We start from the raw sequence: 70,556 nt of genomic DNA, 5'->3' as shown, positions 1-70,556 counted from the left end.
GGTTGGAAATACATGATTAATGCAGGTGGAGGGGAAGACTGTAAAGGCACAAATATGGGATACTGCTGGGCAAGAGAGGTACCGAGCTATCACTAGTGCTTACTACAGAGGAGCCGTTGGTGCCTTATTGGTCTATGACATAACCAAGAGGCAAACATTTGATAATGTGCAGAGGTGGCTTCGTGAACTAAGGGATCACGCAGATTCTAACATTGTTATTATGATGGCTGGAAACAAATCTGACCTGAATCATCTGAGAGCAGTCTCTACTGAAGATGCTCAAAGTTTAGCTGAGAAGGAAGGTCTTTCATTTCTAGAGACTTCAGCTTTGGAGGCATATAATGTTGAGAAGGCATTCCAAACCATTTTGTTTGATATATATCACATTATAAGTAAAAAGGCTCTTGCAGCACAGGAGGCTACTTCCTCTACTGGCCTTCCTCAAGGAACTACCATTAATGTCTCAAATATGTCAGGTAATACGGGCAATAGAACTTGTTGCTCAAACTAACAGGGTAACTGTGTAGAAAAAAGAAGAGGAAAAAACAAGAAGCTTTTTCAGGAAATGTTTTTTTTATTTTAAAACACAATGAGGTATAGTTGCTAGTTGCTACCTTTTGCCAGTTTTATTTATTTGTATTTCTTCTGTAAGACGGGAGTGGCAGATCTCTAGTCTTCAGCAATCACAATTGAAAATGAATATTAACAATTTATGTCCTTCGCTTTGGCATTAACTGCTTCTGTAATGCATGCATTCGAAGTTAGGATCTTAGTAGTCCAGTTGGAGAGTTTAGTCATAAATATTGTAACTCTAGTTTATCGATTAATTTGCTCCTGTTCTTTCTAGCGTATGTCTCATTCATAATAAAATTTCGCGTTTGTTTCATATAATACGATTTTGTTATTATTGACAAAGAGATGCTTGAAATTGTTTATTCCGATTTATTAGTTGGACAAACGCATGTAAATCTTGCCACTTAATGAGTTCAAAAACTCATCCTAGCAACAAAACGGCCTATAGCAAGAGACGACATCCAGGACCAAGGACCTAACTGCTATATTTTCAGCTGAACCATTTGAAATGTTGGAATATATAAATTGGACATATTGTTCTCCAAATTTATGACTGTTTGCTTAAGTTTGAATGTCTCAAATTACTGTTGTTGAGTATGCTTAACTATTGAGAGAAAAGTACAGACAAAAATATTTCTCATATTACATAGAAAAGATATTCTATTCAAATACTTAACCTTAGCAAGAAATAACAAGTTCAGAAATTGCTTTTGAAAGGCTGTGTAGTAACTTTTCTTTTTGACGATAATTTGATCTTATTGACTTGTCTTTGACTGAAAGCTCAAGTTGCACCAATTGACCAGCCCACATTAATCATAGAACTCATTTGAAACTCCAAAATAATATATAGTCCCTTCATTTGTAAACTGTTTCACCTTCTAAAACTGTGGACACACAGTGACACCACTGTGCTCGGCCAAAGTTGGGTACTGTTTCAAGTCCTTCATCATTCATCGCTGCCTCCTCTTTATCAGATTCCCTTGCAAAAGTCTCTCTCTCTCTCTCTCTCTCTGTGTGTGAAAAAGCTAAGCAAAACTTCATTCATGGAGGAAATTTTTGAGTCCTGTCATGTCCCGCAACAGAGCAGAAGGAACAAGCTCCGAGTAATGGTCCAAACCCACCAACCACAGCCATTCTCTTCATCATTTCAGCCCACCTCAGCTCCACCCTTTGAATCAAATCCAGTTTCTTCACCATTGAACCCCAACGCCCTCTCTAGCAACTTCAATTCACACACAACACACTACCACAACACTACTCTACCATCCCTTCCTTCTCACCCAACTCCCCCGTTCTTAAACTTACTACCAAAAAGTTCATGTTCTGCTTCACATCTCGAATATCCTACAAGTTTTCAGAGTCTTCAAAACCATATGGTGATTCATGAGTCCCAAGGACCATGCAGTGATTTGAGAAACTGGGTTCCGATAGGTCCCTTTACCGGCTATGCTTCCATTTTAAAACGGTCAAGATTTTTGAAGCCTGCTCAACAGCTTCTTGAAGACTTGTGTGGTAGTGTTTGGGATCCTCCTCCAATGGATAGCTTAAGCGAAAATGACAATGATGAAGACCCCATCACTGGCATTAGTGGGGATGCAATCCAGCATCAGTGGAGGGACTCAAAACTCGCATGCATGCTAGAGGAGGTATGCCCTTGACTTGAGTTCCCTTTTTTTTGTTCCTACCAACTCTTACATGTTGATTGTAAAAAAGATATTTTTAGTTTATGTTTTCGTACAATCTATAGTCTTGTTGGTGGTTTAGCCCATACTAACAATTCCATCGAATTAGCTTTTATAACACTGACAATAAGATAACCAAAACTCAATTTGATTGTTGGTTGAAAGTATACCTCGGATAATATGTTTTCCAAAGGGACTTGATATTACTTGAATTAAGGATCTTACTATTGAAGCATGAAAAAATTCGACCAGAAACGGAGATGTAAGCATAGTAGCTTACCCTGACCAAATCATTGATTGCACTTGCACCTTATTTAGTAATAAACATAGAATTTGATATCCTTCTGCAAAATTCTCATTTTCTTTTCCGCTTGTATGTCTGTTGGATAATGACACACTCATTTGTTATATTTTCCATTTCTAACAAAAATTCAGTTCTTTTAATAAATTTGTTCAGGTATACAAGAAGTATGCCCTGTACAGCCAGCATATGCAATCAGTGGTGGAATCATTTCAAAAAGTTGCTGGGCTTGGAAATGCCACTCCTTATATATCATTTGGTATGAAAACCATTTCTAAGCATTTTGGATGTTTGAAGCATGCTATTTATGATCAACTTCAGTTTACAAGCAAAACTACTCCTGCAGCTAACAATTCTGGTGAAAAGGAAATTTTTAAGTATTCCACATTTCTAAGTATTCCACACCCTGTCCAACCTATTTTGAGATCCCAAAGAGGGCTTCCAGATCATGCTGTAGCTTTGCTGAAGAGATGGCTCTTTGAACACTTCTTACACCCGTTAGTGATGCTATTTTCAAGTTTGATCCATAGCATATTTTTGTGTCAATGTTTCATTATATAACTTCTATTTTAACTTGTTCATCCCAGTTATCCTACGGATTCTGAAAAGGATATATTGGCTCAACAAACTGGTCTTTCAAGATGTCAGGTGAACTTAATTCCTCTCTGTATTTTCCTTATTCTCTCTGCTAAGTGCTAACTCCCTAATAAGCATGACCCTCAAAGCAATTGAGGTTAGTCTTTTCCCCCCATCAAATTAATTTATAAGGGTATGGCAACTTAAGGACTAACAATATGGTAAGTGGTGTTTTGTCAGGTTTCAAATTGGTTCATCAATGCAAGAGTTAGAATCTGGAAGCCCATGGTGGAAGAGATGCACATGCTTGGGGAACAGCAGGCTCAACCATTAGAAGTGAACCATAATGTAAGCATGCATGTTGCTGGCCCATTTGCTCCATTACACAAGCCCATATGAAAATCCTGCCCCAACCAATAAGATGAAAATATCATAAACAAAGGCTCAAGATATGAAGAAACTCATTACTCACAAAAAAAAAACAAAAAAACAAAACCTCAAGGTGGGGTTCCGGGGTTGCATCATATTAGTTCTTGTTCAACCAATTCCCACTAGACATGGGAGTTAGGGGAATTAGAGCACGTGGAAGTAATTGATTATCTTTAGCACTAAATCACCGCCACGGTTTGGGAACTGTCTTTTGTTATTTAGCGTTAGTTTCACCAAATCATCATGAATTGTCCACGGATGGTGTAAATTCAAAATTCTCGGCGTGTTTCACATTGTCCATTACTGACGGACCCTTCCATAGATGTTTGATGAGGTCAAGAATCACAAAAGCGATTCTTTAAACTGTTACTTATAGATAGAACCTGACATAAAATCAATAAAAAAAATGCCGATTACACAACGCACATATTTTCACATTTCTTATATATTGTTAAAGGATAATATAACATAAAATAATACATATTTTTACCCAACAATATGAAATTTTGGGTTAAATTAATTATTTATTTTACTATCTTAGGATCTAGAGCTTGATGTTTCCATGTTTCAAATCTTTTAAATTTGGGCTTGTAAACTATACAAGTTTTAATTCTACAATCTCTTGACATGTGGAAATATATTAAGAAATAATATAAAATAATTAATGTGTTTTCACCCAACGATTTGAATTTTTACATTTAATTAATTCTTTATTTTCCATAGAGATAGGGCTAATGACTCGTAACAAAAGAAACTAAATGACAAACTACACAAGACTAAGACTGTGTTTGGATGGCCTTCTAAAAAAAAGTTAATTTTATGCCCGGCTTATTTTAAAAGTATTTTTTACAAAAATTAAAATTATTTAGATTTTTGAAAAAATATTTATTTTTTAAAAAATAAATTGGCTTTTGACTTTTGCTTTTTTAAGAAACTAAAATTTTTAGCTTCTAAAATAAGTAAATTTTTAACTTTTTTTATGACTTATTTTTTTAAAAAAGCAGACATCTAAATGCACTTTATAATATAAGTGTTTTTTTTAAAAATAAATAACTTTTGACTGAAAAAAGTTCATCCAAACAAACTCTAACTAGAGTAAACAAAAGCATGTTCCCCGCCCATAGCAACAAAATCAACCATATATAACAGATGTTATCCAATAGAGCTATTAGATATAAAAAATATCACGATTAAAAGTGTAATTTACACCGATAAAAATAATCTAACTCTCATTTTTTTTTGAATTAATTGTAAAACATATTTAATTCAATATTTTAAAAGGAAAAAAAAAAAGCAAAAGACATAAACAACCCAAATTCAAAATTTAAAAGGACTAAAAAAACAAATATTGATCGGCAAAAACATATCCAATACTTCAAAACTCTGTGCCATAACTAACAACTTACCGCTCTCGCTCTCACCCATGGTCATTACATATATGTTTGGGTGGTAAATTTAGAGTTTATGTGTGTGTAAATGAGGTAAGTTTAATAGTAATAAGATGACAAAAATCATACAGATGGGGAGTGACCTCATGGAAGAATCTAACGGGGCATTTTATTTTTATTTTTTTGAATTCATATATGTAATGTGCAGTAAAATTGATGTTTATTTCAGTTTTATAACTAATAATTAATTATTTTTACCATTTCAACTTATTTTTTGGCCATCAAATGATTCAAATATGTTATTTTAACTTTTACGTACTTTTATTTCAATGCATCATACATATTTAAACCGTTATGAAAGTTTGTTCGTTTCTAACTCTTCATAAATATTTTCAAGATCCGTTATCGAGTGACGTATATGGGTTGCATTACTGAATCAATCATTGTTATTCCTTTCGTTTTCTCTCGTTGTCAAATTTGTCTATAGCTCTTTGGGAATTAATCAATTATGTGCATAAATTTCAACGCCAACTAGTATTTTCCTCTTTATACAGATAGTAATGTCAGCTGGATGATTTTTGTGTAATTATTACATTTCTAAATTGATATAAGATCATCAAATTTAGTATAAATTTGTGTGCTATTTTTTTTTTTTTTTTTTATAACAATTTGTGTGCTATTTAGTTTTAACCAATATTGTCAAAATCGAGTTTCTACGTAGAAACGAGAAGGATCTAGAAATGTAAATCATAGAAACGACACAAAATGTAAAATTTTTATTATTTAAGGTCCAGATACAAAATTATATATATGCATATAAAAAATATCATATAAGTCATTACTCAAAATTTAATGAACAAATAAGTATTAAAATATTTAAGTCATATAACTATATAAGACATAAGTTCAAAAGCACAAAAAGAATTTAACAACTCCTACAAGCAAGTTCCAAAATTTCAAAAAAATAAAGTTTTTTTTTAACTTATAAATAAAAAGTTTTGTTGTCCAAAAAAAAGTAAAGTTTAATAACTCCTAAATTATATCAATTGATTCAAATCAAACACATCATCTTGCATGAGTTGTATGTCCTTATTGTCCTGTAACAAGTTCATTTACAATAAAATGTAATAGATTGGTTCAAAATCTATCTCAGTTTGATACTCAAACTTTTCATCTTTGACTTCATTCTCTTCTTTTTCTGTAATAGCCACTTCCCGAGAGTTTTTGCTTTTCTTTTTTTATTGTGCATTTTGATTTAGGGGAATGGCAATAGGTTTTTTTTTTAAAAAAAAGAAAAAAAGAAAAAATTGAGTCATAGGTTAAAAGTTGATATGATTCAATTTTTTATTTTTATTTTTATTTTTGGTATAAGACCGATTTAGTTTTTTGTTTAAGTAAAAGTGAAGAAATTTATGTTTTTATCATTTTTACATGATCTTTTTTATCGGTTTTTACTTACGAAAGTTTTTATTTGTATTTTAACACGTAAGTAAAAATATAAATTTTTACACTAATTTTTTATAACAATAATTTTAACTCATAGCATTTATATTACTATTTTTATTTTTTTTGGGATACACACTTCTCCGGCAGTATAAGAAGACATTTTTCCTGCTGAGCCATTGATATGTGTGACTCTCCTAATAGTTCCACAAAGAGTGTATGTTGGAAGTGAGACAATTCTCGTGTAAAAGAAGAAGTATATATCCCTTCTTCTTTTTTAACTTCCTTTCAATTTGAAATTAACCGGAAATCGTCCTTCAGGGTAAAGCAGTCAGCAAAAGTAGCGTGGCAGTAAACCAAACAACAATGGTTGCAAAGACAACGAAAGAATATGACAAAGGATAAATCATGTCATCACGAGCCCACAAAGTCAAGGGGGTATAAATTAAGAATATGACAAAGGATATTTCATCATGGAATATTTAATCATAACTTACAATTAAATGTGCCGATAAAGTTTACCAAAAAAAAAGAAGTGCCGATAAAGAGAGATGTTATCAATGTTCCGGACCCGGGTCTTGCGCAAATATTGATCCGGAAATTGGGTCCTACCTCGTTGAAAACGGGTAATCGGTAAGGATGCGTGGAATGGAGTAAATAATTTCAAATTAAACACTATTTTTTTTAATATTATCTATTGTTCATAAAATATTCGATTAATTCGATTTAAATTAGGTAAAATTATATAGGTGACAAAATTCTTCCTGTCAAATTTTAACACAACTATCTTTTAAAAATTCAAATTCCAATTAAACTGAAATAACCTCTTACCATACACGTGTTTGGTGGTCTAACACTCTAATTTTCTTTATAAATATATTTTCTCTAAAAATATATACGATCACACGTTATGTACATACATTTGAAATCTTATTTGTATTACATTTAATGCCTATACGCTTCACCCTCTAGCTACTTGTCCTTTTATTATATACGATTGAGTTATTGTTGGATTTCACCTTATTTAGATCATGTAATTAACAACACAAGCAGAGTAGAGTATGAACTATGAAGAGAATTTAGATTTGATTTCTATCAAATATATCTTTAAGAAGGGATAATGAGCTTTAATTACATCCTAACTCGAGATTAGTTTCATAGTCAAATTAAACTGTTAAAACTTATGGAAATATCTAGGGTCTAACTAAGAGCCTGTTTGGTATGACGTATAAGGCATGATAATATAAGCTTATACTATACGTCATGATATTTTCAGTTGTTTGGTGTGACCATCGTATAATATAAGCTTATACAGCAGAACCCCTTAATACATCAAAACGATGTGTAACTTAATCCGGACAAAGGGAAAGGGATTAAGCCTGATAAGGGGTTAGTGTATTAATATCATTGACCAGTGTAATTCTCAAAAATTAATATATTGTTTTAATATTAATATATTAAAATAAAAATTAATTTTTTAATATATTAAATTTTAAAATATTGGATATTTTTATTTTTATAAAAATTAATATCATATGACATTTTTTGAAGAATTATATATATTCTTTATTAAAAGATATTCTTATTAAGAATATTTTTGTATCCTATATAGTATTATCATATACTAGATAATATTATCTTATACAATATCATGTCAAACGTTAGATATTATTAAAATTCGATTAGATCTTATATTATCAGGTTTTATCATATACTATGCACAAAATCTATTCTAATACTGGATAAAATAATAAAATAAAATCTTATCTTATATATATTAAACACGGAATAAGATATATCAATACTCTTATCCTTTGTTACTCTTGTCAACAAAATACCGATCGTATCCCATAGCTTAAACTTTTCTATCCTTTTGATTGAAAAAACATATTCTTTGTGATATATTTTTGTCTTTCTTTTTTAGAATTTTATTTTCAGCTTCAACATATAAACTTTTAACACTTTTTTGGTTTTTCATTCTATCAGATTTCAAGTGCAAAATTCGAAGGAAAGCATGGGCAAGGAAGCAAAGTAGGTCGGTGGTCCTTTTTTTTTTTTCAAAAAAGAAAAAAAGACTAAGGAATGTTTTACTATAATAAATCCCGTGGCACGTTTCTCCATTTGATAGGAAACTTGGTTTAACCGACGACGTTGCCCTAAACTTGATATCTACGCACAACTCAATTTGCAAGCAACGCATATTCCCCACATGAGAACCTCATATTCGCCCGAGGAACCCATCCCCTGCACCCGATTCCACAGTAACTCTCTCTTTCTAATCTAATCTCATCGTACTTCTTAAATCTCATCGAAGAGGAACACGGAAATACACTGCAACCCACCGCACCACATAAAAGCCGCGCTGTTTTAACTTTCCTCGTGAACCAACCCTGCCTAATACGTCAACGTTTTGTTCCATCCGAATGAAAACGACGTCGCGGACCATAGAGCTCTTGTGTACCTGAGAAAAGTGAAAAAGCGATTCCTTGTTTGAAAGAGAAAAAAAACATGGGGGATTCCTTCTTGTGCTGTTAGTAAAAGGATTCAATTTGCTTAGAGAAAGTGGTGAAAGGGGTAAAAAAAAATCTGAAATTGGAGATGCAAACGGAGGCTAGGGTTGGTGGTGTACGGAAGTTGGTGCAGCAGCCACCACAGCAGATTGGGACTGTTTCACATCTTCTCGCCGGAGGCGTTGCCGGCGCTTTTAGCAAGACCTGTACGGCGCCGCTTGCAAGACTCACCATCCTCTTTCAGGTTCCAATTTTATTTTTTTATTTTTTTATTTTTTTCTAAAGAAAATGTCTTGTGAAAATTATTATAAATTAAACCTTAGTTTTGTGAAATTATGAAATTGTTTTCAGGTTCAGGGGATGCATTCCAATGTTGCAACTTTGAGAAAAGCTAGCATATGGAATGAGGCTTCACGAATTATCCATGAAGAGGGATTTAGAGCTTTCTGGAAAGGGAATCTGGTTACCATTGCTCACCGTCTACCCTATTCTTCTGTTAACTTTTATTCATATGAGCACTACAAGAAGGTCGTTGCTTCTTTCATACACATACTTGCTATCTTGCAGAGAACTCTTAGATTGATTTATATTTAATATTATTTTATATGTGCAGTTACTAAGGATGGTTCCAGGAGTTCAAAGTGGTTGGGATAATGTCTGCATAAATTTTGTTGGTGGTGGCCTGGCAGGGATGACTGCTGCAACATCTACATATCCCTTGGATCTTGTAAGGACACGACTTGCTGCTCAGGTAACATCATATGCAAAGATGTTTGCTTTAATTTTGAATAACTGTTCATGCACAGATGGTGGTTAAATATCCTTGTATTTGTATTCTACTTGTTAACAATTAGCGATGTTAAAATTTTGCAGACAAATTTTACCTATTATAGAGGTATCGGGCATGCTTTGCAAACAATTTGCAAGGAAGAGGGAATATTTGGCCTTTATAAGGGACTTGGAACTACACTCTTGGTACGCTGTTATCATCAATTTTACATCACTTGAAGTGTATGATTCCTTTCTTGTGTAATTAGCTGCATCTCTGGTGCTAATGCAGACTGTTGGGCCAAATATAGCTATCAGTTTCTCTGTGTATGAAACCTTGAGATCGTTTTGGCAGTCAAATAGGTAATCAGTTCACTAATTAATTTAGCAGTCTAATGTAAAATATAATTTCCCCTTATTTCATGTATATCATAGCTAGCATTATATGTATATTGATTATCTATACCCATCAGATCCGATGATTCAGCTGTTGTTGTTAGTCTGGCCTGCGGCAGTCTTTCTGGCATTGCATCATCATCTGGTGAGTGATCAAAAGGAGAGTTTATAACTTGCACTTTTTATGTTCCTTCTCACATAAATTTTCTTGATAACTTGAACTTCTGATTTTCCTTGTCAGATAAGAATTCTTGATAATTTGCTTTTTGATGTTTCTTGCAATTAGGTTATGCACATTCTTTTGGTATTTTACCTTTTTCCTAATCTCTATGTGTGGCAGCAGAGCACTCAATTTAGTGTGTATCAAATGTTTATTAGATGTTCAGTTACAGTTAAGAATCCTCTAGTCAAAGTATTGAATTTGCTCAAACCCAAGAATATTAAAGAAGTTAATGTCTGTAGTGCTTTACTATGCTTTTGATGCAGAGAATGAGGGTTTGGTGCAGTTCCTGCACCGAGTATATAACCAGACTGACCCCTAGAACCAGAGACCAGGTTGGAGTTGTTATTTTATCTGGCATATGAGAAGTTTAGTAAGGAACACAACAAAAATACCCTTTTCCTGTCTCTCTTTAACTTCATTATTGTCTAAAGATCTTGTGCAAGTAATCATCTTCCCAAGTTTTATTCTATGACATGTCTCCCCAAGCTATGCAGTGGATTCCATCATGGGGTGGCATTACTTGGATGAAACTATATCATTCCCTCAGTTACCAAATGTGAGAGGTGTCCTCTTTGAGGTATGCTTCTCACAGGCTTCCTTCACCTGATGCTTACCAGAATCCTTCAAGCCCTGTTGATGTTTTTCCGAGGAATCTGTTCTTATTGCTTTAATAATACTGCTTTCAACATAATCCTAAACGATGGAAATTGTGGTAACAAATTATAATATAGTTGCTGATGATTAATGTAAATGGATAAATGAAATTGTCAACAAAGGATAGAATTACAATTCTTTTCAAGGGAGAAAACCAAATCTTGATAGATTGGGGCATGGATATTTGTTGGGTCAAGACTGTACTATGTAGACACTAAATACATGTATCCAAAGTACTTATGCATACAAAACTCTAGTAGTGTCCGCTCATCAATTGTGACATAAAGGTTTTCTGCCACTCTGCTACAGGAACTGTATGTTCGGGTAAGGCTGTGTTTTACTTATACTCTTTCCTTTTTATTGCAATTTCACAAGCTTTACTATTTCGTGTTCTGGATTTCTTAAATTCTGCCATGACAAGATAGACTTGCTCATCCATGAATTTCTCGTTGCCAACTGACCACAAGTTCAGGAGTGTTCCATGGTTTCATTAATGTGTTTACTGTAGTTATTCTTTGGTATAGCCTACAATGTTGCAGTGCAGGCTTGCAACTTGGTCAGAGACACAGGATCATTACAATAAGAAACTCTAGTTTTGTCTGCATGGCTTATTTATTTCAAATATAGTTAATTTAGATGGCAATTACGGTTTTAGAATTGGTTTCATTTCAGTCGATTTATCACTTTTTACCAGATTTGATGATACATGTCACATAAAAAAGACTAACGATCTGATGTATTATAATAGAATCCCATGTAAAAGTGAGATCTTTTTTACTCAAAAGGCTATGGTTCAATTCATCCGTTATCCTATATGCAGCAACATTTCCATTGGATCTTGTGAGACGGCGGAGGCAACTTGAGGGGGCTGGAGGGAGAGCCCGGGTGTATACAACAGGCATCTTTGGTATGTTTAGGCACATAATCCAGACTGAAGGTGTGCGTGGCCTCTACAGAGGAATTTTGCCTGAATATTACAAGGTGGTGCCGGGTGTAGGTATTTGCTTTATGACTTATGAGACACTGAAGATGCTTTTAGCGGATATTGCTGCTGCATAATTACACTTTGGAGTAAATGGATGAAGCTATTTACCCATGCAAAAGGGTTACAATTACATTTACATGAAGTTCATTTTATTTAATGGGTTCTCTTGGTGGGCAATTTTGTAATGATGCTGTGGGGATAGAATTTTTCCTTGTATAAATTACACAACATATAAAATTAGGCTGTTATCAATCTATTATTCTCATGTGGTCTGCTTTATATTTTTCCCTCCCTCCCTCCCTCTCTCAGAAATAAACTATAAATCTGCAGCTGAATGCCTTAAGGAGACAGCTCTTCACAAGTGCATCTTCCTTATGGCATGTGTGATTATCAGCAAGTGAAGTTCAAGGTATCATGTTATAGTGTTGTGCAGCACTTTTGTGTTTCTCAGGAGGGGTTAATCTTTTGAGAATCGATCTATTCTTCTATAAAGTATCATGTTGTAGTGTTATGCGGCACTTGCGTTTCTCAGGAGGAGTTATTCTTCCTATAGTGATGATAGTTAGATAAAATACCTTGGATCCCTTTATTTATTTTTTATTTTTTTCACTTTTGAGTCCATTGTTTTACATTGTACAATTAACAAACTATGAATTCATTATTAATGACCCGGGACTTGTTATAGGGTCATAATTCTGAGTGTTATTAAAAATATTGTCATTTTTCAGGGAATACTTTTCTTTAAATAGTTATGTTGACATGACAATGCACTTTTCTATTGCAATTGTTGATGAAATTCATTCACTATGAAATTGAAAACTCTACAGGTGACAGAGCGATGCTTTTCTTTATAATATTTATAAAAGTAATGTTGCTCAGAATTGTCAACTTCATTGATGAAATGAATCGCTAAATGCATAAGGAAATAACACTTGTTCAATACGAGCTAGGCATGCATATTTTTAGTCAAGTTGGACCTGGACATCCTTACAGGACCCAAATAGCAGGAGAAGCTGTCCGAGAGCTTCTGTCTTGAGTTTGAATCGATATCCACTTGGAGAAACAAAAAATAAAAAAAACCTAGCATTGCAATCCGTACTTAAAGAACTCTTATCACTCGGGGAAAAAACCAGTCAAACGAATGTGGTCAAGGGTACGACGCAAACCATATTTGTTAACAGCTTCATTAGCAGCTCTAAAGCCACCGCCATAAGCTGGAGAAGAATCATGGGCAATCTGATTCTTGAAAAATTCACCCAATTTATTTTCAGCTTGAGACCTTACACCTTTCTTGGAGGAGGAGGTGGAGGAAGAAGAAGCTGTAGATGTTGATGCCATGCTCTGAAAGCTTGGCATTACCTCTGACTCAAGCCACATATATGAAAGAACCTGGCAAATGCCTTCCTCTACTTCAGGATTAAGGTTGCGGTAACCTGCTTAGTCCAAGATGAATGAGATGAAAATCATGTATACCGTTAAGTTTAATACCAAGATATGGATCAAAATGTGCTACCTTTAAGGCGTAACCAGGCATGCATCAATTCATGGGCAAGTATAGCACCTGTGAGTAACCTGCATCCCGCAAAAATATGACAACTATAATGAAGTCTGAACATAATCAATAGGAAGAAAGTAACATAGTTGGTTCTGATTCTTATGAGCTTTGGAAAATCATCTGAACCCGTAATTGTATTCAAAAGGGAATCAGCTGTAGTTGGAGGGGGACAAAAAGCAAAGTTTCCACTGCCCATTAATTACCTCGGAAGACCATACAGAACAAGAATTGCTGTAACTTCACATTTTCTAGTCAGCTTTTGAGGTTGAGTTCTCATCCCTATTAGTCGATGGCCTCCAATTCTTGAACTTTTTTGTATCTGAAACAACATAAAATCAGAATGTAGTGGAATTATCGGACAAACAATTTGTAACTAGGTTCATGATGACTTTCACATTCTAATCAAAGAAAACAAAAAGAAAATATTTTTTAATATCATACACTGGTGACTGTCTGCTCTTCTGAAAGGCATAATCCTCTTGTTTCTGGTAAGTGATGAATACCCTGGAAGAAACCTTAGTGTGTAAGAGGAATTGGACTAATTATTTGACTAAAACAAAGAATGGAATTTTCTTTACATTCTTCTCCCCGACAATAGCTTCATTAAGTGCTTCTCTCTCAACCAGAAGCATTGGAACTTGTTGATCTATTCTCATTTGCATTCCTTCATAGTAATCTCTGATAGAATGGTAAAGAGGCTGACAATCACCAGTATCCATTATAGCAGATTCCATGCATTCTAAGCACAAACTCCGTCCATCTTCCAGTCTATAGTATTTTATATTCCGAGGCTTCAAGGAGAATGAATATAACAGTGACAAAAAACAAGATTTAGAAGGGGAAAAAAGAAGGTATTTTTTTTTACCTGTTTTGAGTTATTAAACAATCTGGAGTAACAATTAAAATTAGTACCTCCAATCTTTCACAACTACAACAGCGAGCTGTATTATCATATTCATGAGATGGACAGTACTTTTGGGACCAAAAGGGGTGGCACCTATACTCAATCAAACCAGCAGCATTTACAGGAATCTGAAAGTAAAATAAAAATTGGTAGCAATTAATATAGCTTCTCATCAACCGTGAGGATCATAGGCCAATTTATAGACAGGAGATGATCTGATAAATAAATTTATAAGTGGGAGGGAAGCTCTTATAATTTATTTCAAATGTACTGTTTTATTAGAAGACTAGAATAATGTTTGGTTCCTCTAACTAGTAGATAACACACTGAAATTTGATAACCTTAATCAGAGAAAAATAATAATAAAGCAGAACAAGTTGAATAGGCAAATGCACACTAATCTTACGAATTGGTAGCAAACTTCACATTTTGGGTGGGTTAACTCTTTAAAACAGGACTTGTGATATGGATGCGTCCCTGACAAAGAAAACTTGGATCAACAGAAAAAAAAGGCAGTGAGTTATGGATAAAAGATAAGTGTCAAAATCAATAATGCAATAACACTATATGCATATCTTTAAGAGTGTAAAGGAAAATGTTTTAAGTGTAAAGGTGCGTAGACAGGAAAGTGATATCTCAACATCCCCTAAACATCAAAAGAGGATCAAACTACCTCACGCTCAGAAATGGGGTAACGACAAGAGTGACAGCGAAAGCACTCTGGATGAAAATAAGTATTCATGCAGCTCAAACAATTTCCGTAGATTATCTCCTGGTTGCAGCTGCCACATATTTTTCTGTTCAATGGAAAAATACACATTATCATTTATAATTAGTACCAAAATGCTTGAGCAAGAGGGAAAAGAGAGAGAAAAATAAAAGTGATTTCCATTAGCACTAGCTAATATAACAAATGTCAACAACCTTGTTTTTGACCAGATTGGAAACACTTGATGTTTGGCATCTGTATATCAGATATAAGATTTATGAGAGCAAAGAATTTACCTATATTCGTTGGGATAATATGGCACAGGAGCATATGGTGCATAATCTTCATCAATGTCTGCCCCCCAACCATACCCTTGATGGTCTAATGGAAGTAAAAGTCCAATCTTTGATTAGAAAGTTCACGACAGCTAGAGAACAAGAACCTTTTGAAAATTGAGTACCTACCATTTGGTCTCTTTAAATCTTCGGCTGAAGAAAGTGCCATTGCATGGCCAAGATCCTCTTTCTCCTTCTGAGCTCTAGCACGATCATCCTAATTACATCAGGAGCATTATTCAAGGGAATGCAACATATGAAGTTAAGTTACCATTGTGGAACCAAATCTTTAGAAGGGAAAACTATATATTTAAAATTCAAAAAGTGCTTTGAGATGTAGTTCAAATACTGAGCCTCCCTTCACCTTGATGAGATCAAGTGGCCATTTAATCAGCCAAAGAAGACAGAAGTAGTAAACTTTCTAATGCTTATGACTAAGTTATGGTTGATGACACAAAGGATCAACATGGATTCGACCAAGAAGAATTATTCTGCATTGACTAACTACTTGCATTTTTTACTTTAAGCAAAGGAATAATGATATTCATAACAAGGCCAACAACAATGGATATCATTGAAGAAAACTAAAAGCCAGTGCTGCTTTTTACCAACGCTCTAGATGGAGCGCGCCGAACCATGTTTTCCTCAGCTGGTTCATGCATATGACGACCACCCCTTGTTCTATTGGACCCACCTTTGAAAAGCCTACTAAGCCATTTCATGAAACCAGACTTTCTCTCTGAGTGTGAAGAAATAAAATCCCCTGTTTGCCATCAAAATTTTCATGATTCAAGAAGTGAAATTAGAAACACTGGATCATAATAATTCAAGCCGAAGTTCAATTGTCAAACAAGAAAATAGCATGGTCTAGATAATTTTTTGGAACCATATGCAAAGTAAATTGCGAAACTTAGAGAATACTAATTTAGTGAAATCAATAGAAAAAACTGTTAAGTTCGATTAATAGCTTCATGGGGTCGTTCTTAATTTTGCAAAATGAGTCTTTTCTTGTACGGATTGAAGTAAAAACCTGTAAAGTGAATTGCTTTGAATAGCTAAGCACATGAAGCTCTAATTTTGACAACCAATACAGAAGGAGAAAGAGAAAGAGAAAGAGAAAGATAGAGAAAATACCATATATACATGGATGAGAAAGATGATTGACATCTGAAGAAGGAGCCATAACAATGAAGAGCTAATGTTATGAGAGGGGAGAGAGACTCTGAGGGAAGGAAAGGGGAGGAACAGGAAGAATGAAAATGACAGAGAGAGATGGAAAACAAGGGCCATTGGAGATGGTTAATAGTGGTTGAAAAAGAGGGAGATCAGATGAGGAGAGGAATCTAAGAGATTCTTGGCTTTGAAAGCAATGAAGAGAAAGTAGGGAATGGCAGAAAGATGGGTTGTGGGGTGGGCGAGGAGGGAATCTGCTGAAGAGGAGAATATTAAGTAATCAAAGAGCATTTAGAGAGAGAAAATGAAAAGAAAAGAAAAGAAAAAAATAAGTGCTGCGTTTTGCACGTATGGAGTTGAAGCTCAAGTTTGAGTATATGCAATAGGACACACATTTTCAAAGTTTCCATCCTTCTAGTCTAACGGTCAACTTCAACTATATCTTCTTGGTTATGTTAGTTTTGCTAGACTTTTATTGAGATGTCTGGTACGAGAGAAATTGTTTATTATTGGAGAAAAAAAATTCTCCAAATATGATGAGAATTTTTTTTGTCTATATAAATTAAAAAAAGTTGTTTGGTAGGTAAAAAATATGTTAGAAAAATTGAATTATTTTTACTAATATTATATTTGGTTGATAATAAAATATCGATAAAAATATGTAATGAAATTACAAAATTAACCGTTATGTTAAAATATTGAATCACATTCACCAAATGTACCCATAAGTTTTAGCACCCATTCTAGTTTTGAAAATTTGTTTTAGAAAATTTTGCTGAATCTCTCTTCCTCTCTCCAGGCCATTTTTATCCACAAATCATAAAAGGTGTTTCTCCGTTCGTTGGATTAAAAAAATATAACAATTCAAATGGCATTTTTTTTTTACATTGCCTAGTTCAAAACGAAATGCATGGAAAAATAATATACCGATATTTTGTAACTTCAAGACATATCAAGCATGGTTAACATATTTTATCTACCCTACTTTTCCAACATTCTTATCAAATTTTTCATACCAAACACCCCCTTAAGGAAAATTATAGTGGCATAAGATTTATCTTGTTACATTTACATAAAAAATGTGTTTTTTTTAAGGGTTTGTTTTTTCTAAAGTTATTTTAGATAATTTTATCTAATATTCATCAAAACGACGTCGTTTTGGGACCGAAATCATGGTGTTTTTGTAATTTTAATTTATTTCAGGATTATAATAGTCTTTATCATTCTAATTTTTTAATCTCAAAACGATGTCGTTCCGATGAACATTGGATAAAGTTGTTAACATCTGAAACTTTTTTTCCTTTTTTTAACTGATGAACTTTATTTTATTTATCTCAGAACATATGATAATTTTTCTCTGGGATATAAGTAAAGCACAACTTTTGAATGTGTAAACCAGTTTAATGGACAAAATTTTAGACCTATAATAGACTCAAATATAGAATATTAAAACGTGTGTATGAGTGTGTGCGCTAGTAGTTCTTGCCAGCTCCCTTAAATTGCAACTTCACCCTCTTAAATCTCTTTTCCAAATTCCATTTATACGCTGCGAATATAAATCGTTATCCTTTTATTCCTTCTTCCAAAGCAAACCCTTTTGTTCTGTTTGTCTTCCAATTTACATGTCATTCAATTAAAAAAAAAAAGAGTTTCCTTATCATGCGCAGTTCACACACAGAGAGAATCATCCTTTTCAGTTACTTGCTAGGTATAAATCTCGTGAATTGTATTAACAAGATAGCCTGGCCTTCCGTTAAGAAATTCAATAAAAGGGGGAAATTTGTACAGAACGTGACAAAGTGCAAATTGAGGTTGGTGTATATTGTAATATTTTTATGTATGTATGTATGTATGTATCAGCTGAAGAAGCATGAGCATAATTGTTCTAGGACTAACTTGAGCATTGCTGGGAAATTAATAGAGCAACACAAAAGGTAAATGCCCATGTAGGCCAACCTAAAAAATCATATGATTCCAAAGTTTGGACGATCAAGAATGCACAAATGAGTGAGGGTATTCTTCTTGTTGTAGCTGACTTTTGAGTTTTCAACTTTAAGTACATTACATCCAAGCACATAATGCAAAGAGAGGGGAGTGAGAAAAAATAAAAAAATGATACTCTGATGTAGTTTTATTCCAAATTTCCATTTCTTGAGAAAAGAATCTTTGCATGCTATCTATTAACATTTTCCTGAAAAGCAAACCGATCTGCTATTGAAACTGCACCACATAAAAAGAAGACAAAAGAAAAGAAAAGGCCTTCTCCGTCTCCCCCATTAGAACTTAGAAGTGTGTAATCATCATTCTAAATTTGTAAAAGGGGTGCTGAAAAATTGGAACTTCAAAAGCCAAGAGTAAAGAAAAAGCATTTTACAACCATGACACCTTCCTTTTCTGGTTGTCATAAGCGCTGTTGGATTCATTAACCTAATAATTGGACACTGGTGACCTATAGTCCTATGACATTTCTCTTAGCAAGCGATATTAGCCATAAAGTTGGAACCAATTATATTGTGCCAATACAATACAAGTAATTGCTTTCCAGCAAAGGATTAATTGATGGAAGTTTTTCGCACCTGCCCTTATTCTATTTCTTAAACTCACATGATTCTTAGGAGCAGCTCTTTTCCAAAGTGCTGTTTTTTTCTCATATGTATAATAATAAAACAAATTAAAGGTGGCTGATACTTTGCTCTCTCTTTTTTTCTTTTGTTTAAATATAGTACGTAGGAGCAAGCATATAGGTGAGTGCCAATTGAGCTTCAAGGGCAATTTGCTCTTTTGAACCACCTGTTTCTTCAGGATAAAGCGCATATCTGTCTTTGATCTCAAAAGTGGATTTATATTTCTATCATCTTCAAACTGTTTTTGGCTTATAAATTAGGTAGAAGACCTAAAGTTTTGAAGCATATAAGCAGAAACATCTTATTTGGCAGCCTTAAGCTTTCTTCTGTAGGTAGCAAGAAAAGCTCAGATAAATATTAAAATGAAAGCAGAGGGAGAAGGATAGCTATTTTTCATCCTCAGATCTCATCTTTATATTTTCTATACTAGAAAGAAATAATATCTGACTCAGACCACATGTTAGGGAGCACCTTCAAGATACCTCTTTCCACTTTTTCTACTTAAAATTGTAACAGCATCTTCAAACTAGGACAAGGTAGTTGATAATGAAGGTCATATGAAAGTTGATCAAACTATACGCTCCCCAGTCTTTTTTTTTTTTTTTGGTTGGCACAGAGGGCGAGCCTTGTAGCAACAATAAGATTCTAATATAAGGTTGTTTTTCACTTTTTTGTGATTGGAAGGTTACTGGAGTCGAGTTTGGGAAATAGAGTGTACAATTTACAAATTTGGTTGTGCTAATCCTCATAAGCTTTCACTTGTATTAGGAGCATACCATTTCACGCAAAACATTTTGGATTTCCCTGACAAAATCAGTCATTTGGGAATTTTGAATGAATCAAAAGTAATACTAGAATCATAAAAGGATATTTAGTATAGCAGAAATTGAAAGTAGTACTACATAAGCTAACAAATTTGCTAATATTCTTGCAGTAGTGTGGTAATTCAAAAGAGGAATGGAAAGAGAAAATTTTCATGTGCATGCAACCTAAGTTTGCATTAATGAAAACGATGATCTTTTGATCTTCCCGAAGAAAACTTTTATTGATGTTATATTCTAATCAGTAGCTTGTATTAACTTTTAGGAACAAAACATAGTGAGCTTGTTGCAGGATGCAGCCACAACAATATATATATATAATATCCTTTTTTTCTTGTATTATCCCTCCCATGACATCTTTGTTTCTTTTTTTTGCATAATATAATGAGGAAAGTACTTCTTATGTGACTGCAGAAGGGAAAACTTGCAGCAACACAGGATACGCGTCCGAATCCTGGTTTTTTTTGTTTTTTTTTGTTTTGATAGAATCCGCACGTGTATCCTAGTGTTAAAAATTTGCTGCAACTTTTCTCATCAGCAGTCACATGAGAAGCGACGGACCCTAATATAATATCTACTAGATCTAGAATTACTGAGAGATACACACATAATAGAGATAGCTTATCCCTAAGCAGTTACAATGTTGGTTCCCAAACAGGAAATAGATTAATTGTTAATTGAAATCTATACTTATTTGATATTTCTGGGTATGGCTGAAGAGCAAGAACAGAATTGACGTTACAATTTTAAACACCTCCAGAGTAACCAATTTAAGAGAAGTAATATACAGGAAAGAGTTGTTACCTGCTGCAACATACAAATATTTATACTGTGTTACAGATAGAATTCAAACGTAAAACAACCAAAATGCATCTATACAATCCATCCTAGTTAGCTATAGCTATGCTTTAAATTTGATGAGGAAGATTAACATGTGCCTTATACCACTTACTAGTTATGTAACTCACGTTGAAAGGCACATTCAGATTCAGACACGAGTACAAATGTACAATCGCTCATCGCATGAATAATTAGACATAAATCATTAAGTACTAAATTCTAAATCTTGATTTTTGAACTTGATAGCCTATTTAATCAAAGCTCATGAACAGAAAAACAAACTTTTAATTATGACTGAATTGTTAACAAGAATAAAAAAATAATGCTAGCTAGACAAGTTAGGAGTGCCAATCAAATACAAATCACATTTTTCAACTTCTTGGCATAAGAAAGTAAACAAGATGTTGTTCTGACATCCTATACTGAGTTTTTTTTTCTTCCTGAATTACATACCACCGACACAAACACACACTTTCAAGTCAAGTCAATGCTAAATGCTCATGTTACAGAATTTTGCTTTGTCAATGGAGCACAGAACTGAAATTCAACTGATATATACTTGATTATGCTTAAGCAAGATTTTGGGTTGAAGTTGTGAATGCAAAAAATCTCCTCTAGTAAAGATAGCTTTACCATAATTGAAAAATTCCGATTTGAACACTCCGGTGAAGGATAATTATTATTTATATAAAGAAAAAAAGAGAGCATATATATAATAAATAAGTTATATTTATCTCATTCAACGTCAGATAAATCAAATTCCTACACACACATAACAAAGGTGGATCCCACCTCTATCTTTTTTCTCTCCAATTATTTATGGGTTCCTCTTATAATTTTATTTCACTAACATAAGATAATCCATCTCCAACAACATAAGAAAAATATTTCCAAAATAAATTCATAATAATAAAAACAAGAGTGAAAGGGGGAGAAAAAGGAAAGAAAGACAGAAAGCACCGACTATGGACCACTAGGGTTGCAAAAATCAAAATTGTTAAAGCAGATCCATTTTGACAGAATCCCCTTTACAAGTTGAGGCTATACATATATAGCTCTTCCTAGAGTTGTTTCTAAAGCCATGAACCTATCTAGTTTAATCTCATAATCTTGCAAGATGTACAAAGGAAACAAAAACTTTTCTCAATATATAATTTAAAAGTTGTCCCATTAAAGTTGTCACTTAGCATTTTCTTATTTTTTTTAATTCATGTAAATTATAATTTTTTTTCTAACTTTTCATTTTTCTCTTTTAGGACTTTATTGACATCATACTTTTCATTTTAAAATTTTTTATTTTACTTTTTTGTTATTTTTCTAAGTTTTTTTAAAAACAAATAGCAATCAAAGTGAATTGATTTTTAATAAATTAGAAAAAAGATGTATAGTTAATACATATATTAACCTTAAATTTCAAACAAAATATACATTAGTAAAACATAAAAATATTTCTATGAGATAAGATATATGCATTTGTTCCCAAAACAATGTCGTTTTGAAATTGAAAGATTAAAAAAATATAATTATAAAAAATATAATAATCCTGAAATAAATTAAAATTACAAAAACACCATGATTTTCGTCCCAAAATAACGTCATATTAGGCTTATTGCAGATAACTTATCTGTAGTAACCGCAGAAAAAGTGAACGCTTAGTAAAATGCCCACAAAGTGTTTACCAAAAAAAAATGCACATAAAGTAATATACTCTTTCTTGTTTATAAATTCTATTAACTTTTATATGAATTTTAAATTATAAGGAATAATCTGATTGAGTTTGATGTTTTTTTTATTGAACATTATCATAAACTGAGAGCACGTATTACGAATTTATCTTTTTTGTAAATGTAGATAAATGCAATTAATTTTGTTAACTTTTCTTATTTAATATTTTTCATTTTCTATATATATATTAATGCGATTACCATATTATAAGGAAAAATTAATATGTACAAAATTTAAACTTTAACACTTTAATATTTTTAAACTATTAATTTAGTCCTTTAAAGATTCGCTTGACATTAATTCCTCCCAATATTTGTGATATCAAATAAGTCTTCAAATATAAATAAAACAAAATTAAAATAGTCCTTATTTTAATGTATGAATTTAATCTTCAAAGCACTTATTTTATATCGTAAATCTTTGAGGGACTAATTTAAAATTAATCAATAATTTAATTTTAGTAAAATAAATTATAGTACCTGATTTATTAAAATATATAATAATTCAAATAACACGAACCAAATTTAATATTATTAATAATAAACTTTGAATAATTAATACCGTAATAATAAAAGATTACGTATGTATAAAAAAAAAAATTACATATTTTATATACGAGCTCTGGTTCGTGTTATAAAATTGTATCTATTAATTAGCCTTGTGGGAGCTAGGTCAGTGAACCCCTTTGAACTCTGCCTTATATATATATATATATATATATATATATATATATATATATATTAGAAAATATAAGAATCATGTTGCAGGAATGACGCTGCTCATTCCTGCAACAATGATCCGGCAATGTATTTTGAGGATACGGCGCTGTATCCTAATTTTGTTTGACTTTTTTTTTTAAGCGTGAAATCCACATTTGATTTGTGTGTGCAGAAAAGTAAGTCATGTGACATGATAAAAAGCAAACCCATACATATATATATATATATATATATATATTTATTTATGGATGTGGCGATACTTGTTGCTGACATTGCCGGTCCTAGCTAATGCACTTCGGAACCTTCACCAGGCCCTCGCCTAGAGAGCACTTGTAGATGTGATGAGAGTTGCCGAAAGTTTGAGCTGATAAAGTGGTGATGTGCCATCAACTTCCAACTTTTGGTCCAGTGGCTATGGTTCGATTTCATCCTAACACTTTATTATAATTATATTTGCAATTCTATATCTTCATTCTTTTTTTTTTCCTATCATGTATTTTAGTTCACCAAAAATTACTCGGAGAGATACTTTATACGTTATTGTTTAATATTATAGAAGTATGATATAAAACTATTGTAACGTGACATTCAACTGAAAATGTGATAACGTATAGTATAAGCTTACACTATCAAGCTTTATACATCACAACAAACAGGCCCTTAGCACATGTAGGTGGTATTAGTGCATATCCGGACTCTAATATTAACATAATTAATAATTTATTCAAATCTTAAAGACTTTGGACTTATGCTCGCCGAGTTACAAGTTTGTTGATTGTTTATTTATATTTATACAGATTGAGAAAAACAAAACAAAGTTGTTTTTGTTGTCAAATGGTAGGGGCAATTACAAAACGAATATTGTGCATTAGTTAGAACTAGGAAAAGGATGTGCATAGAATCGGAGAATGACTAAGAACGCCAGCTGTAGGGTGAAAAAATCGCAGGTGACTTTTTATAAAGATGTAAACAAGGATGTTAATAACAAGGGGCCGTTCACAATGGTCCTTACCGTTGGTCGTCCTTGTTATATTACGTGTCGGATTTGTGTAAAGTGACATCAATGATAGCGATTCATGATTTGCAATCTAGTAAATAGATCTAACATTTATTTATTGCAAAAAAATAATCCCAAGAAAAAAGTTATTAGGGTGTGAATATATTTAAAAATAAAAAATAAAACTTAATACACTATAATATTTTTAAATCCGATTCGAGCATCGATCTGATCGGGGTACTGAGTCATTGATTGGACCGATTGATTCAGATATATAAAAATATATATAAATATGAACATATAAATTTAATTATTTTTTCCATATTTAAAATGAGTTAAACAAGATTCACTAGATAAACTAAAAAGTTATCCAATCACACTTTTACAAGTTCATAAAGCACAAATAAATAAAAATGCACGGTATTATTGTATCAGGTTAAATTGCAACTTAGAATCCCCATAGCATACCTCTCAATGACATTCAAAATGCTAGATGTTATGAACTCATATTTTTCAAATTTATCTATATTGAAATGACATATGTCACGTTCTCATAATTTATTATTCCGTAAATTGCTTCAGTATTAGAAGCTGAAATTTGAGGTCAATATAAGAGAGTATACTATTAGCAAATAAAATTACAAAAAAAATTAAAATGAATTTTACATTTTTTTATAATAGGTATTTTTTTAAATGCATCACCCGACCCGGTAACTGAGTTTGGCCAAATTTTGACCCGATCCGATACATAGTCGGTCTGATACTTGACTCGAATCGGTCCAATTAATGATCGATTCACTAAATTCTGGGTCGGGTTGAGTTTCACAACACTGCTATAAATTTAAGTGAAATAATGATCTTTGAAGAATGTATAGCGAGGGAAATGCCTCTTGATTGTTGAAACTAATTGGGGCATTGACACTCATTGATTTTTTAAAATGGTACATGTTTTCTTTAAATATTGTTATAACCTTAACAATGAATGAGTTTTCAAAAATGATATAGTTTTAGCATTGACGCTAAAATTCTTGGGCTCATTTTGGGATCAATTGGTGCCCCGCCTCGGAAGATTAAAGCTCCTATCAACCAAAATGCTAATTTAATGATAGAATCTTCGAATATAAGATTACTGATATCTTTATGCATATATAGAAAGGAAGGTTTTGTGGCTTACAATCTTCTCATGTCGTGTAAAGCATTACGAACCTATAAGATTTTAAAAACTAACGAGTTGACAGAGGACACGAGGTAAACTTTACTGTTATTATATATATATTGTGAATTGTGATTCTCATCTACGGAACAAGTCAGAATAATGCTGCCAACGGGTTTGCTCAGCGGTGTTTATTCGCCTGGTTGATTGATGTTAAAACTTTATAAGGTGTGCATTTTCTATTATTCTAAGCGATTTAATTGCAACCTTCATCTCTGCTCTTTTTATTATTATTTTTAATTGAAAAATGAAGGTCATTAAATGGAGATTGGGCAAGCTCTGGATTGAGACTGATTCCGAGGTTGTCATCCAACTTATTAACAAGGGCTGTCCTCAAAATCATCCTTTGATTCGTGGCATTCATCAATTTAGCTACAAATCATGGCACGTGCAGCTGTCTCATACCTACAAGAGCGACATAGTTTTCGGACCAACTTATGAACACATTGCAAAATTTCTGCCAAACGATGCCCATAATTTTCCCCATCTTCTGCATATTTTGGCCTAATAGTCAATAATGGGAGTAATCAATTGCAACTCTCAAGTTAGGCTTTCAATTATGGAAGTCCGTTAGAAACAGAGCAGATTCTAAAATGGAGGTGGAAAATGTATATAAAGGAAGAGACTAATTCGAGTAGAGAGAGGACATTGCCGGTTATTTGCAAGAACTGCCTTTTGGGTAGAGTAAGTTATTTGACCTTTGAAGAAAATGTGTATATTAAGTTAATAAAAATTATATTTTATACTTTGGGATGTAAATATACGTAATAAAAGGATAATTTTGTTTTTGGTAGTCGGTAGAGGTGAAATGATAATTCCTAAACAATTTATTTACATAGTGTACGCATCTTAGATAATTCCTTAACAATTTATTTAGGGCATGTTTGGTGTGATTAATAAGACTTGATAGTATAAGCTTATACTATACATTATGACATTTTCAGTTGTTTGGTGTGATCATCATATAGTATAAGCTTATACAGCAGAACTCCTTAATATATCAAAATGATATATAACTTAATCAGGCCTAAAGAGGTGGGTCAGTGTTTTAAAATCTCACCCTGCCCCCGGTTGACCCGGGTCAACCCTGATCCCTCCCCTCTGAGGGTTGGGGTCACAAGTTGGACTCTATATGCACATCGACCTCTCCAACCCCCAAAATCCGGCCGGGTTTCAGTGACTCCTGGGCTAGAAGGGTCAAAGAGGGTCACTGCATGTTTTTTTTAAAAAAAAAAATCCATGAAACAACTTCGTTTTATTAAAAAAATGCTTGCAAACCTAAATCTAATCATTCTCTTCTCTCCTAGGCGACCTATATGTCTTCAATCTTCACCTCGCAAAGGTGAATCTTCTAGAAAATGTAAGAATTTTATCTATTCAAATGAAATTCTTACGGTCGTCGATGGAAAACAAAAACTCATTCTTACACTTTCTTTAAATTTTCCTTTGTCAGGACCTTCTCCAAAGAGGCAAAACCGGATCAACGTATTGATCCCATTAGAATATGAGTTTTGTACTTTGGTATCTTGATACTTTAATTAGGTTGTGTAATATTGACTTGTGGTTGTAATTAGTGAATTATGTTAAGTATATTTTGAATCTTTGATGATTGGTGGTTTATTTTTTAATATTTTTATATATGATATATATATTTATATTTTTTAATATATAAAATCGGGTATAGTGACCCCGTGACCCTCATCCTCCCCCCCCCACACCCCCGATTGAACCTGTGACTCCATCACCCCTGACCTCGGCCGGGTCGATGGCCGGGCCGGGTTTTTAAACACTGGGTGGGATTAGGCCTGATAAGGGGTGAATGTATTGATATTGCTTATAGGTACAATTCTCAAGAACTAATATATCATTTCAATATTAATATATTAAAATAATTTTTTAAATATATTAATTTTTAAAATATTGAAAGATATTATTTTATACAATACTCTACCAAATGCTGGATAATATTAAAATTTAATAAGGTCTTATACAATCAGGTATTATACTATCAGATCTTATATTATCAGGCCTTGTCTAATACTATGCACCAAACATGCCCTACTTATGTATAACTAGGGATGTTCATCAACCGATCTAAACTTATTCAAACTGCGGTGACCGAACTGAAAAACCGAATAAACCGAAAATCGAAAACTGAAAGAAAAAAAAATTAATTGGATTTGATCGATTTTCGGATTGGTTGATGAAAACCGATCCAATATAATAATTGCCCTCTACCTACTTGTATCTTTCCCCAATCATAGCCAAAAAAAATTTAAACCCAAGACCCATTAACCCATCAACTAAATCCAAGAAAAAACCCAGTCACATCTCATCAACAATATTTCATCTATGAAAAGCTTCATATCTCATTGTCCCAAAAAAACTAAATTATCATTTACTGATGCTTTTATATTTCAAAAAAAAAATTGCAAAGCCAATATATACAAAAGATGTTATTTTTATGAAACAAATTTTAGGATTTTCAAAAAATCGAAAACCAATCCAAACCAAACCGAAAAAAATTGGATTGGATCAGATCGAATTTGGAAAAAAATTCAAACCAAATGGATGATTACATGATCATACTGAAGGGATTGGATCGATGATTTTTGCTTCCAAAATCGATCCAATCCAGACCACGAAAACCCTTATATATAACAAGGGTTAGTGTAGTCCCCCTACCAACAAATTTTTTTGTTTAATTTAAAAAGTAAGGGTTTGGATCAATAAAATTGAGCCAGGTGGCGCAATTTTATTGGTGCATAACCATTTTAAAATTTAATACAATTTTTATTTTTATTATAAAATTTCAACTCTGCATACTCACTTGTTTCAAATATTAAATAATTAAAATTATTAATTAATATATTATTACAATTTTTAGTCTACCAAAAAAAATAGTTCTCAAACAAAACTAATTATGTTTCCTTTGTGTTGTTTGAGTTGTGTAAGTCTATGAATTGATTACAATTAATTTGTAAATCCATTAATTAATTATAATTGATTTATACAAATTTTTCATTAATTGATTGATTATAATTGATAAAATAATATTAAAAAAATTTGTCAAATAATTGATAAATCCATATAATGTTTTTTAAACATATTGCAATAAAACTTTAAAAAGGATTGCCCTCGCTCACACTTGCAAGTTAGATTTAATTGGGGAGTGATTTTATTGTAAGAAAACTTTAATGTATAAACATATATTGAATATATTTAGTGTTTCAACTGACTGAGTACACAAAAGTAAGTATGTCATATTAAAGATAATGAAAATATTTTTTTTTCATTTTTTTTAAAAAAGTTGTACAAATCAATCATGTGACGTTATTTCGTGAGTGTAACCAAAGGGGTCACAGGCTAACGACACTCAGCGTATTGCATCACATGACACAATCTGGTTGGTCAATACTTTTTTTTTAGATTAAACCCAAAAAAGGAAACTTAGAAAAAAAATCTTAAAACATTGACAATCCTTATTATGAATTATATTCCCAACAACAACATATGAGAAAATTTATCCACATTTGACCCATGTAGGTCAAACAACAATGCCTTGGTCAAAAGTTATTACAAATCATTAAATTAGAATTTTAAAATTAAGTAAACCTATTATTGAAATGCAAATGTAAATGACAAGCAAGTAATATAGAAGTGAACAGTAATTTTGAATGTTGGCTATAATGTCAATATAGGCCATGGAGGAATTTCTAAAAGAGCAGGGGTTTGAATTATGGAAATGATTTTTGGGGGTCAAAGTTGGATAATTGTCACACCGTTCGACTTGTAATTAGTCTCATACCTATACAATCTCATTTTCCCACCGGGTCTCAGGATACCGAGGGAACGTAACTCATCCCAAAGGATAATTATAGTCATGAATCCATTATATATATATATATATATATATATATATATATATATATATATATATATATATATATATATAGGAGGAGGGAAATGTTTATTATAAAATATCAATAATATGGATTTGTTTCAAAGGATTGTTACCATTAATTAGGTATGAAGGCAAAGTCCTTTCATTGGTTGTAAAGTAAGGTGGCTTGAGATGGCAGTACTGTTAAGTTGCAAATGTAGTAGGATAGTTTGCAGAAGCAGCCTTTATTAACTGAGTAATGCTCTTGAAGATGCTTTCTTTATAGTCAAGAATATGTTAATAAGCTTATTGGATCTCTTGTGTACAAGGTTTAAACATATTGGTCCGGAATAGTTCCCCTCTCACCCTCGAGTTTGATGCTTTACTTGTTGGGGTGCCGAGATATAAGAAGTATATACCTTAGGGGAATGCGAGAACCCTTGTGGATGATGCTTTTTTGGCATAAAAGTGATTTATCATGAATGCTTAGAATGGTGACTTAGTTTGATGATCCTGACAATTTTGAATCAAGCTGATATTTTTTTGAGTCTCATACTTGATAGAGTTTTGAGGGAGCTTTTGAGTGTGATAATATTGAACTTGGTAATGTTGAAAATCATGAACATGCCTTTTTATCATGTTTCCTTTTAATTATAGTCTTGAAAATCATAAGGATGACTTTTCAGTAGGCTTCCTTTCAATTTTGGAAGATGCTTTTAGGCTTTCTTTCAATTTCAGAGTGATGTCTTTCTACTTAGGCTTGCTTAGTATTGCCTTTTTATTTAGGCAATCTTCATTTTTGCTTTTTTTATTTAGGAAGATTTTTATGTCTTGATTCTTGCAATAAAAGAGCAAGAATAAATTAGAATAGAATAGTCTAAAATGTTATATGAAGAAATTAGAATAGAAGAGTCTAAAATGTTATGCATGCATTGCAGGGTGATAAACTTTTTTTTAGAGGTTTATAGGTATTCTTGCCCGCGTTTCATTATTGATGAATGTGTAGGCGAGATGAATGAAGCGTCTAAGCATATGAAATGGTGCTTTTTCCCCAACCATGAAGTATTACTTTCTTTGTAAAATATCATTTTGTGATTGTTATTTCTTCCATTTATTCTTTATTGAACCTTAGAGAATGTGGTACAGGAGGCCGATTCATTAAAAACATAACAAGCTATAACTAGTATCTCGTGTCTTCTTGAGGCAAGTACGTATAAGCAAACCTTCATGTTCAAGCTTGAACACTACAAACATATATATGTGTAGGCATCAAATGACCTAATCAATTTGCATCAAAATGACATGGGTGAGAGGTCCTTTATAACAACCACCAACATGGCATGATCCAATAAACCAAATCCCCATTTTTATGTTGGTTGCAGTGCCGATTTATATATCTATTTTTTCATCTTGGTTGCTATTAAAAATTCTTTAGCCTTCAAGCATTGCTGACTTATACGTTGGCTCCGCTCGTTAATTTTCACAATATAAAGATCCATACGAAAAGAATCATATTGGCATATTTATGGGCAGATTCATGGTCTTCATGTGACCCAGTCTCATCCATATTTTTTGAAAAAAGAGTTTACGGAATGTATATTCCCATGAAAAAGAGTTTGGGGATGTAAAGTTCACTAATTGTATATCCACACAAAAAGAAATTCAGGGAATGTAGAGTTCGCGGGATTTATTATCATGTCACCTAGAGAAAACAATAAATCGAACTCCCAAACATAAGATCCCACAATAAGCAATGCAAAAATGACAGAAGATAATCTATGTTTGAGGTGAGAATTGAAATTTACTTTATCTCATAGACGATGCCAATGATTAGGCCTAAACATTCCTGGGCTGAAACATAATATTGATGTTGAAGCTCCTTTGGGACGGCCATTAAGCTACTTCTCCATAGATCTACCATGGGACAAGGTGAGGTTATACTTGCAAAACACTCCAATACTGAAATTAGAATTTGTGTAAGCGGGTTTAAGTGAGATGGAGAATATGTCTTACCTTGGGGATTTAAATACCTTCATTTATAATAGGAGGATGACTTGTTTTTAGGATCCTTATGATTATTCTCATCAAGTGGGTATGAAGGCAAAATCCTTTTATTAAAGTGAGGTGGCTTAAGATGATGGTATTATTAAGCTTCAAATGTATTAATTTAAATGTATCACAACATTTTGTAGTGGTGACTTTTGTTAATTGTGTAATGCACTTGAAGATACTTTCTTTATAGTAAATAATATGCAAGTGAGCTTATTGGATCTCTTGTGCACTTAATTTAATTATATTGTTCTAGATCATTATCTAAACTATGGATATTATTATTTGGGGATAAGATCAATTTATAACGGTACAAGAATAATAAATTTTAACTCAATCTTAATAATTGATTTTCATGCATCAAAAGGTTATAATTTGTCGAGTTATACTCATTAATTAATTATTAATTCTTAATAAATTACCATCGTTAGATGTATAAAAATCAATGACTAAAATTTGATGTAAGATTTATTATTCTTGCTCCAATATAAGAAGGATCTACCCTTAATATTCATATTAAATTCTGAATACGAAAGGGTTTATGTTTCATTTCTTTTTTGCAAAAATATTTAAAGAAATATATAATTTTTTTGGTTGGCGCAAATAAAATCTTAAACTAACAAGTTAATAACTTTTTCTCAAGCTTGTTTGCTATGGTTCGGGAGCATGTGCTCCTTTTTTAAATATAGGAGGGAAAAAAGAATGAGAAGGAATTTGAAAAGAAAAAAGAGGTATAAGTGAAATGAAATTTTACTTTTTTTGAAAAAAGACCACAAAATAGTAACATGGTCCTAGAGCACCAAAAAAAAATCCATGTCTTCTCATAATATTTCATTATCTCAAGTTGTTAATTTTTTTTTTAATTTTATGAATATCATATTACCTGACACATTTTGTCATGCTATATATAGAAACAATTGATAATCCATTGGAAAAAAAACAAAGAAAAAAAATGAAATGGACCCTATATCTTTTTGAGTCTATAGTATAAGGTAGTGTTTGGTTTGGGAGAAAATTTTTTTAACTAGGGAAATGTAATTGATAGAGAAATGGTTAGAAAGTGAGTTTAGTAGGAAAATGTAAAAAAAGTTGTTTGGTTGACACAAATATTACTAGGAAAATTTATTTAAATATGCAAAATCTATGTTCGGAAGAAACTTTACACCTGTTTTTTCACTTCCCCAGTTATCTCAGAATACCACATCTCAAGTGGTATTCTGTAACAATGAATTTCATTCAAAAATCAACACAAAAGTCATTTTCTCATCTATCCTATTTGCCTGGTATTTTTTAAAAAACCTGAACCAAACGTGATATTTTCCAATATTCACTTACACTTTTCCATAAATCCCAAAATAAACCTTCAACCAAACACTACCTAATAGATTTTGTGTTATGTGATATGACACACATAAAACTTTTTTTTTATACTAAAAGTCTAAAACTGTCGATTTCTGAAATTCTGAAAATATAATACAACAAAACATGAATGCAGTCAGTATTAAATTATTAATTATTTACGAAACCAATACGATAAATTAATATTGAAATTAATTACATAACTATTAGAGAGAGAAAAAATATCGTCAGTGTCTGTTAAAAATAAATTTAAAAAAACAATATATATATATATTAATTTTTTCTGCTGTCAATATAAATAAATTATATTAAATCAAAAATAATGTCGTTTGTAAAATATTTTATAATTATAATTTATTTTAAGATTATAATAATTTTTTAAAATTATTTTTTAAGTCCAAATAAAATTATTTTAAGAATAAATATAAATTACTTTATCTAAGTTTATATATATACAAGGGAGAAAGAAGGGGAAGAGTGGACAGCAAACACAAACACTCTACACGAAGACAGAGAGAGAGAACCAAACAAAGAAAAGAGAAGGAGCCTTGGTTGGTTCACCCCTTTGCTTCGTTGTTGTTGTTGTTGTTGTTGAGAAGTGAGAAATAGAAGAAGAAGAAGAAGAAGAAGGTGTTGATCGGATGCGATGAGCACACAAGGACAAGGGATAGAGGAGGCGGTGCTGGATGACATAATCCGGCGACTCACGGAGGTCCGAATGGCCCGACCCGGAAAGCAGGTTCAGCTATCAGAGGCTGAGATCAAGCAGCTTTGCCACGCTTCCAGAGACATCTTCATTAGCCAGCCCAATTTGCTCGAACTCGAAGCCCCCATCAAGATTTGCGGTACATACTTCATACCCTATGCTTTCTTTTCATTTTCACCCCCCAATTTGCTCTTTTTATTTTATTTTTATTTTTGTTTTCGGGTTTAAATATACTATTTTTTTTAATGCATGCTGCTGGGGTATCTTTTATTTGTTGCAAGGTAGAACCTTTTAGTTTTAGGGTATACTTGGTTGATTGGTAGGGATGAAAGAAAATGTGGGTAGCCCTTTTAGTTTTTAGGGCATGTAAAATTTGGGGGATTGTCAGAAAAGAAGTTGTTCAACTATAATGCAAGTAATTATTTCAATGTATTTCATGTTTTTGCCTAATCTTTAGAAATCGCATTTTGTGTTGTAGATTGCTGATTGCTGTTAAGTTTATTAGGTGTGTATGAGTGTGTGTGGGTTGCATGTACTCTTCTTTTCTGGTATGGTTGAAAATCTCTCTTTGCTTTTTCAGGTGACATTCATGGCCAGTACAGTGATTTGTTAAGGCTCTTTGAGTATGGTGGTTTGCCTCCTAGTGCTAATTATCTCTTTTTAGGAGATTATGTGGATCGTGGGAAGCAGAGCTTAGAAACTATTTGTCTTTTGCTTGCGTATAAAATCAAATATCCAGAAAACTTTTTCCTTCTGAGGGGCAATCATGAGTGTGCTTCCATTAATAGGATATATGGATTTTATGATGAATGTAAGCGAAGGTTTAATGTGAGGCTTTGGAAAGCCTTTACAGAGTGTTTTAACTTCCTTCCTGTGGCAGCTCTTATAGATGATAAAATATTGTGCATGCATGGTGGTCTTTCCCCTGAACTTACAAACTTGGATCAAATCAGGAATCTACCTCGCCCAACTGCTATTCCAGACTCTGGCTTGCTTTGTGATTTGCTTTGGTCTGATCCTGGTAGAGATGTGAAGGGTTGGGGTATGAATGACAGAGGAGTCTCCTACACCTTTGGCCCTGATAAGGTGGCTGAATTTTTGACAAAGCATGACTTGGACCTCATTTGCCGTGCTCATCAGGTCACTCTATGTTTTTTTACCTCTCCCCCCTCTCCTTCCTTCAGTTCATTTACCTTCTCTAAAGAAAAGGGTAAACTTATGGTGCTTTACTGGAAACTGACATTATAATTTTTCTGTAGGTTGTAGAGGATGGGTATGAATTCTTTGCCGACAGGAAACTTGTTACAATATTTTCAGCTCCAAACTACTGTGGTGAATTCGACAATGCTGGTGCAATGATGAGTGTGGATGATAACCTGATGTGCTCTTTCCAGATTCTTAAGCCTGCGGAGAAAAAAGTAAAGTTCATGATGTCAAACAAGATGTGATCGCCGGCACATCTCTATTCCTTAATTAACTAAGGTCTGATTATTTTTGCTTTTGTTTCTTAGGGTATTATAAGTTCATTGACCACACATACATGATACATCCCAAAGTGCACAATATTGTTTATGTGAGATTTCTGGTTTTTGTATTGGTGTAGTTCAGCTTTTCTTTTCAAAAGAAGGAATTGTTCTTTATGTTATCTAAAAAATTATCTATTATTTTTCAAAAAAGAGAAAGAAAAAGAGAGAGAGATATTAATCATTTTTATAATGGGATTGTGTATCACTTATAATAAATTGTAAAGAACCAATTCAACCCAAAAGCTTAAGCTGTTGGGTGAGGATACATTAATGATTTTATATATCTCAACACGCTCCCTCACACGAGAGCCCATTGGGCTTGAAGGGTAGACAATGCACAAGCCCACCTACCTATGCGAAGAAAGAAATTCTACTAGAAAGAAAGTGGGGGGCGGTGAGGATCGAACCCGGTACACCGAGGCTGTGATACCATGTAAAGAACCAATTCAATCCAAAAGCTTAAGCTGTTGGATAAGGATACATTAATGATTTTATATCAACATCAACATCACCTTTATCCCAAATTAATTGGGGTCGGTGGTAGATGAACCCACATGAAAGATACAAAAATGGTTGTAAAAAAAAAAAAAGTAATAATATATATGTATATATAAATAAATAAAAGTAAAAAAGAAAGGGAAAAGAAGAAGTGGGGGAAATTAAGGGGAAAAGGACTAAAAAGGGACCATCTGGAACATAGGAATAACAACGGGTCTAACCTTCCACCATACTTATAGCTTTTCTCCATTCCGTTCTAAGACATACCGTCCGCCAATCTATATCCCACTCCATTAAATCTTGTTTTACTACCTTCTCCCAAGTAAGTTTCGGTCTACCTCTGCCTCTTTTTGTGTTGAGCTCTTGGTAACAAACTTCTGTTCTTACAGGAGCATCCAGGTGCCTTCTCATCACGTGCCCAAACCACCTCAATCTATGTTCTCTCATCTTCTCGGCTACCGGTATTACTCGTATCTTTCGTCGAATATCTTCATTTCTTATCTTATCCATCCTTGTATAACCACACATCCACCTTAACATCCTTATCTCTGCTACTCCCACCTTATGCTCATGTTGCCTATGTGCTGGCCACCATTCCGCTCCATATAGTATTGCCGGTCTTACTGCTGTTTTATAGAATTTTCCTTTTAACTTAAGGGGGATTTTGCGGTCACACAAAAACCCAGATGCTCTGCGCCATTTCATCCACCCTGCTCTGATTCTATGATTTACATCCTCATCAATCTCTCCACCTTTTTGCAAAATGGAGCCCAGGTATTTAAAAGCATCTTTTTTGGGTACCTCTTGACCACTTAGATGCACGGGATCTTGGTCCCCATCTCGTACCAGAGAAAACTCACACTTCAGATACTCAGTCTTATTCGACTTAATGTGAATCCTTTGGATTCCAATGTGCTTCTCCACAATTCAAGTTTTCTATTAACACCATCCTTGCTTTCATCAATAAGCACAATATCGTCTGCAAAAAGCATACACCATGGCACTTCCTCTTGAATATCTTTTGTTAGTTCATCCATAACTAAGGCAAAGAGATAAGGACATAGAGCCGACCCTTGGTTTACACCTACCGTGATAGGGAAATAACTTGATGTTCTGGTACAAGCTTTTACACATGTAGTAGCCCCATCATACATATCCTTGATTGGCTTTACATACTTTGATGGAACCTTTTTCTTCTCCAGAACCCACCATAAAACTGTCCTTGGAACCCTATCGAACCCGGTACACATTAATAGTTTTATATATCTCAACATAAATATACTTGTTAAATACTGTACCTGTTAAATCCAAGTATTGGATTAGCATCAATCTATAAGAAAGCTCTACTTAACTATACTTTATGGTCTAGGTTTTTTTTTTTTTTTATCAAATAACAAATTTCATTCTTAAAAAGATATCCTGTTACTGTTATTCTTCCATTGTCAAAATCCTAATTTTTTATCTTATGAATTTAGGAGCAAATTTCTATTATGAAAATATAGTTAAATGACTCAATTCTTTGTTTCTAGTCTTATTATGATAAGACACTAGGTATATATTATTTGAGGAGTGTATTTTGAGAGTCCTTAGATTTTGGTAATTGCTGAAAATTGTGTTAAGTTCCATAAAATTTTCTCAAAAGAATTTTTGAAGTGGTTGGGAAGGGGGAGGTAATGGCCAAATATTATTCCTTTCATATGGACAACTACTGAATTTTTAGGTTGCAAGGTTCATAATTAAAATCTGTTTGTACACAGAAGGGCCTTATTTCGAACCTAATAGAGAGACCATTGCAAAATTTGACAGTCAGCCAAAGAAACATAAAATGAGAGAATTTGATTATATATTCTAACCAGCCAAAAACACTCTTAGGCAGATTAATCGTGTTCAGATAGAATATAAAGAGAAGTGCATAAAAGTATCACTATCTTCGTCGAAAAAGATAGTAGTGTGAGAATATTGGCATCAAACAAAGTGAAAGTGAGAATCCATAACTTCATTTGAATCAACTGTGATACATTTAATGTGATCCCTATCCATGGCCCTTGAGATTGTCTGGATTAAAACATCGTCCACTAAGTTTACAAGTGGATAAGGATCCATTTGCCATAATCACTACTGTCCTTTAAACCAAAGTCGAGGTTCACCATTCACAATCACTAAAATAGTAAGTATATTGCATCAAGTTCTAGGCCTAGATTTATTTTAAACTTTAAACGGTGATTTTCCTTTCACTACTTGATGGCTACCAATATGTAGATAAACTTGTAAATGCATTTGCTGGGTTTGGTTTCTCTTGCTATGAGTTATATACATTGGATAGTTTAATACAGAAGTTATTTGGCAGGTAATTTTCCCGTTGCTCCATATATTACTTTTTTGGAAGTGATAATTTTAGGGTGCGTTTGGATCATTTTTTAGAATCGATTTTATGGTAAAACTTTTTTTTGAGCTTTTTTTGGAAGTTACTATATTTAGTGCCTGTTTGGGAGTTTTTTTTTGGTAGGCCAAACAGGTTTTTACAAAAGCTCTTATAATAAAAAGAGTTTTTTTTATAATGAAGAAAAAGCCAAAAGTCAAAAGCTCCTAGGAGGAGGTTCTTTTAAGTTGTATCATTTTTTTTTGAAATGTGTGTTTTTTTTGAAATGAATAGCTTTAAAGTAATTTTTAAGCTAAATTTTTTATATAATCATCAAATAGCTTGTAAATTTATTTTTAAAGTTCGTTTTTTTTTAGCTTAAAAAAAGATGTGCCAAATAAGCGCTTAGCTTATAAGAAAAACATTTAAGCATTCTTTTTTTTTTTTAAAGTTTTTTCTTCTTTTTTTTTTCTGGAAAACTTTTTTAAATATCATAAAAAAATTTAATTAAGAAAGCACTTTTTTCTTGGAAAAAACACTTTTTTATTCATTTTCTTTGTCAGAACTGAAGCAAATTACACAATTTTTTTTTTTTTGTAGCTTATATGCTTTTTAATGTATAGGGTATCCATTTTCTTTCTTTGGTTATTTAGTCTCAGAGCAGCGAATCCCTTCTTTTGGCCCCGATAATTGAATGCTAAAAGAAGCTCCTTTCTTTTCTACTACTTTTTTTTAATGTTACCATCAATGTGCTCAATTTTAATTGGCTCTATGACTTCATCCTTCAGTTGCTGTATGTTAGTTATTAACCCTATCCTTTTTGGTACAGATGTATTGGTCGGGTTAAATTAAAATCTGAAGATGTAGATGTAGATTGGGCAATCTTTAGTTCTATCTATTCTGAGGGAACGACGAGCAAGTTTAATGCTATATAATCCATCCAGTCATGCAGTGATCATAATCTGCTAGTTATAAGATATTTAAGTTCTGCTGAATGGCCACAAGAGCAAAGGTTTCCATCTTTCTTTCTTTCTTTTTTCCTTTTAGCTTTTGTCATAATTATTCTGCGACACAATATGTACATATATGTGTTGTGGATGGCTATGGAAAAGACCTACTTTGCTCTGAAAGGTTGTCAGAGTAATAGACTATCAATATAAACTGATAGAGCAGTTTGTGTTGATGATTCTTGCCGCTTTTACTCGGATAGTAAAGATGCCATTGCTGGGTTTATGGTTTCATATTGGTCTGTATTTTGTACTGTTGGATCTAATCATCAGAATTCAGAACTATTGCTGCTGTTACCTTATTAGGGAACATCCTTGTTACTTTGTTTGATTGGATTCGAAGGAATTTTCAGATTGACTGACATTCCAAGGAACATTGGCCTTTTTCTTGGCTCAACCCAAGATACATTTACATGGTGTTAGTTCGCTTATCTGGCCGGATAGAAGAATGTGAGTATATTTGTCTAGAGAAATTTGGATTTAATAAATGAGTTACCTGATCAAATAAAAAACAAAATTAATAAAGACTTTAAAATTTGACATTGTTATACTATTTGGTCCTTTGGGGTGTGTTTGGTACAACAGAAATTTTTGTGTGTCCGGGAATCATGATTTTCAGTAATATAGAAAGAAATTCAATTTACCGGGAATGATATGAAAAAGTTGTTTGGTAGACGTAAATATTACTGAGAATATTTAATAATTTTACTGAGTATATGTTTGGTTGTTAGTAAAATATTACCGGTAATATATGATGATTTTACAAAACTAATTTTAACTTTTCAAAACATATTCTTCAACGGGTATTGATGTGTGTTGGGGGTATTATTGTTTCAAAAATATGTTGATCTGCTTTCCCTTCTCTCAGTAATCATGAAAACCATCTAATTTTTGGTAATCCCAACAGTAATTTTTCTTTGTAAAATGTTTTACCGGTAAACCTTGGATATCCGGGAATTGATTTTTAATACTTCTACCAAACATGGTAATTGATGATTACTAGATAAGGTTTACCACTAATCCTTGTGATACCCTTGTACTAAACACATCCATGTCACAACAATGTGTAGTGGTCTTTTTTTCTGCCAATTGGGGAAATGTCCATTCTCATGAAATTAAGATAAAAAAATAAATATAATCCTGACCTACTACAAGAAATTTTATATATTTTTAGGTTGCTTGCAACAATCGCAAATGAGCGACAAATATTTTACGTTTTCGTACGTTACAAACGAGTTTGAGTTCTTATGGGGCAAAACAAATTATATGTTGATTATCACGTTTTGTATTATTAAGTTCCTGAAATTGGATCCTATATATATGTTTCACGTAATTTTTTTATTTTAATTTTTTAAAAAAATGAATCATGATATTTCAACAAATATCTCTGTAAGAGTAAGACTGCCTTTATGCACTATCGCGATTAAGAGATGTTTTCAAGTTTTTTAATTTGGTTGTCGATCTTTTTTTTTTAACAATGCACTTTGATTATTACGGCATCCAACCTTTTTTTTTTTTTAAAGTACAATACAGCATCCAACCTTTATTGATACCAATGGGTTATAGGGTTTATTTAAGGTATAGTGAATGTAAAAGTAATAAAGCAAGATCATATATATTTATAGGGTTTGTGTTTTCTAAAGTTATTTTAGATAATTTTATCTAATGTTTGTCGAAACGACGTCGTTTTGGGATGGAAATCATGGTATTTTTGTAATTTTAATTTATTTAAGGGTTATAATAGTCTTTATCATTCTAATTTTTTAACTCCAAAACGACGTCGTTTTGATAAACATTAGACAAAGTTGTCTAATGTAAAATTAAATATTTTTTTTCCATATTTATATTGATGGGGAATTGGATTATGGGGTTTGTAAATTTCTAATGAAGCAGTTCTAGGTTGTGACGTTAATGAATTATCTCTTCAATTTTTGAGGTATTATTTTTTTCTCCACAATGTATCATTAAAATAATTTATTATAAAATTTAAATTTGAATTACTATTTTATTATATATAATTCAATATTTGATTTTTAATAATGTCTTATTTATAAAAATAATAATTCGTTAATATTTTAGAGGTAAAGTTAACTTATACTTATATAAGAATAAGAAATTTTAGGTCAATTTTAACCTTAGATCTACATGCAAATATTAATGAGATAATTTATAAATTAAAAATAATAATTAGATAATAAAATTTTTCATATTTATTTTGTAGTGAAATAATTTTTTCAACCGGTTCATCGAGACTTAATTAATCCAATTTGAGCAAATGTTAAAACCTTTTTTTTTTTTTTTTGTAATAAATGTTAAAACCTTTAGACTTAATTAATTCAATTCCAACAAATGTTAAAATTTATAAAGAGATAATTCTCTCAATATTTTTTATTTTTATTTTCATTTTGATGACTCGAACTCAAAATTATTAATAAAACAATATGTATGTATCTAATGTTATGATTTCAAGAAAGATATATACTATTAAGGGATCGTATATACTTATAAATTTTTTGTGTATAAATTATTACAAACTATATTATGTATTGGGGTTTATATTTTTGTAGCTGCTATACGTGCAACAATCAAATACTTATCATATATATATATATTTAAAAGCATTAAATGCGGATAATCATAACCATACAAAGGAAGAAAGCATTAAATATGAAAAATCATACTTATACACCTGTCGTTGTTGTACGTAAAGCGGCTGCAAAAATAATTTTACCTTATATATTACAAGGTATTACATGCTCAAGTAATATATACTACTTATAATAATGGAGAAAGATATTGTAACAATCAAGTTGTGTTACTACCAATCAATCTCACCGTTACATCGACTATGTTGATTCAATAGTTAAATTTATTTTCATCTTTGTATGGTTATGATTTCTCAAATTTAATAGTTTATATTTATTTTCACCTTTTGTATGGTTATGATTTCCCATATTTAATGCTTTCAATTTAAATATGGAGAATCATAACTATATAAAAGTGGAAATAAATATAACTGTTAGATCAACATAATCGATCTAACGGTAAGATTGATTGGTAGTAACATAACTTGATTGTAAGTTTAATTTATGCTAATTTGTAAAAAAAAAAATTTATAAATATAACCCTACTTATATGTTATTACATTTGAATTGAAATTTTTTTATTAAGAAATGAGTAATAATGTAATCATAAAATAAAATAAAATTAAAAAAGTAACAAGGAAGAAGAGTCATTGAGAGCTGGGTTCCCACTTCCCACCCAGAGATGATGGATAGCATATAAAGGCGCTCACTTTGTATGCTTTTGTCGTTCAAATTTTCCAACACTCAACTTTCTTTCTCTCTCATGCAGTTGCAGATGTAGGGTTTCCAATTTTCATTTTCATTTTCATTTTCAAATCGCAAATGCTGCCACTCATTTCCCCATAAAACTTGTCCTAGAATCGTCATAATCCCTTCCCTAAATTCCACGCGAGTTTGTTTCGTTCAGAAGCGACAAATTTTTGGGATCCGTCAATGGCGTTGTTGGCGGCAAGTGGCGGCGACACCGTCAAGCTATTCGACGCCTCCGTCAAGCCCGGCGATCCTTGTACCCTCAGCTTCACCCCTTCTCCTGGTTCCCAAGTCAATTCAGTCAAATGGAACCATACAAGTGAGTCTATATCTCCATTTTTGTTTTTGTTTTCGTTTATAGGGTTTGCATTTCCACAAATTGTGGTAATTTCAGAAATTTAGCAGTCGATGGTTCTGTTTGATTTCTTCACAGATTTGGTTGTGGCGAGTGCTGGAGATGATAAGAAGATCTCCTTGTGGCGTAAGAATGGGCACAGCATGGGGACCATTCCCGTCGCCGGTACTGATAGTGGAGACAACATTGAGGTAATTTTTGCTGTTGGTGGTGGAATATGTAGTGTAGTGTAGTGTCTTGTTTACAATGCATTGTGCAGGAATTTAAAAGCCTCGTACGGGCTTTATTGTTGCTGATATAATGTCTCTCTGCACTTGTTTCAAGTGGTCGTATAAGAATTTTAAGACACGTTAGATGCAATGTTATTATCAGCGTAAATTTGTATTTGAAATTACTGGCATAAATTTTTTAGTACTTCTAAGAATTTAAAAAAGACTTCAAATAATATGGTCCGAACTTTGATTCAATAAACAGAGCGTTGAACTTTGATTATGCATAAGGAGAGACAATCCTGTCTAAGTTGGCTTTTTCAGAGGAAGCAACAATGGCAGGGAAGCCTGTTTGTATGATACTTCTATTTCTTCTTTAGTGTATCTGTTCCAATTTTTAAGAGCCAATTGCATTGCAATTAGAGTTACTTCCCTGCAAAAGCAAGTTCTTTCTATTCATTTCTTTGGTGTAATTATATACTCACTCCCTGGTGTTAGTGATCCTGATAGTACCATGATTTCACCACAATCAAGCACTTTGTTTTTGTTCTTTCTGGGTTACTTCATACTATTTTTTTTAACCTTTTTTTTTTAGCAGGAGTCTATATTGGCTATCAGCTTCAGCAACAAGGCATCCAGATATGTATGTTCTGGAGGAAGTGGTCAAGTTGTTAGGATATGGGATTTGCAAAGGAAACGCTGTATTAAATGGCTCAGAGGTCATACTAATACTGTCACCGGTGTAATGTACAACTGTAAAGATGAACATTTGGCTTCTATCAGCCTTAGTGGGGACCTTATACTTCATAACCTTGCTTCTGGGCAAAGGGCTGCTGAACTCAAAGATCCCAATCAACAGGTTTTTCTGCTTTCTTGAACTTGAAACTTCTGCTTCTTGAACTTGAAACTTCTGCTTCTTGGTGCTTGGCTTTGCAAGTTTGCGTAAGTGTGTATGGACTAATCTCCCATCTTTGAAATTGTAAGACCAGATGTTGAGAGTTCTTGATTATTCTCGGGTTAGTCGTCACCTTCTTGTGACTGCTGGTGATGATGGGACAGTACATTTGTGGGATACAACTGGTCGTAGCCCTAAGGTATGCAATATGCTTACTTAATAATTTTATAACATATGCTACTACATTCTACAATTGTGAAAAGCCATTTTACCTGGTCTTCTTCATTCAAAATAGTTAGAGAATAACTTCCCTTTCTTGTCCTTTCCTTTTTCTTATTATTTCAAATGGATCTTTTTGAGTTAATAGTATACATTTTCTGTTTCTTTTTTGCCTTTTTTTTTTTTTTTTTTCTCTTTTCCTTAAAAAAAAGGTTTCATGGATGAAGCAGCATTCTGCACCAACTGCTGGTATTAGCTTCTCTCCATCCAATGACAAGGTTTCATTTTTCATGGCTTGTTTTAATTTATATACATAGCGAGACTGTTTCATCCTGCTGTGAACCTGTAACCCTTCATTTATGTTAGTATGATTTTGCTTAATATCTCGTTCTCCAATTGACAGATCATTGCTAGTGTGGGCCTTGATAAAAAATTATACACTTATGACTCTGGATCTAGAAGATCATCATCTTGCATTTCTTATGAAGCACCTTTCTCTTCGTTGGCCTTTAGAGATGATGGTTGGATGCTGGCTGCTGGAACTAGCAATGGTCGTGTAGCATTCTATGATGTTCGTGGAAAACCACAACCTTTTGTTGTTCTCCATGCTTATGGTAGTTCAGAGGTAATCTTTTGCTTCATCTACAGTGTTTTGTACTCTTGATCTGCATGGTTTATTACATTTAAGCCTGTCAGTTGGTTACTGTTTGATATTTGTATCACCTGACAATAAGTGAATAAGATGGATTCATGGAAGTGGAAGCAATTGGGTACTGCTTGATGTTTTTTGCATCTAACACTAACATGGACTTATAGAATTGTGGTGGCCACTTTAAGCTTCCATAATTGCTTACAATTAGTTTTCTCTCAACTCCAGTTGGGGGAAAGTAGGCATTATAATCTATACGAGATTGATTCACTTGTGATTCTTTGGTTTCTGGCTTCTTAGCATTTTCCTTGATGCACTATAATGGGTGAGCAAGCTGCCTTATTAATGCCTGTGAATATATGCATGATCTGTAAAATTTATGAAATTCTCTACTCCATAATTTGTTGAAAACTAGATTTATATATTTGAGGTTCACAACTATATTGGAAAAGGGTATTGGAATTTGATATTGATAAGTAACATATAGATATGTACTAAGAAAGTTGCTCTTTGAGTCTGTTATGACCAATGGCTAATATCTGCTTCCTACCTTTTGCTATTCTTCTTTAACACTACACTAGTGTTTGCTCCATTGAAATCTTTGATAATTAAGTAGTTAGAATGAGCTCCTATAGTCATTAGTCATTCAAGAATGAAGAATTCAAAATTTAACACAATATAAAATGAAACTGTTTTAAATGATGCATCAATCTCCTGATGTGAGGTCACCTCTTTATTTTTGTAAACTTAATGTCCTCTTTTTACTCTAAATTATTATATCACGCTACAGGCTGTTACAAGCTTGTGCTGGCAAAGGTCAAAACCAGTTATTGTTGATGAAAGAAATTGCACTGCTGAAACTGCTCTTGTGGGAGATGCAATTGAAGATTCAATCCTTATGCCTGATCCTTTACCTTCTGCTATTTCATCAACCGTTTCCCTATCTACCTCATTGTCCAGTACTAGGAACTCTGGTCGTCTGAGTGCCTCAATTGATGCGTCTTCACTTACAGCATCCAGCAGTGGATTTACATCAAGCATACTAAATACATCTACCGCAGAGGAAACACCACACCGAAGCCATTTATGGCCAGGTGGAACCCTGTCAAGGTTGCATGCTCCACGTGGTAGTAGTTATAACTTCAAGGATGACATGGAGGTATTCTCCCCTCTGGTGGATGTTCAACCAATAACACCCTCACTATGGGATGCAAATGGATCAAAGAAGGATAGTTTATTTGCAGATAGAAAACCTTTGTTGTTTCCATCATCCAGTCGAAGATTTCCAAATTCAGAGGAAGGAAGCAGTGATCATCCAATATCTGATTGGAAATCTGGCTCGACTACCAAACAGGTTATTGTCTCCCATGTGGCCCTTATGTTGAAGTTAACTGCTCTGTGAAATACTAATCTATTATACCTTCAGTTAAGTGCAATAAATCTTGAAATCCTGCTATCCATGCCTTTTAGTTAAACAGTATTAATGTGTAGCACTTTAATTCCCTGATATGCAATGGGAGGAGAACTTTGTTGTTGAAAAGAGCTGTATAATTGGAATTAATCAATTTGAAAGGTCATTTCTCTTTCTGTTCCCCCTTTCTTGTTAAAACACTTTGTCAACCAAGAATGCCCTTATGCCCAAACAAACTTTTGGGTTATGTTGTGTTGTTTTCTGTTTAATTATCCTAGACCTTATTTGCACCACCAATTTTGGTCCCTTTTTTCTCTTTATGGCCAGGGCTTCTTTTTCCGAATTCCTGGCTAAAAATTGAAATTCTGAGGCGTAGAATATTTGAGGAGGATTTAATTCATGCATTTCATAACTATGGTTTGCAGGGAAGGCATACAATACAACTTAAGATCATCTATTAGAGGTATAGAATATTTAAGGCTTCTTTTCAAATTCCTGGCTGAAAAATTGAAATTCTGAGTCCTAGAATATTTAAGGAGGATTTAATTCATGCACTTTTTTTTTTTGTTACAATAAGGGGCAAACCCCCAATTCATTAATTCATGCACTTAATAGCTATGATTTGCAGTGTGAAGGCATACTACTTAAGATATCTATTAGAGGCCACATTGTTTGTGCTTATGTAATTTAAAAACATGTTTAAAAAAAATATAATAATTAGATAAGTTTTCCAAAAAATGCAAAAACTTAAAAAGAGAAGGTGTTTTAGTACTTTTCTCGAAAGCTAAAAATAGTAGCTTCTGAAAAAAAAAAACTTTGAATATCATAAAAACACATTTTCAAAAGCTTAAACAAAAGGGCCCTTAATCTGCTTTATGAATTGTTTCATGAAACCATTCCCAAGGTTTTCATGTACAATATGCAACTTGACTTGAATTCTTTGTTTTACATGCTCAGGGAAGTTCATTATGTTTGGAATCAACTAAAATTGGAAATGGTTTACTTTTATTTGATTTGATTTAAAAATCAAATCTTACGCTTGGCACTTGTTATAAAAATGGGATTTGAAGTGATTTGGAAATTGATTCTTATGTTTGGAACTCATTAAAATTGGAATTGAATTGATTTGATTTTTATTATTTTACATTTTTACACTTATTTGATGTAAAAGGAAAAAGTTTGGTTAGTGTAAAATAGTTTACTTAAAATTAAATGCTAACAAATCCTACCAAATTTTAAATGATTTCTTAATTTGAATCAGTGAAATCCATGGGGTTTTAGAAATCAAATCATTTCCTATTTTTTTAACATTCCAAACATAAGAATTGATTTACAGATCAAATCAAATCCTTTTTTTTATACATTTCTAACACACTTGTTGTTTATTTTTGACTGGGCAGATTATCCTATTTTGACTGATTATATTGCATGCTAACTTGATGTAGGATATTACTCAGTCTTCCTTTCCACTTGTGGGCTCAACTCCTCCTCCGTCTTCAAAGAATGAAGATTCTTCCATCACTCCTCCAGAAGCTTGGGGTGGTGAGAGGTTAACTGATAAATATACTTACTCACGTCAGCCTGTCAATGTACCATCTCGTTTTGGGATGTTGGGTTCTGGTGGTCAGACAGCAGGATCAATGTTTTCTGGATTGCAGGATACATCCTTATCAATGGGTATCAGTTCCTATACGAGTTCAAGCCTAAGTTATGCCAATTTACATGCCAAGGATGTCTCTACAAGCCAGGAGTCTTCATTGGGGTTTACTGATCACTTGTTTTCTACTTCTTTGCCTTTGTCCATCAGTACTAAAACCAGCCTTGGACAGGCAACCATTGATTCCCCAAGAATCCTTGATTCCCCAAGAATGTTATCTTTTCCTCGAAAATTTTCTACTTATGCAGAAAGAATAAGCACTACATCTACCTTCAGTGATGGAGTATCCCTTTCAGTTGGTTCACCTAAGATTAAGAAATCAGGAGCAGAAACCAGAGAAGAACTTCTGAATAGCTTGCTGTTGAAGTCTGATATATCTGCTCCAACAGAATCAGGCTCTCTACCACTGACAAGTGTATGTTAATTTATATAAATTGATTAAATCTAATGATTGCATTGCATATATACGTGTGTGCTTTTAAAAGGGAGTAAAACTTTTTTCTCGGCTTTATCCTAGAATCTTCCACTGTTGTGCTTCAGTCTCGGAGTAAAGTACAGGCTATGTATGGGTTTCATTGATATAGATTGTGTTAGTTCCAATGTTTTTCAGATTACAAATTAGTTATAGAAACCATTATGATAATCTGTTAATACATATTTATGTTTGTCGCTCTAGTATTTTGTTATTGATTTGTCAAATTTATGATAGGGAGTAATCTCACAACAGAAAGCATCACAGTCAGATCTGTCAGATGCACAACAAGGATCTTCATTTATGCTTCAGCTTTTTCAACGGACACTGGAAGAAACTCTAGATTCCTTTCAGAAATCCATACACGAGGATATGAGAAACCTTCATATTGAAATTTTAAGACAGTTTCATCTGCAAGAGGTGTGCATCTGAAATTAGTGATGGTGATTTTCTATTTTTTAATTCTTCTCTAATTAGTTGTCTTATTCAACAGATGGAAATGTCAACCGTGACGAAGTCAATACTGGAAAACCAAGCTGAGTTGATGAAAGAAGTTAAGTCTCTTCGTAAAGAAAACCAGCAGCTCAGACAAATGCTTTGTGATTGATGTGAATAAGGTTGCAACATTTTTCTTTGACAGAGTGCGTTTGTCCTGTTTTGTGGGATCTATTATTTCGTTTGCAAACTAGCGATTAACAATTCTTGTAGAATCTTGATTGCGTCTCTCAGCTTTTAGACGGGGTGGTTGAAGGAAAATATAATGGGAGTTGCTTGTTGCTGGAATAGGGCATTGAAAATGTACAGGTGTGATAATTTTATAATCATGGAAGCTATATGTTGGGTTGACTATTTGTGGCAGATTTTAAATTTGAGCTCTTGGCATGAGGCTACCCCTTAGACAAACCTACTAGATTTTTGCTCTAGGTGGCCCTCACCAGTCATGGTAACTTGCAATTTGCAAAGTTTACGGAACGCTGGGTGGAAGGTTGAGCTGAACACAATTTTTACGTCTTGTTTGTCCGAGTAAAATTACCCAAAAAAATTGTATTTTTAATTCGAAAAACATTTATAGATTTTTTTTATTTTTATTTTTTACAGTAACTGGATGAAAGTTATGAGATACAGTAGAAACGTAAAAAAAGAAGATATTTTAGTGCTTTTTCTCAAAAGTTGGAAGCAGTATTTTATTCAAAAAAGCGCATATCTCAATTCAAATTTTTTTGTCCTTTTTTAATAATTTCTCTTATTTTTTTTAAAATAAGAATAGTATGGACAAGTATATCATATCATATCTAAAGTGTTAGTATAAGATGAACTCCAGAGAAAGAATAAGTTGAGTTTAATTAATTTAAATAAATTTCAGGAAAGCAGATTTTAATGTGAAAAATCCCTACCTCAATATGAGAAAAATCCATTTATTGCAATTGGATGGATGCCTTTGTCCAAAGGGATAGTATCGTAATAAAAGCCCAACAAGTTATAACACTCAATTTGGCTTAATTCTAAGTCCTAAATTGAATTGATAGGATTCAACAAATGAGTAGAATTAGAAGAACTTTGTCAAATATTGGCAGGCAAATCTCTGGATATACTTTTTTTTAAATTAGAAGTTATTTTTAAGTTAAATTAAAAAAAAAAGCTTAAAAAAAGGCTAAAAGTTATTTGGTGATTATATAAAATTTATGGGTTTTATAAGAGTTATGTTGTAGGAAAAGTGATTGTGTAATGTTATAGAGATTCGTTTTGCGTGCCTTAATTTTTTATTTATTTTTTGTTTTAAAAAGTGTGGGCCCCACAAAATGTTGTGAGAGTAGGAAAGTTTGTTGTGTTATGTTAAAGGATAAAACGAAAACCCAAAATTTATAGCTTAAAAGTTACTTAAAAATACACATTTCAAGAAAAATTTCTCTCTCTCTCTCTCTATATCTATCTATATATATATATATATGGGTTTCGATTTTCTCATGCGGTAGGAGAAAATTTTCTCATGTTGTAGACACATCTTATGTGGAGCCCATATCAATTAAAAAAAAAAAATATTGCACGAAAATCAAGGGTCATTAGTAGGAGAAAACAACTCTCCTACGACATGAGCAAATATTTTCCCTATATATATATATATATATATATGGGAAATATTAGTCTCATGTGATAGGAGACAATAAGTCTCTCCTACACACTCAAAAAGACGTGAGACCCACTTCAAATTCTTTTTCTCTTTTTTCTATGCAATGAGACCCACCTAAGTTTGTGAGTGTAACATGAGATATCTTATCTCATGTTGCATAAACAAATAAAATCCCTATATATATATATATGAGGTAAGATCTTTTGACACTTCATCTGAGAGCCGTTAGATGAAAAAATATCGATGGTGTCACATGCTTACAAATCAGAGTCGTTGATTTTTTTGTATCTAACAGCTCTCAGAAAAAGTGTCAAAATTGAAATTTGACACTGGTGTCAAAGGATCTTACATATATATATATATATATATATATATATATATGTTTCTATAGCTTTTCATTTCAAAAAAAGCACACAATTCAAGAAAAGTTGATAAGAGTTTAAAAAAAAACTTCTCCTAGGAGATTTTGGCTTTCTTCTTTATTATAAAAAAAAATTATTATAAGAGTTTTTCTTAAAACTTGTTTGACCTAGCTTCTGCTTATAAGAAGAAAGAAACTAAAAATAAGAGGATCCGAACAGGCATTAGCCTGTTTAGCACATCTTTTTTTAAACATAAAAGCTACTTTTAAGCTAAAGCTAAAAAAAATAATTTTAAAAATAAAGCTAAAAGTTGTTTACTGATTATATAAAAATTTTAGCTTAAAAGTTGTTCATTTCAAAAACAAAAGTTGTTTATTTCAAAAAAAGCTGATACAACTTAAAAAAAAAGCTCCTCTAAGGAACTTTTAGCTTATTTCTTCATTATAAAAAAATCTCTTTTTGTTATAAGAGCTTGTATAAAAATTTGTTTGACCTAACTTTCCAAACAGGCACAAGGCGATTACGAGTTCATATAAAACCATTAACGTTGTCCTTAACTAATAGATTAAAATAAATTAATTTAAACTATTGGTTTTATATGAATATTAGACTTATTTTCTTTATGTTTTCTTAAGTATTTGCCTACTATTGGTTTTTTTTTGTGTGGCTATTACTTATTGTTGAAACTTGTGTTGCACCGACACCGACACGACTTAACATGACACTCCGACAAGTTAATTCTAAAAAATATTAGATTTTGACAGTTATGACATGTTTTGATTATTAAATAATATTTTTAATATATATAATATAATTTACATTTAATACACATAACAGCCAAAAATAAGTTATATAACCTATCAAATAACTTATTATTGACTAGGTATACTGGGCAACATGTATACTTGGCAACATGGCTGAGTGGGAGAGAGTACGAGTACGAGTCGGAGTCCGAAGGCGAGATTGAAGTTAGGGGAATTATTGACTAAGCATATGCTCTTTGTAATTTCTATGTAATATCTAGTCAAATCTCTGTTAGGAATGGAACGAGGGAGCCCAAAACCTTTTGCAAAGGGTACATCCACCAATGGGCCAAATGATAAATCACAATAAGTGGGCCGACACCACATTTCAACCCAAAACCTTAAGGCTGTAGGTTTATGGGTCTTTTTGCACTTATATGGTCATCACTTGGTCTATGTCTAGACTATGTGGAACTTACTTCACCACCACTCACTCACACTTGATTATTTCTAACATCCTCCCTCAAGTGTGAGGCCCAATATCATTCTTACTCTAAGGTCAACTTCTGCGGAAGTCTTTTTTTCTCTTCAAATATTAGGGTCACACTAGCCTTCTGCAGAGGCCTTCCAAACACTTGGCCCAGATCGTTAGCTCTGATACCACTGTTAGGAATGGAACGAGGGAGCCCTAAACCGTTTGCAAAGGGTACATCCACCAATGGGCCAAATGATAAACCACAATAAGTGGGCCGACACCACATCTTAACCCAAAGCCTTAAGGTTGTAGGTTTATGGGTCTTTTGCACTTATATGGTCATCACTTGGTCTATGTCTAGCCTATGTGGAACTTACTTCACCACTACTCACTCACACTTGATTATTTCCAACATCTTCCCCTCAAATATGAGACCCAACATCATGCTCCCCCTTAAGGGCAACTATCTCATCTAATATAAGCATAAGGAAAGTCATGCTATACATGACGGACATATCCTGCACAAGGAAAGTCGTATTGTGCCATACGAGCCATGAGGAAAGCCATCTCATGCAACGTACAAGAATGACATGCTCCACACAAGGAAAGTCGTCTTGTGTGACACACAAGCATACATATATATATATATATATATATATATATATATATATACTTGCATCACATAACAATTCATTTTCAACATACCATATCAACGAACTATCTTCCCTCGGAGTCTGGTGGAACAAATGATAAATTAACCCCAAGGACCAAAAGCTTACCTCTCCAAGCGATGTTCTCCAATGTACTCCTTGTATTCAAGGAATTATAACCACAAGTTCCCTCAATGTCACAATCTATTTCAAAGATGTAAAGACGATTAGTATACATACCCTAGTCCATTACATTCCAAGATTTTACTATATTAAATTAGACATATTAAGCTTTCCAACGACATATTATAAGCCCAAATTGAATTTATATAACTTAAGATAGGTCTGTCGCAAGCCAACTGCTTCAAATCGAACTTTCGGGAATAGGGCAATAACTTTAAACTCAAACTGAGAGTAATCTGTTTATCCACTCATTATTATTTTTTATTTTTAATTTTTGCTATTTTTTATTGTTGAAACTATGTTCGGATTGAGTGGTACCTCTTCAGGTGTCGTTAGATCTAAGCCCTAACGCATGATTTGTAGAGATATAAATGCTATATGCTCTTTTTAGCTTCTAGATAATTTGTTTCTTCAGCTGTCTTTATATAATATTCTCGTCTAATCTATGTTTTGTATGAATATCATATAACTATTGAAAGTAATGCAGCTGGTATTAAGTTTCTTTTCTTTACATACACGACTCCTTACTTTAATGGACCATGGCTCATTAATTTTTCTTTATTTATTTTACCAAGCTTGAATGTTTAGATTTTTTTTCTTGGCTCTTTAAGGGTGTGCATGACAACCATTCTGTTCCCTGGCACTATTTCTGAAAAGAAACAATTCTTTTCTATTTCTATGCCTTGGAACAATTTTTGAGAAAAAAAATGTGTTTGATAACATATTTTAATTTTATTCCGAGAATGAGAATTGCGTTTGATAACACAATAAATAATAGAAAAAATCATTCCAATTAAGCAATTTTTTTTCTTCAGATTATCACTTTCCTTTTCATATGGTGTAGTGGTGATGGTGGCGGCGGCGGCGGTGATTGTAGTAGTGGCGTTATGGTGGTGGTGGCGGTAGCGGTGGTGTCATGGTGGTGGTAATGGTGGTGGCGGCGGTGGCAATAGTGGTGATGGCATGGTAGCAGCGACGACGACGGTGGTAATGATAGTGGTAGTGGTGGTGACGGTAGTAGCTACGACAATGGTAGTGGTGATGGCGATGATGGTGATGGTGACGATGATGGTGATGTTGGCGGTGACAGCAGTGGCCGCAACGATGGTGGAGATAATGGTGGCGATGGTGGTGGTAGTAGTGGTGTGGTGGTGACGACGTGGTGGTGGTGGTGGCAATGATGTGATAATGGCAGTGGTGGCAGAGGTAGTGGTGGCAATGGTGACATAGTGGCAGTGGCAGCGGTAATGGTGGTGGTGGTGACAGCGACGATGGTGATGATGATGCCGGTGGCGGTGGTGTAGTGGTGGCAGTGGCATGTTAATGGTAGTCGTGGCGGCGACAGTGGTGGTAATGGTGGTAGCGATGTCGGCAATGGTGGTGGTGGTGGTAACAGCAGTGTCTACGACGATGGTGATGGAGATGACATGGTAGTGATGGTGGCGGTGGTGGTTGTTGCGGTAGCGGCGATGACGGTAGTAGTGGTAGCGTGGTGGTGGTAGTGGTGATGGCAATAGCTACGATGATGGTGGTGGTGTGGTGATAATGATGGTGATTGTAATTGTAATAGTGGTAGTGGTGGTGGTGACGTGGAGGTGGTGGTGGTAGTACGATGATGGTAGTGGTGGTCGTGTCGGGATGGTGGTGGCGGTGGTGATGATGGTAGTGGTGAAGAGTAATTGAGAGAGATAAGTGTTTCTCATTTTGTGCCCAGAATCAAAAAAACAGAAATTTTTTGATTCTTTTTTCTGTTCCCCAGCACAAAAAATAAACTGGTTCATCCCGGGAACAAAAAAATAAACCGATTTTACCAAACGAGTTTCCTATCCATTTCTGTTCCCGGGAGCAGAAATTAAAAAAAAATTGATTCCGAGAAGGTTGTCATGCACACCCTAAAGGACCATTTTTTTCTTCTTGGATGACCTTCCATTCATACTTCTGAGCTGCGGTGTCCATTTATCATCTAGCAACGAAGTTTGAAACGTATATGTTTGTATTTGTTGTATTACATTTTACTTATTTTTTCTTCTTATAAGTCCCAAATTATAAGTTATATTTACCAGACCAAAGTTTTTTCTGCTTAGCGAATGAAAGAACCATTAGTCGCTATGCTTTTTTGAATTGACTGAAACATAATTTTTGAATGAAATAAGGAACATGATTTTTTTAATGATGCAAAAGTTAGATTCATGATTTTTGGATGATAGTACATATAATATGGAGAATAAAATAATTAATTTAAACTATTTGTTTATATGAATATTAGATTTATTTTCATTATGTTTTCTTGAGTATTTGCCTACTATTGGTTATTTTTGACTATTTCTTACTTTTGAAATTATGTTCGGATTACCTCTTCAAGTGTCGTTAGATCTAAGCCCCAACGCACGATTTGTATAGATATAAATGTCATATGCTCTTTTTTTTTTTTTTGGTGAAAATCTTATGCTCATTTTAGCTTCTCTGTAATTTGTTTTTTTAGCTGTCTATATATAATATTATCATTTAATCTATGTAATGCTTTGTAATTTGTAATTTTCGTTATTCAAGATATTCTATTTTTTATTTTAAAAATAACAAGATCGAATTTAAGGAAGACTTTAATCTTTGAATAGTTGGTTATATAAAAAAAAAATATGTTATTCTACCTATTCTTATTTTGTCTACCACTTTCAATACCGTTCGATTACAATCTCATCCAATGATCGATATTTGCGATATAAAATAAACTCTCTCATTTCTTTCTTTCTCTTCACTTCCTTCCACGTCCTTCCTCTCTTCCTCTGCCACCAATACTTATACTTATTTTAAATTATCTTCCATCGGGTTTACCACCTCTGCATCTGTACACATCTACGATGATCCGTCGACATCCTTCTAATCTCAAATATATATATAAGCTTGCAATTTTAGTTGTACTGGCTATCCGTGTTTTAAATCTTGTTCGATTTTTTGCAATTGCTTAATTTTAAATGTTCATAGTATTTTTTATATTAAGGTTTCCAAATGCAATTTATTAAGAACGAGAATTATAACAAGAGCTGAAATCAAAGCCCACCTTAATCAAGTAATTAATTATTTTCTAAAGCAATATTGTTCCAGAATCGAAAACCAATAACTCACCAAAGATTGAAAAAGAGAAAGTGAAACTGAAAAGAGAGAGAGATGGGATTACTTTTGAGGTTAGAGACGATGTCGACAATGACGGCCAAGTGTATTGAAATTTTGATGAAATTATTTTGATTAAAAAAGTTCGTAAAATTGTAAAAGCGTAAATTTAAATCGGGGGTTTAATTACCATGATCGGTATAGGTAGTGGTCATAGAGAAAAAGAGAAAGGGGAGGAGAGAAAAAAAGTGTGAGAGGAAATGAGGAGAAAGAAAGAAGAAAAAAGATTTTATTTTATATTGCAAATATCGACCGTTGGATGAAATTGTAATCAAACAGTATTGAAAATGGTAGTGAAAAGTAGACAAAATAAGAATAGTAGAATGACATATCCAATACAAAAAATAGGAAAAACTTCAAAAAAAATTCATGTAAATTTTTTCAAAATCACTTATTCCCTTTTTAAATTTTTGAATTATTTACATTCGTAACTTAAAGTTTCTTTATTATTTAAGAGGTAAGTAATAAAGAAATTTTAAAAAAAGTTATAAATAATTCAAAAAATTTAAAACAGAGTAAGTGATTCTAAAAAATACTTAGAGGGAATTTTTAAAGTTTTCCCTAAAAATTATTAAAGTCGTTGTTTCTTATTATTTTTTGGAATAAGATATTTATTATTAATCAAAGGGAAAAATATTTGTCCTTTTAAATGACACAAGTTGTGTCATTTTATTCTCACAAAAAGGTGAGATCAACGCTTTTATATTTTTTTGTTCATTCTCTCTTTTTTTATTATCTTTTTCTTTTATTTAAAATGACACAATTTTATATTTTTTAAAATAATACATTTAGACCTTAATTAAAACTTACAAATTGGATTTGCTGAGTTCGATTTCAAAGAATGGAATGTCAAATCAATGAAACGTCATTTCGAACATTTGTGATTTGTGCAATACTCTTCTTCTTTTAAAAAAAAAAAAATTCATTTTGCCCATTGCATATTTTTGAAGAATACGGTTCCATGTAGTTTTCTTATTATATTTTTTTTTTTGGTAGTCTCTTATTATATCTTTTTATTTTTTTGTATGAAAACTCTTATTATATCTTTAATTAATGTAAAAATTCACCTAAAGTACTCTTTTTATAGTTTATTCAATATTTTAAATTTTATTTTAAAATTAATATTATATCAATATCATAAAGCATATGACCATAATTATTCAACTAAATAAAAGGAAAAATATTTTAACAGAATTATTTTATTATGTTGCTTGTAAATTAATCTTAATTATTACTTTAAAAGTGAACGATTAGTATCATATGTATATATATATATATATGAGAAAAAAAATTTAAACCTTTTATTTTTCTTATTAGGATATTTATAATACTTATTCTCCAGATCCAGACTGTATAATTATTTTCATGTTATTTTATTCTTAATTGTATCAAACTACGTAATTGGAACAAAATTCATATTCCAATTTAATGAAATTGCATTGTTTGCTTCAAATATTACATTAGAACCAAAAAGCAACCTAGCGATGATTATATTCTATAATAGCCGATTTGAGTTTTCAGTTCAGTGCTTACATTCTGTGAGGTGGCAAAACAAAAAACCATTGATGAGGATGAGGATGAGGACGAGGATGCATCAATCAATCATCATAATTCGTAGTATTAGGAATTACGAACACAACTGTTTCAAGCAACTGGGACACTACACCCTGCCACAGAGGAGAGAGAGAGAGTACCTATAGTTATGCTTCTCTTATAGTTCTCTCCAACAACGCCAATTGGCCAAAACAAAATAAATAAATGGAATTAAACTAAGACGCATAGCACAAAAGACAACGCTTTTTTCTATCCCCTTTCAGTCTTTCAATCTCAACCCCACTCTCTATTTTTCACTCTTCTATCTGCTTCACAATTCTGACACTTTCTGTTTGATTCAGAATTCAAACCTCAATCGTCATGGCTGAACATGGTATTCCCTATTCATCTCTATCTATACTGTCAAACTTCATATTTCAGTCGTTTTAGTCTAATGTTCGTTCTCTCGCTTCTGGGTTGCTTCAACTCAAGTTAAAGTTTTGATTTTTATCTCTCTCTCTCTTTTTGTTATCGTGGGGTCTTTTCTTTTGCAGAAGGTGGTAATGGGTCCCCGAAATCTTCATCTTTGACTCCGTATGAAGAAGCATTGGATGCCTTATCCTCTTTGATCACTAGACGCACACGTGCTGATAGTAGCAATATGGGGGATCAGTTCAGCATGCTATTTGAGTACCTAAAGGTAAAAAGTTTGTGAATTGGGTGTGAATATTTGGTTAATTTGTTGGGATTGCTGATGTTTAGAAAGGTGTGCAACTCCATAGATGCTAGATTTGGAGGAGCCGATTTCAAATATGAAGATTATCCACGTGGCTGGTACCAAAGGGAAGGTACTTCCCCCTAGCTTAAACTTGGCGGTTGCTTGGAAATGAAGCCATCATAAGAAGTTCAATTTATTTCCTGCAATGATTGATGTGTGGCTGGTAGTTTGTGGCTTCTTATAGTTAAAGAGAAGTTTAACTATGGATTTCTAATTCTATGCTCAGAATTATAGTATATTTATTCTCATTGTAATGATGAAAATTGTTCTTTTGAACTGTGGTTCCGTAGGGATCTACATGCACCTTCACAGAATCTATATTACGTAACTGTGGTTTTCACACTGGGCTCTTCACATCTCCTCACCTCATTGATATCCGAGAAAGATTTCGTTTAGATGGGTGAGTGCTTCCGATTCATATGCTGGTTTTATTGCCTTTTCCTATGCATTCATCAATTTGTGATTGAATTCATTCGCTATTTTCAATTCTTTGATCTCCATTATGTGTCGGTCATCTCTGCTTTGTCCAGGGTGCATACTGATTAAGCTTCTGAATTCTGATAATTTTGTTAGTACTACACTTGTTTGATTACCGAAATTATTCTTTAGAAGCGTTTCTTTTGTTATTTTACTAAATTTTACAAACCAAGGTGAATACATTGTATTGTGCCTATAGTTGCAACTTCATTACAGTTCTTTGATTAATTGGCATTATTTTTGTGGCTTCTGCAGAATGGAAATCTGTGAAGAGAAATTTTTGGCATATTTCTGGTGGTGTTATGATAGACTAAAGGTATGTTTCTGGCATAAATATATCATTTGAATTTGTATGGGCAAAAGTTTTAATCGGGTAGAAAACCAGGTCATCCTTTTCTCAATTTTTATCTTGAACCAAAAATAATTTGCCTTATACTATATTTGCACTACTGGTTACTTATTCCAACTTAGCTTTACAATTCTGTAAATTAGTCTGCTAGTTACTCTTGAGAGTAACAAAAAGAATATTTTCTGCTAATTATAGTGATCACTTCTAAGTGATGTTACATTCTCTTAGTCAACGTTTGTAACTTGATGTGCTTGCTCATAGTGATAACGTAACTGCTTTCTCATTTTTGGTGGTGCCCAGGAAAAAACTGATGAAAATGTTCCAATGCCTCCCTATTTTCGCTTCCTTGCTTTACTTGCCTTTAAGATATTTGCCGCAGAGCAGGTTTGATTCCTCTGCTTTAAATTTCTATGCAATCTTGTTCCGTGGATATACAATTTTTTTGTGTATGTTGTTATTAAGAAATAAAAGTAGCTGTATTTTCAATATTTATGCAGGTAGATGTTGCTATAATGGAGGTTGGATTAGGTGGAAAATATGATGCAACAAATGTGGTATTCATAATTTTCATTTCAGCAGAATTCTGTTGGCCTCTAACACTATAAGACTGCTTGAGTATTGAATCTTGATATTAGTATTATATTTTCTATGAAGTTAATATCTAGGAACAAACTCAGTTAGATGTGTTCATATTTCAGGTTCAGGCACCTATTGTGTGTGGAATAACTTCCCTTGGGTATGACCACATGGAGATTCTTGGTTAGTTTTCTATTTTTAAATTCTAGGTAATTGCTAATTTAATGCATGCCGTATGAAATTATTTTAATTTAAATTAAACCACTCCATCCCCATAAAACTCTGATTTTACGATAATAAGGTTGAGGAAAATCTTTATACGTAGATTTATCTTTATATTTTTGCGAAGTGATTGTTTCCTAAATAATTGATATAATATACATGCAGTGTCAGAATATGGTTGAACATAATGTTGCAATGCCACTAAGTGGTTCAGCGAGTAGGATTTACTTATTCTGGATTTTATTAACAGGGAATACGCTTGGAGAAATTGCTGGTGAGAAGGCAGGTATATTCAAGGTATTTTTCGGAGTAGAATATTTTCTTCTTCTTTTCAAGAAGAATGATTCTTTTGATGTCTATCAACAGTGTGCGCTATCTTCCTAATAAATTCCTTTTATCTATTTGTTGGTTTGTTTGCTAGGAGCGGATTCCAGCTTTTACAGTGCCTCAGCCTGACGAAGCAATGCGTGTACTTGAAGAGAAGGCTTCTCAATTAAATGTAAGTATGTTCTTTCGTAGGCTGTTTTGCTTATTCTGAAATAAATTTGAATGACTCATCACTTTGCGTAATCTTATAATATTGGCAGGTGAATATCAAGTAAAAGGGTACAATTTGACACTTGTTTGTTCAGGATTAGAAATGCAAATTTATTATGCTATGTGATGAGTTCAATAGCAATTGTTTATTCTGTCAAAGGATGCTATAATATTAAAACTTCATTGTTGAGATATTTTGGATTATCTTGGAAAGAGGAAAACACTTTCAATCTGATTGAGAATGTCATGTCATAGTCATATTTCATTTTGTCAAGTTGTGTCTTCATACTTTGTGCACTTCTCCATTGATCAATGATCTTCTGAAAGGAAGGGTATAGATCACATTAAATCCAAATAGCTTTTCTGGTTGCCCTCATTGAAAATGTTTTACTCTTTGGTCCTTGCATTCAATCTGCTGAGCAAATCTTGCTAACTCCAGGTACCTCTACAAGTGGCATCTCCATTAGATGCCAAATTGCTAAATGGTTTAAGACTTGGTCTTGAAGGTGAGCACCAATATCTAAATGCTGGTCTTGCCATTGCACTGTGTTCTACTTGGCTGAAAAGGACTGGGCATCTTGGAGACACTTATTTGGAACAAACAGTAAGTTCTAAAAGTAGTTCTTTTTACATTTTTTTTTTTTTTTTTTATGGTTTACTGATGAAATGATTCATCTACCTGCATGAAGAACACATTGCCAGAGCAGTTCATAAAAGGTTTAACAAGTGCAAGTTTGCAAGGAAGGGCTCAGATTGTTCCTGACCAACACATAAAGAGTGAAAGATCAAATGAACTTGTTTTCTTTTTAGATGGGGCTCATAGTCCTGAAAGCATGGAAGTATGTGCAAGATGGTTTTCTCTTGCCATTAAAGAATACAACCCGGATCAAACCTTGTTTAATCAGCAACCTGATAATTCTAAATTCTTACATGAAGTAGTGAAGATGCACCATGGGGAAAGAGGAGCCCAGAGAAAATCCACTCCGGTAGAATATAGATTTAAAATCTTACTTTAAGTAGCTATTATTGAAATTTAAGCACATATAAGCTTATAAGTTAAAGTTGGATATGTCACTGTACATTAAAATTATGCAATATATGTTCAATTGAGTATGTCCCATCCACAGATAATTTTATTTATTTTTTTGGTTGAATCCCTGTACAGATATTTGAACTACGAATAACTAATGTTTAGTAATATCTGATGCTTTAGTTAGAAAATCACCATTCAGGTAGCCAGTCAAGTGTTTAACCTTATTTTTAGGCATGTAGATTACTCTTAGTAAAGGGTAAGTCCCCGGTGCACAAGGCTCCAGACTTTGCGACGGTAGGGGGTGCTCCATAGATTACTCTTAATAGGAACCATAAAAATACAGATTATCAATTTCTTCAAACTTCCTAGACCTTATCTTTCTGAGGTATGTAATTTGAGACAGGTTAATTGACCTTCTTGGTAAGCTTACCACAATCTTCTTTTTGGATATCAGTTTAAAGCTAACCTTAACTAAATCACCCATGAGATGTTATGTACCTGAACTCTTTACTCTTTTACAAGAGAGACCATTAAACTAAGTTGCATTCTCAAAAGAAATGAGACACAAATGTGTTTCAATCTTTGATATGAAACACCCCATTTCTATGTTTTTGCTTGACATCTATTGATTCATGGCATTTCACTTCTCAGGAAAATCATATGCCATCAGCTGTCTTTTAATTTTTTTTTCTTTAATAATTAAAAGCACCTGAGATACCAACAAAGCCCAACACAGTTGGTAGATAACTGGGTTCCTTAAGCATGTTGACAGGTGTTCGATTCCTAGCTGTGTGTATGGAAAAGGTTTTGTTGGGAGAGGTTTACCCACTTAATGTGATCTCCCACCTCAAAAGGATTAGTCTTCGGCTGGAGGATACCTTGGGAAACCAAAAAAAAAAAAAGCACCCGAGATAAGAGCAGAACCATTAGTATTGTTTTTTCAATCAAAATTCGTGCTTCATTTTTTCATGACACTTTTTGAGTTGAAGTCACTGAATTTCTTGCAGATATTGCTGTTCAATTGTTTAACTGTACGAGATCCTCAGTTGCTTCTTCCTCCCCTGATGAAAACATGTGCTGATCATGGTCAGTAGTCTCTGGATTTTGCTAGAACATGATTATCCCAATAATGGCTTAGTCCAAAGATGATTAAAAAAGTTCTAAAGATTAATAATATTTTGCAAATAAGTGGGTTTCTCCTCCATTAATTCTGTGATTATTTATGTCTATCAGGAGAAAAAGTAATGCAAAATATTTTTTTCCAGTGACTATTTTTTTTCTGAAGAAAGTATTCTTTGTCCATGGAATAAAGTAATAATTAAATTGAAATTGTAGGTGTCTACTTCAAGAAGGCGCTCTTTGTACCAAGTTTATCTGTGTATAACAAAGTTGGATCCCAGGAATTAACATTGACTGATTCTAAAGTAGATCTGTCATGGCAGTTCACTCTTCAAAAAGTGTGGGAAAATCTTATGCAAGGCAACAAAGGTATTGATTAGTGACTTACAAATTATATGTCCATAATTCAGATTTACGAATTTGATTATTTGAGACTGATTTGTAGCTGTGGAATAGTTAGAAGTTAGAACCATAACTGTTGATGGCAGCTAACAGGTGCAGATTCTAGTCTGTGTCTAAAACTGTCTAGGATGTACTAGCTAACTCTTGTCCTGTTTCTTTTAGTAAAAATCTGAACTTGTGAGGTTGAACTAATAGGCCAAAAAGACTCGAGAGAATAGCAAGAGAAATTTTCTCGTGGAGACTGGAGAGAAAAAAATAGAGGGGATGACATTAGGGGTGCCGCTAATACATTCATTACTTACTTTTGGAGCTCTTTTGGTTATGTGCAATTAAGTAAGCCCTACTCTGGCCTTTGAGTTGATTGCCTAAATTTGTATACTTAGCATACTCACTAACCCAAGTCTACTAAATTTGTTTTGGCATTGTCTGTCTCCATTGGCTGTCTGGCCCATGATTAACTAATTTAACTCTTCAACAACAAATCCAAGTCTTATCTGACTAGATGAGGTTGGCTAAATGATACTTTGATGCCACTGGGCTTTTTCAAAAACCAATTTTTCAATAAAAACATTTGGAGTCTGGTCATGTTCAAGTTTTGAATTTCTGTTGCAATGCTACCGCATTAGGTGATGCTGTCTTCTATCTAAATCCCTGGTGAGTTTAATGGTTAAAAAAAAAGTTTGCTTTGATCCTTTTCTACCCCCTTTTAATCAGACTACCTTCTTCCCACATGATCAGACCACTACAGGAGAATTTCTGTCATATTCTCCTTACTAGTTTTTACTCCAACTTTCTCCCAAGAGGACTCCTATTGTGAGTTCATTGAGATCTACTGCATGAGGAGAGAATTGCAATGTCTCTTTTCTACTCATCTTTTTGCTTTTTTCTTCTCTCTGTCTTTTAAGTTAGAGCTTTAGAATATTTTCTGTCTTTAATCTGTTTGTGATGACTTGGCTTAGCAGGTAAAAGTACTGACATTGTTTCTGAAGAACTAAAAGATGATATGGAAATGAGTGCCAGTAATTGTGAACACAGCGCAGTGTTTTCCTCATTGCCAATGGCAATCAAATGGCTCAGGGACAGAGTGCGACAAAATCAGTCAGTTCGTTTTCAGGTAACATAAATTACACTAGAGAATAGCAAATATCTCATATAACAAAATAAGAAATTTAATGATGAAATTCTATCTAATATAACGTGCACTTGATACACATTATTGTAACTTTTCTCACCATATAACTCACATTTTTAACTAATTCTTGTTGTACTTGAAAGACTTGATACACGGTTGTATATTGTGAACATATTCGGCTTACAATTTTCACTATTTTTTGTTCTACTACTTGTAACACTTAATGATGAAAATGATTGCTCTTTGTCAATCTGAATTATTGTATACAAGCCTAGTATAGAAATCTGACTGCAAATTTGTCTGGCTGATACATCAGGTCCTTGTTACTGGTTCTTTACATCTTGTTGGTGACGTGTTGAAATTAGCCAAGAAGTGATTCGTTGGGCAAATTTGAAGTTTCCTTCAAGAATGGCATCCATTCTAATTTCGAAACACATGAAGTGCTAGTATTCACGACGGTATTCCTAGTGAGTTTTCTCTGGCATTTACACGGTCCATTGCAAAGCTAGTGCACTTTGGTTCTGAAAGTCCCAACAGAATGTCATGAACAACAGCTTTGGACATTTGATAAATCCAGTCCATTGGTTCATCCTAAGGATGGTCACTTTCTTCAAAGAAAATGTGGATTCATTTTAACCGTATGGTAATTATTGTTGTTTAGAAAGCTGTGTCCTGACCCAGAAATATAGGTCTCACGTTTTCACCTTCTATATATATGTTTTTTAAGTAACATTTTCACAATATTCAAGGTTTTTGTAATATGTCCAAACCTATAAAATGAAGAATAAGTTAGACTAATCAGTACTGGTTTCTTTCTTTGTAAGTTGCCTCATTTTGGGAGGTAGTTTATAATATTTTAAAATTCAATGATAGCAAGTGTGATTGATTCTTTCTGAATGCATGAAGCAGCGGCTATGGATGATGATGGACGGTAAGATGACATAAACTGGAATAAATTGCAACACTCTTTTCAACATGCTAACTTCTGTAGTCCATTATTAGTTTATTACACATTATTTGATGAAGTATGCATAAATTCTAGATAGTTCAAAAAAATAAAAAATAGCCGCACATTTTTTAAGACCTGAATTTCATGTGAATTTTATTAAACAGAGAATAAGATCAGATAATTAGCGAAATTTACATAAAATTAATCCAATAAAACTGGGTGACAGGTAAGGAGAAGGTGCTACCACAACCGAGCAACATAATAACACCACGTGCAAGCAACCCATTGTTGACTTTGACCAACACCAATTTATGTAACTTTTATTGAACAATACTATTTATATGAAATATTCTGTCAACTTGTCTGGGTGGTGTAGTTGGTTATCACGCTAGTCTCACACACTAGAGGTCCCCGGTTCGAACCCGGGCTCAGACACAGATGTCAAAGAATATTGTAACCATTTTTTAAATTTTGTCAAATGCATGGATTGGGCCCCAATGAGCCCAATCTATATCCAATTTGATATCTTAACCCACATTCTATGCACGTGGTCATCCGTTGAAAAGCTGAATCAAAAGATCCGGAGCCCATACACCTGGCCCCTTCTTGGAGCCCAATCACGTGAGCCTCGTTGGAAAGCGAGGTTCCTGTACTAGGGAACGCGCAAATAATAATAATAATAATATATATATATATATATATATATATATATATATATATTTTTTTTTTTTTTTTTTTTAAAAAAAAAAAAAAGGAGAAAAAGGGTGCGTCGTGCGTGTGGGCCCCTGCGAAAGTGCGAATTAAAAATTTGAAGGTGGGGTCCAATTCTGTGCATCAGAGAGCACGGTATTTTGTTGCAGTCTTCCTTCCAATGTACGAAAAAGCAACCGTTTATTTCTTCTGCTATCTAGCTAGGGCTCTATTCCAATTCTGACTCGGAAGTTTCCGATGGTTGTTTGAACTAACGAGGTTTTGTCGCGCGTTGCTTTCTCTGCATTGTATTGTATTCCATGGAGGAATCTTACACCGGCCTTTCCACTAGCCACTTGCTCGGTTCAGTTCCTGTGAGCTTCTTTCGTTTTTCCTTTCTTTAATCGTTTATTTATGCTATTCATATGCCATTATTGCTTTAATTTATTCCTTGCATGCTTGATCATCGGTGCAGAAAATTGATCTCATACTTTTTATTTATTTATAGGAATTAAGGTCATTGGAGAAAAAATAAAATAAAATTGTGGAAAGAGAAGAGGAACTTCAATTTAGCTTTCGTTTCTGATGCTAGTGTCATTTTGATGGCAATCTCAGTTCTCCACTCGGAGTAGGACCACTGCTATAGGTAACAGTGGTTCAGATTATTAGGAAAGTATTAACGAAAATTAGTAAATCATGTAATGATAAAATGGCAAGAGCAGCAAACTCATTTCTGTTATAAGTAGGAGAACTTGCACTTGCTGCATCCTTATTAACTCTGTTAAATATGCTTATGGGTATGATTCTACATTAAATTGATCTCGCTATCTTATGCCTTCATTATTCTCTATCTTTCCCATCCTTTTGATTTTAAATTTAATGGTTCTTCTTATAATAAATACATAGTAAAAGTTATTTTGTTCGTTCGTGAACTTGTCTGATCTAAGTTACTGTTCTTTTTTTGTTAGTAACGAGTTCTTTTAAATATATTCTAATTTATTTCACTATTTTTGGTTCTGCGCTTATCCTGTTTGATGTTCAGGCTGTCATAGCTGAAGAAAATAATACCACGAAACATGAGGGTATGGAGTTATTGATTTGAATTTTTGTTTCTTATATTGAGGCGTCTATTCTTTTCTACTTTTAAAGTTTGAGTTCCCCTTAAACATAATGCTTATGAACATACATGTAGTCCCTGGTGCAAATATGCAAATATTCCCTCCTAACAATGGAGGAGCCGGAGGACGAGGATATCAAACTCTTGGCAGTCCTCCTGGTATGTTATTGAGTGACATTGAGATAGTTGTTTCTGTGTCTGGTCTTTTATTCTTTTTTCTTTTTAATGATTTGACAATATATTTGCAGTCCATGGCTGTTTCCTGATGACAACCAGTATATACTTTATAATGAATTGATGACTGGTGCGGAGATCATTTTTACTTTGTTTAGTTTTAGCTATCTTAGAAATTACCAATATATGTGTTACATCATCTAAATTAGTTCTCATTTTCCTTTCATTGTCAACTATTTTGAAATTGTAGAAAAAGAAAATTATAATCCCAGGCCTGCCTTTACTCAGCTATTGACTGGGGGAGAGAGCTAGCATATTCTGTAGTTTATTTGATATGTTCATCTTGTAATCTTACATGTGTTTATTAGCTGTTTTCATACTTCCATGTATGATGTTGAGAATTTCTTCTTTTTTTTCTTTTTCTTTCCAGGTTTGAAGCCAATTTGAACTGCTTGACTGTGGTTGTCTTAAAATTTTCAAACTATAAGTATTTTATTTCCATTTTCAACCTAACATTCTAATGACATTCTAATGAGATAAGTTATATTTTATTTTGACCTCTTTTGCCTTATGCTACTTAAAGAGAAAAACTTTCATGCTGTCTCTTAGTAAAATAAAATTTTATTTTCTCTGTACACTTGCGTCACGAGTGCTTCTTTTGGTTAAAAGGAATTATAATTGACTAATTAAATGATATATATTAGGTTGAGTTTTTGTTTAAAAATTGTTTTCTTATTTTTTTCAATATGACATAATTATCAATCAATTCCCTCTTGTTAAAACAAATTAACATTTACAAGTCTTTGACCTATTTTATACAATTTTATTATGTTTAATATGTACTTGCTTTCAATTAGTGAGGACCAATCGCCTGGAAACCAAGAAAATGCGCATCTATATAGTATCTTACTGATCTCCATATATCGTAATTAATTTTTTTTTTACTTTGTTTTAATGATGTTCACTGACATTAGATATAGGAGTTTGAGGCTCTCATACAACAGGAACACTTTCTCTTCTCCCGCAGACAGTAAACCATGGTGGGGCCCACCATGTATTTTTGAAAAACAAAATAAAAAATTAAACAAAAATTTTCTGTGTCTATCGCATAAGAACACACTTCTCCTGTGAAAGGAGAAGTGTTTTTCCCTAGATATAAGCACAAATCATTAATGACATTTACAGTCTGCTACTATTTGTATAAATCAATATAACACCATAACCAAACACCAAACAATATTAATTATGGCTTTATTCAACTTATAATTGTGAATCTTAAGTGTTATGATCTTGATTTTACTTTCATCTTTGACCAAGATTTACATCCCTGATTGGTTTAGTTTCATCAGACTTGAGAATAGCTGCCATTTGTATTTTCATTTTCGTTTTTTGATATAATAATGTCATTAATTAATCTTTGGTTTGCTCATCCATGTAGAAGCTTTTGAACAACAACCAACAAACAACTGGAGGGGATTCTTTAGTGTCTCATCTTACACACAGTATTTCGATGTAGATACGGATGTTGTCCTATCCAGATTGATAAGTTCCTTGAATCCATTTGGTGGAGACTTTTTCAGCACAATAGATGCTAACCCTGATTTGTGCGTTCTGCGTTTTTTACTCTAGTTCTTCTATACTTTCAATTACCAAAATAGAGATACTCATTTGGAGTACATATTTATATATGGTACTTGGGAATTTTTTAATTTTATTGACCTGTTACCATGAACATTTTTAGGCAAATGCCTGTTATTTTGCTTCCTGTTCCCTGTCTCTTCTTTTCCAGAGATATTTGGGAAGTTATGGGAGACATTTCTGAACTTATACCAGATTTTCAGCATCCTTCTCTCAAAAGCATGAATTGTGCTATTAATGAGTATCTAACACTAATAGTGCAATCTTTTTCTGTTATTATAGATATGGGCTTATATGGATTGCAACAACATTGGTTTTTGTACTTGCCTCATTTGGAAATCTTGCTACGTTCCTTATGAAAAAACATGCAGATAACAGTACTTCTTGGAGCTTTGATGTCAGCTATTTGAATATGGCCGCATGCTCCATTTATGGCTATGCAATTGTTGTCCCAGTGGCATACTACTTCTTCCTTCAGTATATGGGTTCAAATGCTAGCCTTATAAGGTTTTGGTGTATGTGGGGCTATTCCCTCACCATTTTCATCATCTCCTCTGTAAGTTTTTTCTTTCTCCAATGTGGCAAATTGTGTAATTATATATACTACAATATTTCACAAATCTATTTTTATGTTCTCGTCCATGTATCCAATGTGGGGGATGTGGGCCTGAAGGGGAAAATTGGCACGGACACTGCCTCAACAAAGTGAGGCAATCCTTTATCACAGCCACAGGTCAAAGGACCTTCGGGCTCAAACTCACATCCCTCGCGAGTACAATTTAGAACCAAGGCTCAGGGGGCAATAAGATTGCAAAGGATGGATCAAGGTCCAATGAATTTTTTCGTGTTTCTATTCAGCATAGTGATAATAATAATATCGTATTATCTGAGCCAAGATTGGATAACCATGACTTCTTTTCACATATATTTTGTGTAATCATAAAATATGATTTATTTTCGATGTCCAAACTGAATATTTATCAGTTGTGACAGGAAATTTCAGCATTAGCTAGCTAATTATGTTTTAATTTTGTGTAGTCTTTCATGTTACTATCTAATTCATATTTCTTGGGATACTTTCAGTTTCTGTTGATAATTCCAGTTGAGATTCTTCGGTGGATTATAATAATCCTTACTGGTGTTGCCTCGGCTAGCTTTGTTGCCTTAAACCTGAGGTCTTATATAGAAGGAAATGATCTTTCAGTGGCAATAATTGCCGCATTTTTCTTGCAAATTGGTTTGGCGGTGTTCATCAAGGTTTGGTTCTTTGCGTAGCTAAATGCGTTGCAGTAGTGAAGAATAAGACCTAAACACTATCATTGTTAGCTCACTCCGTTGGCTAACTTTGCTCAAGAAGTGAGTGGAATTGTCATGCTGCAGAAGGGGTTTGTGGTTTTTGGATTTACTAGAATGGAATCGAGAAGAATTGCAGAGAGAGGAGTCCAATTTCTGTATGAGCTCGGTCTGAGTGTCCGTATCATTTTGGCCTATAGCCTTGTGCAAGACCAATATTTTAGAAGGGGAAGAACAAATCATTGACTGTAGTAACTAGTGTCTGTTCTAAATGTTTGCATATTTGTGTAAATATACTCCGTCAACAAAACCTTTTTTTTTTAAGCGCGAAGTTGCTGTTTTGCGTGAAGTAAAGGCAACTTCCTGTACTATAGGTGATATTGTAATATCCCTTCCTTGATGACCCGATTGCATGTTGTTATTTTTAAGTGCAGTTAGGGATTCTTTTAATAATGTGATAACTTCATTATATGATAATGTCAAAAAAATTAGGATGGAAATGTATTGAAAACATTTAGTATTTTACGTAAAGGATTTGTATTTGTCATTTAACATAATACAACATATTTTTCTACACGCACAATATTTTGTGGGGTCCACACTTTTTGAAGAGAAAAAAAAGAAAAAGAAATTACGGCACGCAAAACGAATCTCTATAACATTACACAATCATTTTTTTTTAGAATATAACTCTTA

The 70,556-nt window shown here is 33.1% G+C and overlaps 8 protein-coding genes and 1 non-coding gene across 16 annotated transcripts in view; 8 read left to right on the top strand and 1 right to left on the bottom strand.

Moving 5' to 3' along the window:
* The window catches only part of LOC133289566 (ras-related protein Rab2BV-like), a 3,526-nt gene extending 2,934 nt beyond the window's left edge, over positions 1-592 (top strand). Inside the window, exon 2 of the mRNA XM_061487542.1 lies at positions 26-592. Within this exon, the coding sequence (XP_061343526.1) occupies positions 26-511 (486 nt within the window). The 3' untranslated portion in view covers positions 512-592. The remainder of the gene's footprint in view (positions 1-25) is intronic.
* Positions 593-1,946: 1,354 nt separating this feature from the next.
* LOC133289541 (BEL1-like homeodomain protein 9) lies at positions 1,947-3,531 on the top strand. The gene is made up of 4 exons (XM_061487507.1): positions 1,947-2,219; positions 2,713-3,053; positions 3,144-3,204; positions 3,373-3,531. The coding sequence occupies exons 1-4, from the start codon at positions 1,947-1,949 to the stop codon at positions 3,529-3,531; spliced, it is 834 nt and encodes a 277-aa protein (XP_061343491.1).
* A 5,285-nt stretch (positions 3,532-8,816) lies between these two features.
* Positions 8,817-12,617, top strand: LOC133289557 (uncharacterized). Of its 3 annotated transcripts, XM_061487527.1 has the most exons (8): positions 8,817-9,146; positions 9,254-9,430; positions 9,516-9,653; positions 9,776-9,877; positions 9,963-10,033; positions 10,144-10,211; positions 10,553-10,621; positions 11,764-11,896. In XM_061487527.1, the coding sequence occupies exons 1-7, from the start codon at positions 8,991-8,993 to the stop codon at positions 10,606-10,608; spliced, it is 768 nt and encodes a 255-aa protein (XP_061343511.1). In that variant the 5' UTR covers positions 8,817-8,990; the 3' UTR covers positions 10,609-10,621; positions 11,764-11,896. The 3 variants fall into 3 exon arrangements, with proteins under 3 accessions (XP_061343511.1, XP_061343509.1, XP_061343510.1); XM_061487525.1 differs by lacking the exon at positions 10,553-10,621 and having other exon boundaries at positions 11,764-12,617; XM_061487526.1 differs by having other exon boundaries at positions 10,553-11,906.
* Positions 12,618-12,891: 274 nt separating this feature from the next.
* Positions 12,892-16,740, bottom strand: LOC133289553 (protein DA1-related 2). The gene is made up of 12 exons (XM_061487520.1): positions 16,566-16,740; positions 16,040-16,194; positions 15,561-15,648; positions 15,393-15,477; positions 15,061-15,184; positions 14,794-14,877; positions 14,396-14,515; positions 14,062-14,274; positions 13,925-13,987; positions 13,687-13,802; positions 13,442-13,500; positions 12,892-13,361 (listed from the first exon to the last, which is right to left on the bottom strand). Exons 1-12 carry the CDS (start codon positions 16,612-16,614, stop codon positions 13,042-13,044), a joined length of 1,476 nt encoding a protein of 491 aa, XP_061343504.1. The 5' UTR covers positions 16,615-16,740; the 3' UTR covers positions 12,892-13,041.
* A 16,584-nt stretch (positions 16,741-33,324) lies between these two features.
* LOC133289603 (serine/threonine-protein phosphatase PP1 isozyme 4) lies at positions 33,325-39,302 on the top strand. Its single transcript, XM_061487590.1, has 4 exons — positions 33,325-33,679; positions 34,121-34,680; positions 34,800-35,022; positions 38,753-39,302. The coding sequence occupies exons 1-3, from the start codon at positions 33,481-33,483 to the stop codon at positions 34,986-34,988; spliced, it is 948 nt and encodes a 315-aa protein (XP_061343574.1). The 5' UTR covers positions 33,325-33,480; the 3' UTR covers positions 34,989-35,022; positions 38,753-39,302.
* A 3,146-nt stretch (positions 39,303-42,448) lies between these two features.
* LOC133289587 (protein NEDD1) lies at positions 42,449-49,160 on the top strand. The gene is given in 10 exon segments (XM_061487567.1): positions 42,449-42,584; positions 42,699-42,811; positions 43,428-43,688; positions 43,819-43,923; positions 44,156-44,221; positions 44,347-44,568; positions 45,383-45,946; positions 47,449-48,075; positions 48,370-48,567; positions 48,569-49,160. Coding segments are annotated over 10 exon segments (2,463 nt in total). The 3' UTR covers positions 48,740-49,160.
* An 8,321-nt stretch (positions 49,161-57,481) lies between these two features.
* On the top strand, positions 57,482-64,823 carry LOC133289562 (folylpolyglutamate synthase-like). Of its 3 annotated transcripts, none has more exons than XM_061487532.1 (16): positions 57,482-57,768; positions 57,929-58,074; positions 58,157-58,222; positions 58,443-58,552; positions 58,885-58,945; positions 59,279-59,362; positions 59,476-59,529; positions 59,677-59,737; positions 60,027-60,073; positions 60,198-60,275; positions 60,753-60,917; positions 61,003-61,299; positions 62,354-62,432; positions 62,682-62,834; positions 63,827-63,981; positions 64,316-64,823. In XM_061487532.1, the coding sequence occupies exons 1-16, from the start codon at positions 57,756-57,758 to the stop codon at positions 64,373-64,375; spliced, it is 1,629 nt and encodes a 542-aa protein (XP_061343516.1). In that variant the 5' UTR covers positions 57,482-57,755; the 3' UTR covers positions 64,376-64,823. The 3 variants fall into 3 exon arrangements, with proteins under 3 accessions (XP_061343516.1, XP_061343517.1, XP_061343515.1); XM_061487533.1 differs by having other exon boundaries at positions 57,483-57,768; positions 59,476-59,532; XM_061487531.1 differs by having other exon boundaries at positions 57,485-57,768; positions 59,476-59,532; positions 63,830-63,981.
* A 486-nt stretch (positions 64,824-65,309) lies between these two features.
* On the top strand, positions 65,310-65,383 carry TRNAV-CAC (transfer RNA valine (anticodon CAC)). Its single transcript has one exon. It is a non-coding gene; the product is annotated as a tRNA-Val (tRNA).
* A 447-nt stretch (positions 65,384-65,830) lies between these two features.
* Positions 65,831-70,310, top strand: LOC133289597 (uncharacterized). 4 transcript variants are annotated; one of them, XM_061487579.1, is made up of 6 exons: positions 65,831-66,012; positions 66,681-66,709; positions 66,802-66,914; positions 68,368-68,533; positions 68,850-69,123; positions 69,651-70,310. In XM_061487579.1, exons 1-6 carry the CDS (start codon positions 65,959-65,961, stop codon positions 69,840-69,842), a joined length of 828 nt encoding a protein of 275 aa, XP_061343563.1. In that variant the 5' UTR covers positions 65,831-65,958; the 3' UTR covers positions 69,843-70,310. The 4 variants fall into 4 exon arrangements, with proteins under 4 accessions (XP_061343563.1, XP_061343564.1, XP_061343562.1 ...); XM_061487580.1 differs by having other exon boundaries at positions 66,681-66,720; positions 66,831-66,914; positions 68,371-68,533; XM_061487578.1 differs by having other exon boundaries at positions 66,681-66,720; positions 66,831-66,914.
* The last annotated feature ends 246 nt before the right edge of the window (positions 70,311-70,556 follow it).

This window comes from Gastrolobium bilobum, unplaced genomic scaffold (genome assembly GCF_033153095.1).
Source record: "Gastrolobium bilobum isolate Gb01-03AN ecotype WA unplaced genomic scaffold, APGP_CSIRO_Gbil_v1 utg937, whole genome shotgun sequence".
Classification (NCBI taxonomy): Eukaryota; Viridiplantae; Streptophyta; class Magnoliopsida; order Fabales; family Fabaceae; genus Gastrolobium; species Gastrolobium bilobum.
This window is presented reverse-complemented; position numbering and strand designations above follow the sequence as displayed.

Coding starts and splice junctions, on each gene's coding strand:
- LOC133289541 (XM_061487507.1), top strand. CDS start 1,947: ATGGTGATTCATGAGTCCCAAGGACCATGCAGTGATTTGAGAAACTGG. Junction 3,054..3,143: donor TTTGAACACTTCTTACACCC/GTTAGTGATGCT, acceptor TGTTCATCCCAG/TTATCCTACGGATTCTGAAA. Junction 3,205..3,372: donor CTGGTCTTTCAAGATGTCAG/GTGAACTTAATT, acceptor GTGTTTTGTCAG/GTTTCAAATTGGTTCATCAA.
- LOC133289557 (XM_061487525.1), top strand. CDS start 8,991: ATGCAAACGGAGGCTAGGGTTGGTGGTGTACGGAAGTTGGTGCAGCAG. Junction 10,034..10,143: donor TCGTTTTGGCAGTCAAATAG/GTAATCAGTTCA, acceptor TATACCCATCAG/ATCCGATGATTCAGCTGTTG. Junction 10,212..11,763: donor TGGCATTGCATCATCATCTG/GTGAGTGATCAA, acceptor TCCTATATGCAG/CAACATTTCCATTGGATCTT.
- LOC133289553 (XM_061487520.1), bottom strand. CDS start 16,614: ATGGCTCCTTCTTCAGATGTCAATCATCTTTCTCATCCATGTATATAT. Junction 14,516..14,793: donor GTGAAGTTTGCTACCAATTC/GTAAGATTAGTG, acceptor TTTTACTTTCAG/ATTCCTGTAAATGCTGCTGG. Junction 14,275..14,395: donor GTAGTTGTGAAAGATTGGAG/GTACTAATTTTA, acceptor TTCTCCTTGAAG/CCTCGGAATATAAAATACTA.
- LOC133289603 (XM_061487590.1), top strand. CDS start 33,481: ATGAGCACACAAGGACAAGGGATAGAGGAGGCGGTGCTGGATGACATA. Junction 33,680..34,120: donor AGCCCCCATCAAGATTTGCG/GTACATACTTCA, acceptor TTGCTTTTTCAG/GTGACATTCATGGCCAGTAC. Junction 34,681..34,799: donor TCATTTGCCGTGCTCATCAG/GTCACTCTATGT, acceptor ATTTTTCTGTAG/GTTGTAGAGGATGGGTATGA.
- LOC133289562 (XM_061487533.1), top strand. Junction 59,738..60,026: donor TGACCACATGGAGATTCTTG/GTTAGTTTTCTA, acceptor TTTTATTAACAG/GGAATACGCTTGGAGAAATT. Junction 62,433..62,681: donor GAAAACATGTGCTGATCATG/GTCAGTAGTCTC, acceptor TTGAAATTGTAG/GTGTCTACTTCAAGAAGGCG.
- LOC133289597 (XM_061487579.1), top strand. CDS start 65,959: ATGGAGGAATCTTACACCGGCCTTTCCACTAGCCACTTGCTCGGTTCA. Junction 66,013..66,680: donor ACTTGCTCGGTTCAGTTCCT/GTGAGCTTCTTT, acceptor TTTGATGTTCAG/GCTGTCATAGCTGAAGAAAA. Junction 69,124..69,650: donor CCATTTTCATCATCTCCTCT/GTAAGTTTTTTC, acceptor GGATACTTTCAG/TTTCTGTTGATAATTCCAGT.